The sequence below is a fragment of the Primulina eburnea genome, chromosome 10, assembly GCF_022965805.1.
Source record: "Primulina eburnea isolate SZY01 chromosome 10, ASM2296580v1, whole genome shotgun sequence".
NCBI lineage: Eukaryota > Viridiplantae > Streptophyta > Magnoliopsida > Lamiales > Gesneriaceae > Primulina > Primulina eburnea.
In genome coordinates, this window is record NC_133110.1 from 28,747,952 (window position 1) to 28,820,040 (window position 72,089).

The 72,089-nt window shown below is 38.1% G+C and overlaps 3 protein-coding genes across 5 annotated transcripts; 2 read left to right on the forward strand and 1 right to left on the reverse strand.

Moving 5' to 3' along the window:
- Positions 1 to 32,958: 32,958 nt before the first annotated feature.
- LOC140803253 (uncharacterized) lies at positions 32,959 to 36,187 on the reverse strand. Its single transcript, XM_073159037.1, has 2 exons — positions 35,519 to 36,187; positions 32,959 to 33,743 (listed from the first exon to the last, which is right to left on the reverse strand). Exons 1-2 carry the CDS (start codon positions 36,082 to 36,084, stop codon positions 33,299 to 33,301), a joined length of 1,011 nt encoding a protein of 336 aa, XP_073015138.1. The 5' UTR covers positions 36,085 to 36,187; the 3' UTR covers positions 32,959 to 33,298.
- A 5,410-nt stretch (positions 36,188 to 41,597) lies between these two features.
- Positions 41,598 to 42,748, forward strand: LOC140803255 (protein JOKA2-like). 2 transcript variants are annotated; one of them, XM_073159039.1, is made up of 3 exons: positions 41,829 to 41,966; positions 42,046 to 42,077; positions 42,167 to 42,659. In XM_073159039.1, exons 1-3 carry the CDS (start codon positions 41,838 to 41,840, stop codon positions 42,657 to 42,659), a joined length of 654 nt encoding a protein of 217 aa, XP_073015140.1. In that variant the 5' UTR covers positions 41,829 to 41,837. The 2 variants fall into 2 exon arrangements, with proteins under 2 accessions (XP_073015141.1, XP_073015140.1); XM_073159040.1 differs by lacking the exon at positions 42,046 to 42,077 and having other exon boundaries at positions 41,598 to 41,966; positions 42,167 to 42,748.
- Positions 42,749 to 44,126: 1,378 nt separating this feature from the next.
- Positions 44,127 to 48,127, forward strand: LOC140803254 (protein JOKA2-like). 2 transcript variants are annotated; one of them, XR_012111810.1, is made up of 3 exons: positions 44,127 to 44,505; positions 44,707 to 45,676; positions 47,660 to 48,127. XR_012111810.1 is itself a non-coding variant. In XM_073159038.1 (3 exons), the coding sequence occupies exons 1-3, from the start codon at positions 44,377 to 44,379 to the stop codon at positions 45,197 to 45,199; spliced, it is 654 nt and encodes a 217-aa protein (XP_073015139.1). In that variant the 5' UTR covers positions 44,368 to 44,376. The 2 variants fall into 2 exon arrangements, 1 of the variants encoding a protein (XP_073015139.1); XM_073159038.1 differs by lacking the exon at positions 47,660 to 48,127 and adding an exon at positions 44,585 to 44,616 and having other exon boundaries at positions 44,368 to 44,505; positions 44,707 to 45,199.
- The last annotated feature ends 23,962 nt before the right edge of the window (positions 48,128 to 72,089 follow it).

Here is a 72,089-nt window from a genome sequence, read left to right on the forward strand (position 1 = left end):
TTTCTTAATAACTTTAAATATTTGCCCAAATGAATTCATCCTTATGAGATTTAGCGACAAAGTTCAAAATAGAGGTTTTCGGACCTTAGAAATCACATCAATTGCAGTGTCAACCCAAAATGAATTTTTTTCCTTTAACTTACTTCCCGCATTTCGCAATTACTTCGTATAGTTACCAAATAATATTTTTCTTAAATCCTATAAAATGAAGCTTACAAAGATTATATGAACTCCCGTATTCTTAGTTTGTATTCATCGACTCCTTCGTAATATTACTTCAATAGTTTTATGCCTCATACCCTAATATAAAGTAATTACATTCGATGATTTTCTCCTTCAGTCATTTCACCCTTTAAATATCTTACTAGAATTCTGAAATCTAAAATAAAAACTCCCCAAACTTTCCAATACAAAAACCATTGTTGATTAGATCATATTTTTTTAATACCTATATCATTTGTGTTTCACGACATATACTCATAACACATGTAATGCCCGAGATTTTGATTCTGTTAATCTGAAATTATTGATTTTGAATTGATATGATTATAGTCGGGCCATTTCGAGATCAGATTGGACAAAGTATAGGAATTAAAAAGAAGAAGAGAAGAGTGGGCCGAAAGTTCTGCGCCCGGGTGGAAGTTTTTGTCCGCCCGAGCGCCACATGAAAAAAAGAAGAGGGCCGAAGGTTTTGGGCCAGGGCGGAAGTTTTTGTCCGCCCGAGCGCGATTGTATATTATGCGAGGGCCGAACGTTTCGCGCCCGGGCGGAAATTTATGTCCGCCCGAGCGCCATCCAAGATTGAAGAAAGGTTTGACACGTTGCCTTAACATGCATTAGGATATATATATATATATATATATATATATATATATATATATATATATATATATATATATATATATATATATATAAGTTCCTTCTTTAGATTTGGAAGGAAACGAAGAAAGAAGGAATCGAGTTCAGAAATCCTTACGCCTTTATATTTCAATCCGCCCGTTAGATTTTGAATCCGACTTCAGTACTGTGTTCCAATCGACACAGGCTTCAACTGGACGTAAGTTTTGTTACGTTTTGTTAAGATTTGAAAATATGATATTGCTAAAATTGGATATGATTCATATATAGTGTTCTTGACATATTCATCGTAGAATCGACGTCAGATTAAGGAACATATTGATTATGGAATTGTTATGATTTTTCAGATTATATTGGTTGATATTGGACATATTTGGATTGTTGACTGACTACCGATTGTATTGGATATGGGTTATAGATTGTAATTGATATATGTTAATGTGGTATTGCCGGGGATATTGAGATTGTTCCGTTATGCCGTTGATTTTGAGTTGAATCCAGATTGATCAAATTGGTATTGATTTGAGCAGTATATTGATATGATATTATTGATATTGTCATTACCAGATGTCTGGTTGACAGACTTTGAATTCCAGACAGGAACGTCATAAGAACTGCAATAAAAGAAAGGTATAAGTCAATGTGGTACCGGGAGAACGACTCGAGTATGATATACTTGAGTTTTCCTAAATCACATACTTATTGTTATTATTTGCATTGATTTGAATTGATATGCTTTTTCTATTGATTTATAGAAGCATGTATTAGATGAGTATTAGACGAGTGATCTTGTAACATAAGTGCCGATAGTGATGTAATCGTCACTAGCACATTGCACATTGTTGCAAGATAGTGAATTGGCGATAGTGCCACAGTCTGTGAGGGATAGGTAAAGACACCGGATGTTTGGTTATATCGATTGAATAGAACTGGAGTTTCTTCTATTACTGAATTCGATATAGGAATGCCAACGTCTGAAAACCGGGATCCCTAGACTAGGATTGAGGAGTCTAGTCTGAGCCGTGGAGTCACGAGTTTGATAGACAGTTTTATATTGATTTCGTTTTCAGATTTTGATATGTATTACTGATATTTGTTTCATGCTTTTATATTGATTATATGATTGCATGTTCGTTGATTTATGCTGGGATGTATATATCACCGGAGTTATCCGGCTGTTGTCGTGTTTGTATGTGTGCATGGCAACAGGTGGGACAGGTTCAGGGTCGAGGAAATGAAGAGAGATCGTGATTAGAGTGGAGACTACGAGCTTTGATTAAGGATAGGGTTTGAACACTTGATATGTAGTCGTTAAACCTTAGTTTTGAATGATTGTATATAGTAGAAGACTTGTACTTTAATACTAATATGTATATTAAAATGTATTCCATTACGTTCCGCATTTAATTTTGTATTTTAAAAAGAAAAAAAATTTAGACACTGTTTATTATAATTGATTAAATTTTCTCAATGATGATTAAGAACATGATTAGCGTCCGAGTCCCCGCAACACCTATAATATAATTGTAATTCTCTATAATCCACTATGATACTAAAAAATTATTAATTTGACGAATCTTACTTTCTCATCAAAATCGCTAATACAAATATTTCTCGTTCCTCCTAGGAAATCCTCATACTTACATATCTGTCTAATTTTCTCAATCTCAATTTCTTATGTAACCATTACTTGGTAATTTACTTGCCGACTACGTTCTATTAGAACCTTTTATTTTTCTAAAATTTACAATCTAAATCCTAAAGTTCTAAGATTATTCGATTAAGCCTAACTTATCGCATTCCTAGCTCTTCAAACTATCGAATTTAATGCAAAACGGCTCCCTTAGATTTCAAAAATTATTAAAATGACCCTATAATTTTCCTAAAATTTGCGATCAAGACTCAAAAATTCTCGAATGCTTCAACTTAGCCCAAAATTTTCGCATTTTAGCCCTCCAAAGTTTTCTAATTCATACACTAAGCCCCTAGATTTTTGAATTATAGAAAAATAACCCTCAATATTTCCGAAGACTTGCAATTAATCCCCTCAAATTATTACAATTCAGTCCCTAAGTTCATGATTCCTTAAATTCAACCACCATATCTTCGAAATTTTCTTCCTATGCAGTGTAGAATTTGAAACATGCAGTCCTAAATCACCACGTTCAATTCGCCTCAACTTAATCTTAGATAGTGCGGAATTCAAGATATGCAAAACCAAATTCTCCTCATGTCTCGGAAGCATAACTGTACACACCGTTCAAACCACGTAACCAACATGCATTTAAATTTAAAATTAGGTCTAGCCTCTTAATTCATGTATCTTATAAGAATTTAAAACTCAGCATATACAATTTAAAGCAGTAAAAACTCACATACTTGAGGCATGACTTCTCGAGCTTCTCGGAGTGGCAGTAACACAACCCTTTTGGAATCCTTCGCTTTGATACCAACTGAAACGTTCCTATTTTTAACTTTAAATCATACTAAGTTATATATATATATATATATAAAATTTGAAAGCCTTAATTAAAATAACTCAACATTTTAAAAATCTTAACTGCATAAAAATCCATAAATCTTCAACCACAAAAACCAAGCGTCAACTTTTAAAATAATCCAAAAACTAGACTTCAAAATAAAGCATAAATCGTTAAACAAATAATCCTCAAAAATGTTACGTAAAACTTTTAAGTTCTACGTAAGTTCGGAAATAAATTGTAAGGTCCAAAATTAAGATGACATAATTCAACTGCATGCAAATCTAGGAAAATGAAAAATAACTAACTAAATAGTTTTAATTGCATAAATTGAATATGATGTGCATGGTTGTATGTATAAAATGTACTTTCTACACGAATGCATGTAAACTGTATTTTTAAAGGTTATTGCGATCGAAGAACGGAGACCGAGGGATGAAAAATGGAATTTTTTTATTATTTAAAATAAGGTTGATGTTTTATGATATTTTTATGAATAATGAGTTTTGAGGTGATTTTATACGCCAAGTCGTATTTTTTAACGGTATTCGATTTTGACGAAAATATGAACCTTTTGATGACTCGGCTAATATTTTCACGAACTTTCGTAAACAAAATATTTTAAATATGCAAAAATGAGCTTAATGGGCCTATTGTACCATGCTAATGGTCCTAGGCTTGTACACCTAATAATTATCAAATATTAAAGCCTAAACCCTCCCCATTAAACCCTATACACACACACCCCATCCCCTAATCAACAAGGACTCTCCCCTCCCCTCAAAACACACGCACACACGAGTAATTCAACAAGGGAAACACGGGTTTTGGAGAAAGAATTCAGCCTAGGTTCTACGTCGCCGTTCTTCGCATCGTCGATTCATTTTCGTGCGTATATATAAATATTCTTTTTCTCATCTATCACACCATATTACGGGTTTGAATTACGTTTGCATGAAAAACATGTTTACCTTATGATTATTTTCGTTTTTATGCCTTGACATGTGAAAAATTTATGATTTCATGATCCAAAACTTAAAGTATTATTGCATGAAGGGGATGCCGTCATTGGAACGCCAAAAGGGAGGATTTTTAAGGGCGATTAAGTGTCCCTTGATCAAGGTGTCAAGGCTGCACATTCACGAACGAAAGCTGAACAAAAATTATTGCTTGTTGATTCAAGGGTTCGGTTAAGGGATTACACACCGAGGGCTTGGCCATGGCTGGGGCTCGGTGAAGGCCATGGTTAAGGGGCTGGAAGGGTCCTAGCCCATGGTTGGGCGCTAGGGAAGAGCCCATGATCGCATGGACTCTTCCCATGCGATTTAGGAACAGTTGCGAGGGGCAGCTCTATGGAGGGTTCATGCATTGTTAGGTTGGTTTAGACTAGGTCTCAGGGTGCTCTAGGGTTAGTCAAGAGGGTTCGAGCTTAGGAGACGGTCAGGGCGAGGAGCCCTAGTCAAGGTAAAAAAGTCATATGCTTGTAGGGAACTCGCATGGCTCGTGTGCATCGTGCAGGGGGTTGCAACGGGTTAGGTTGAGTCCAGAGCGTCCAGTAGGGTCCATGGGTCGTCTAGGCAGAGTTTGGATCGGGGTGTTTCAGGCTTGGCTTGATGGAAACCGCGAATGGCTCGAGGGCCTTGTAAGGGTTCGAATTCTTGGTATAAAAGCTTAAGGGTTGAACCGTGGGTCCTCGGGGGTGGCTCATGGCTCACAAGGGTAATTTAGGCAATAAAAAGTCTATGTTTAAAATTTGTGAATTTAATAATAAAGTTTGAATTTAATTCGTGAATTAAACGCTTTACAAATTTATAATTATGAAATAAATATAAAGCCTCAAATTTAAGCTAAATAAAAATATGAGAAATTTAATTTAAGCTTAAATAATTATTTGGGATGGTCTAGAGTCAACGAAAGTAAGAAAAAGTCAAAATCAAGAAATTTTACGTCTAGGGGTAAAACAGTCATTTCACGCCGAGAAAATAGTAAACGTCTCGGACGTGCCTTGAATGCTGTAAATAATGATAATTTGATTATTTATAATGTTTATGGAATTTTATGATGGAACGTTAATGCTAAAAGATATGTTGCATGTTTGGTTTAAAAGAAAAAAATGATTTTTTATGCTTGAATTTTTATAAGTGATGAAAATATGAAAAATTGAAGGAGGTGAAGTAATTGTGACTAATACGATGATTATGATGATATGTAAAGCCAAGACTCAGTTGACGGGTGAGAGTGTCGCTGATGTCCCCGCCGCCCAGTACTCTAGTTACACATAGATGAATCAATCGAACTTCAGCTGATACGAAAGTCATAATTATCGATCTGAAAGTGACTAGCTGTAATCGTATCATCATGTAGTATATCGATCAGTCTTAGCTCATCATTGTACATGGGGACGGGCCTTGGGCCTCGTCAAAAGTGGTGTTAGGATCGGTTGGGAGTGAAAAAGTGTTTGGGGGGGGGGGGGGGGGAGGGGGTTGAATAAACACTCGACAATTTTCACAACTTCTTCGATTTATAAATCAGCTTAGTGATAAACTGAATTCGCAAATCTTGTTGTCAATGTCAATCAGTTAACTAATAAAAGTGCGGAAATAAACTAAATGACAGATAGAATAAAACTGAAATTAAAGGACACAATATTTGTGGATGTTCGGAGATTTCAAACAATCCTACGTCACTATTTCTACCTCGAAGATATGACATTCACTAAAAGAGTTTGATCTATACAAAGATTTGTACAAACTCAGTTCAGTTTGGACTTAACACTGTCAAAACTGAAACTCTTAGTTCAACACTATATAACAGTTAGTATTTGTACTTTTAAGCTCAATTTATAGCCTCAAATCTATGAATGTGTATACTAAGCGTGAGCTTTTGAGAGATTTTGAATTGAAAGAATATGCATAGAGATCTGTTTTATAACTTGAACAATTTCGTGGCTTGATTACTTGATTGCACGATTACTCTTCTTCAGCTGATCTTCTCGGCTATTTATAGGCTTTGCTTCCAATGGTAACATTGAATGCATTTGAATCTTTATATACGTTGTATTGCCACATCAACATTCTTCTGACAATCGTACATTGTAGTTTTTCTGAAAATGCGGAGTTCCCACTACATGTTTCAATCTGCTCTTGTACAGTTGTAGGTTGATAGCTACGTTCCATAACTGATGACGTGTCAGCTTGATTTATCAGTTGACAAAGCCAATAGGATTAACTGATTGCTCTCAATTGATTGTAGTGTAGCTGATTAGTTCCGGCTGATCATCCAATTGACTACATAGTTCAGATAGCTCAGTTCAGTTGCCTTTGATTATATGTGCACTAATACTCAGTTCGGGCAATTATCAGTATAAAAATCTTTCAGTTCAGTTACTTTCAGTTTTCTTGATATGTTGTTCAAACTTTTCAAGCTCAATTTGTCAAACTAAGAAATTAAATTTCCAACAAGTGGAAATACGATCGTCAAGCTCTCTTTGGGACTTTTTCCCTCACAATATCCCCAATCATATCATATCATATTTGTCAGTCAATTCACATCCTTCAAAATATTTTACTTTTTTTTATTTATAAAATATTGTATCCTTCAATATCTTAAAATAGCAATTTTCAAGAAAAATAGTACAACATTTGTATATATCATAAAAATATCATATTTTAATCATAACCATTTTAAAACATCATTTAACATGTATTATGATTCATCGGGACACTGCCAGACCTTTCGTACTATCCAAGACATAAAATGATCATTTTATCCCTGGACTCCAAAATTCACGAATTTGATTTTTTCTTACTTTTATTGACTCGAGCCTATCACAAATCATCATATAAGCTTAAATTTCTCCTTTGATATTTTTCTTAGACGTAAACTCGAGCCTTTCAATTTATTAACTTAATAACTATACCTTGAAACATTTTAAATCCAAATAAATCAAAGCTTAATATTTTCTTCCCAAATTTTAAACATAATTTTTCATCCCTAAATTACCCTCATGAACCATGAAACAACCCCAGTGGCCCATAGTTCGAGACAAAACTCTTTCCCTAGCCTGAATCGAACCGTTCCTCTATTCCTAGGCCACACACCAATTCCTACCGAGCCACCCTCGAGCCATATTCGACCCAGGACTTGACCGAACCCTAGCCTACCCTCCTGGATCCATAGCCTACCTTCCTGGACCAGCCACACCAGCTTACGCACCCTACAACCTAGCTGCCCAAAACCAAGCCCTAAAGTCCCTCCACGTCCGTGGTTGCTTCATCCTTGTGCGTCGATGAGTCCAACCCTTCTAGGACTCTCTCTAGACCTAGGATGCAGCTCTCACGAGGTCATGACTCCGCTTGAACGTGCCCCTGTCCATCCATCACAGAAACCGATCACTACAACCCATACCATGCGAGGAAACCCTAGGTTTTAGCTTCTCCCAAGCGCGACTCCTTATTTCTACTGTCCAGCCATCGTTCTTTGCTTAAATGACTCTTTTTCCAATATAATTTTCATGCTTCAAAACATAAAACACACATGTTATTATTTGAATGGTGCAAAAAGAAGGTTTCAAAACGTGCCTTTGCGTTTAAAACACTCGAAATACGAATACCAAAGTAGTAGAAGTTGGTGACAAACGAATGACGATTTCTCCATTTTTTTCTACTTTTTCTTGTCAAAACCCTACAAAAAAAAACCCACCTTGGGATGCAAGGGAGTTAAGTGATCGTTGTTGGAAGGAAAAATGAGGAAGAAAGTCGAAGAACGAACGAGAATAAAATCAAAAATTCCTTGGCTAGCTTAGAAGAATGGCCGTTGTTCTCTTTTCCACTTGCAAACTTACGTGTTTTGTGTGTTTTTCGGTGTGTGTGTGTAGGTGTGTTTAGTTTTACATTTAAATAAATAAATTAAAAGACATTATAATTACTTAATTAATGGGCTTAATCAATCTTAGTTTTATATAATTAATTAGGCTCATTAAGATTAATAAAAATCATTAGGCCTTAAATTAAAATATTTAAAAATACTTATTTCCAAAAAAATCCCTTATAAAATATGTAAAATCCCTTACTCTCACTAATTAATTTAAACTTGACCTTGAAAATGCTATAATTCTTAAATAATTTAAAATAAATATTTTCTTAACTAATTTTTTTTTAGTTTTTTAAATCTTTAACACCTTAATCGTCTACGTTTCTCCGTCCTCGGTCAACCACCGATATTCGCCTAAAAATTCTTTAGATTATGCAATCGAGCAAAATTACACGATTAATCATTTATGTAGTGCCCAAATTCAGTACACGTATAACCCATGCATTCATTTAATTATTAAATCATTTAATTAGTTTAAATGAGTTTTATCCATGAATAATTTATGAAAGCTCATTATTTTAAATTATTCATGTCTATGTTGATGCACGTTAAAATGTTTTTCGAGTTTATGTTTCAGGCGATTATTCGAGGCGGGATTGAGGAAAAGACCCGGTGACGATTTTCGGCAATTTAAAAATGTGGTATTTTATTTTAAGTTATGGATGGGGGTATTTTTTTTACTAATTATTATGTTTTTAGAATTTTAAAGTCCAAATTTAATTATTAGGTGAATTTTGGGGAATGGAAAACTTTTAAAGTCTAGACCATGTGCCTTTTTAAATTTTATTAGAGGTGGTATTAGAGTAAGAGAGTGTTAGTATTTTTTTTAATTAGTGCTAATTATCAATTAAGCTAAATTATCTCCTAATTAAACACAAAACACACGCACACACACACTCTACACACACTAGAAACGTGAAAGCACATACACACACATTTTTATTTCAAATCTTTTTGAAGAAAAACCTAGGGTTCTCCATTAGAAAGCAGCCGCCCCCTTCCATCGATTTTTCCAGTCATTTTCGGTGGGGTTTATTGCAAGAAAGTCGAGCCGCAAGTCATCCCGGATCAACCTCGCTTCTTTCCCGCGTCGGTGTCGTCGTTACGGTACTTTTAAACGTCAAAAGGCACGTATAATCTGTTCTTGCTGTGTCGATCAAGTCATATATTGTATTGCATTGTTTTTATGCGTAAAAGTTATGTATGATGATAGTAGTTTAAGCGGATCATGAATCGGATCGATTTCGAAGGAAAATTTTTAGATCTGAAACTCGTTTTTACTGTTCATGTCAAAACTGCGATTTTTCTGTTCATATTTTGGGAAAACTTTCAACGGCAAAAACGTAGAAATTTTCGATACCTTCGATTTGATATATGATTCGAAATTTTTGGACGAAAAATGAGTGAGTTATGATATTTTCCGTGCGACTGCGCAAACTGAAATTTTCAGAAAATTATGTTATTGATACGTTTCTTGAAGTTTTAAGTTGCAGGCTTCGTTGGAAATCGACGGGCGATTGTTGCTGCGTACGGGTATGTTAGTAATGATGTTAAGAGTGTTTTTTTGAGGTTACGTTTCATGTCGATAGGCACTCGAGCTAACTAGAAGTCGTAGGAAACAGTTTGATGTCAATTGCCATATTTTGGGTCGTGTGTGTCGTAGAGCGAACACTGTTGTCTTGAAACGTTTGTACAATTTGGGTTTTATGTTGCGGTATGCTAGGATGAGTCTCGAGGTGTCGGTGCATGGTCCGTATAACCGAGTCTAGAAGGATGAATATTAGGTGTTCAGAATTTTCGTAAGTTCGCGATTACAGTGGGTGCACGGACCTGTACACGGACCCTGACACGGGGTCCGTGCCTTTGTTCCCTCAGCAATGTCTAGGACCCGAGTGTACACGGACCCTCACACGGACCCAAGCACGGGGTCCGTGCCTCTCCCCTTTCCGAGTACTCCTTTTACAGTATCTACACGGACCCTAACCCGGACCTTTAGACGGGGTCCGTGCCCTTGCTTTTCTACACACACCCCATACAGTGTCTACACGGACCCAAGCCAGGACCCAGACACGGGGTCCGTGTCCTCCTATTTTTGGGATACATTCTTTCATTCACTTAGGAATTGGGTTGAGGTTTTAAGTTAAGGTTTAATATGATGTTTTCATGATCGAGTCATGGGAAGTTTTAGAACGTCCTAAGAAATGATCGAACTCGAGAGTAAGTATGATTTCTACGTTAAGTTATGTGAGTTGAGCATACAAGTTTAGGTTAGTATGTTGCAGCAACGGCCCCGATCGAAGTCCAACGAATCCCTCAACGCCAAGTAAGTATGTATGACGTGCAATAAAATATTTTAAGTTTTCGAGGTATGCTAAATGTCTTGTGACCAAATTATGTTAGGATTGGAAAGCGTTAAATTATGAACGGGGACCAATCCGCCCGTTAAATTATGAACGGGTTAGATCGTGGTTGTGAAGCGTTAAATTATGAACGTGGATCAACTGGCCTGTTAAATTATGAACAGGGATCTTATGTATGCGGCAGTGGATACGTCCCTGTCAGCCCAGTACTGTGGTATAGTCTGATCAGGCTCATTTATGTTACGGGTCACTCGCTTTGAAACATCCTCTACGCAAATGATGAAGTTATGTATGTTAAAGTATGTTCAAGTATGCAGCATGTTTATGAAAGGTTAAGTTATGGCACGTCGTAGTATGTATGTACGTATGTTCAAGTTTTAATGCGCAAGTTCAAGTTTCAAATTATGTATGTCCTATTTTAAAGTTGCATGCGACCTTAATATGTAGTACTCGTTATTCCAGTTTATACGTGTTGAGTCTTTAGACTCACTAGACTTGATCGATGCAGGTGACTATGTTGAGGAGACAGGAGGTGATGACCAAGGGGCAGGCTTGGGCTGAGTGGCAGGCTAAACCCGAGGACCGCAAGTTTATGTTTATGCAAATTTTTAAAATACTCTGATGTTTTGATTTGAACGTGAGACGTTTTGAGACAGTTTATTTTAGCAAAATTTTATTGATGACGGATGATGGTGAGATTTATTTTTATGAATGTTGAGTGACGACCGTATGAATGTTTTATTTAAGAAAATTTTTAATTCTTCCGCAAATTTTAAGTAGTGTAGAATACGGTTCGTTACAGTTGGTATCAGAGCGGTGTTCTTGTAAAGGGTTACGCCTACTGCCACTCGCAAGAAGCTCTCGAAGTCACACCTCAAGTCTGTAAGTTTTAAAGTTTTGCATTATGTCATGTAGTAAGCACTAAGTCAGGATTTCAGCATGTATATGTTTTCAGTTCAAAGTACGTGCATCTTCTGTTATTGGTATTATAATCATGCATGTTGGGTTTACGTGTTGGGTAAATTATTGGAACAGTATGCCTCCGAGACGTATGGTTAACCAGGAAGCTAGGACTGAGGACATGGAGCACCGGGAGGAGGAAAGAGCCAATCCTCCGCCACCACCACCTCCCGACATGCAGGCACAGATGCTTGCAGGCATGACGCAGTTCTTCGCACAGTTTGCGGGGAACCAGGCTGCAGCAGCAGGCGCAGGGGCAAGGCCCCAACCAGAGGCCGTTTATGAGAGATTCCGGAGGATGAGTCCGAAGGAGTTTTCGGGTACCACTGACCCGATGATAGCTGAGGGGTGGATCAAATCCATCGAAGTGATTTTCGACTTTATGGAACTGACCGACGCAGATAGGGTCAGATGTGCCACGTTCCTTCTGACAGGGGATGCCAGATTGTGGTGGGAGAGTGCATCTGTGGCAGTCAACTTGCAGGTACTGCCATGGAATGGTTTCAAGGAGGTCTTTTACTCCAAGTACTTCACTGAGGAAGTACGAACCAGACTCACCAACGAGTTTATGACGCTGCGACAGGGAGACAGTAGCGTGGCGGAATTTGTGAGGAAGTTTGAAAGGGGGTGTCACTTCGTGCCCCTTATTGCGAATGATGCACCGGCAAAACTGAGACATTTCCTGAATGGTTTGCGGCCGATCTTACGCCGCGACGTCCGAGTAGCTGGTCCCACTTCTTATGCAGTCGCCGTGTCCCGAGCTTTGGCAGCAGAACAGGACCAGCGAGATATTGAGGCTGACAGGCAGGGCAAGAGGCCCTATCAGGCTCCACCGCAGCCTCACCATCCGCAGCAGAATCAGCGACCCCACTTTAAGAAACCGTATCAGGGGCCGCCAGCGAAGAAGCCTTATCATGGACCACCAAAGGGCAAGGGTCCAGTTCAGCAGCAAGGGGCGCCTCAGAAGCCCGTTGCCTTCCCCGTGTGTCCTAAATGCAATCGTCAGCACCCGGGACAGTGCTTGTATGGATCAGGCAGGTGCTTCAAGTGTGGAGCTACAGATCATATGCTGAAGGAGTGCCCGCAGTGGAAACAGCTCACCCAGGGCAGGGTATTCGCCATGCATGCACAGGAGGCGGACCCAGACACTACTTTACTTACCGGTAAACTTTTCTACCTAAGTTCAGTACTATTTAATTTGTATGTGGAATTTTACTTGGGATAAGTAGGATGCTAGTGTTGTTTGAGTATATTTGGGTTACTACCTTGTTAGTGTCTTTGAATATAAGTTGTGTTGTGCTAACGCATCTCAGGGAATATTTTCATAAAGAGATTAGCTACAACTGCGTTGATAGACTCAGGAGCCACCCACTCCTTCATATCAGAGACGTTTGCCAATCATTTAGACCTCAAGTCCATCGGCCTAGACGTGAATTTTTCGGTAGTAGTCCCATCAGGGGAAGAGCTGTTAGCTACCAGTGTGGTCAGAGATATCGACCTAGAACTGCATGGCCACCTAGTGTATGCAGATTTAATCATATTGCCGATGCCAGAATTCGACGTTATCTTGGGCATGGACTGGCTGACTAAGAATAGAGTTCTGATAGATTTTCAGAAGAGGTCAGTTTTAGTTAGACCGCCGGGCATGGAGCAATTTCTTTTTGAGCCAGCCAGATGGAGAAGCTTTCCTCGCATGATTTCATGCATGCAGGCGAGGAGTTTGATCTCCAAGGGATGTCAGGCCTTTTTGGCTAGCATTATTTCAGCGCCTGACGTGTCCACTCCATCCTTATCAGAGGTGCCAGTAGTCAAAGAATTTCCAGACGTCTTTCCTGATGACGTCACCGGTCTTCCACCAGAGAGAGAGGTAGAGTTTGCAATCGATCTCGTGCCAGGCACAGCGCCAATCTCCAAGGCGCCATACAGATTAGCTCCAGCTGAGATGTTAGAGCTCAAACAGCAGATTCAGGAGCTCCTCGACAAAGGGTTTATCCGCCCTAGTTTCTCACCGTGGGGCGCACCAGTGCTTTTTGTGAAAAAGAAGGATGGAAGCATGAGACTGTGCATCGATTACCGTGAGCTGAACAAGGTAACGATCAAGAACAAATACCCTTTGCCTAGAATCGAAGACTTGTTCGATCAATTGCAGGGAGCCACCGTGTTCTCTAAGATAGATCTTCGATCAGGGTACCATCAGCTGAAAGTGAAGGATGCAGATGTCCATAAGACAGCTTTCAGGACCAGATACGGGCATTACGAGTTCTTAGTAATGCCGTTTGGATTGACCAATGCTCCAGCAATTTTCATGGACCTCATGAACCGAGTATTTCAGCCGTTCCTCGATCAATTCGTCATAGTATTTATTGACGACATTCTTATTTACTCGAAGAGCCATGAGGAGCACAACCAGCATTTGAGGACAGTTTTGCAGACCTTGCAGAGTCGCAAGTTATTTGCGAAGTTCAGTAAGTGTGAATTTTGGCTGCAGAAAGTTGCATTTTTGGGGCATATAGTATCCAGCAATGGTATTGAGGTGGACCCATCGAAGGTGGCAGCTGTTAAAGAATGGGTTGAGCCAAAGAACGCATCTGAAATCCGCAGCTTTTTGGGTTTAGCAGGCTACTACCGTAAGTTTATTAAGGGATTTTCGTCCATAGCAGTGCCGCTCACCTCACTAACCAGGAAAAATGCAAAGTTTGTGTGGAGCGAGGAATGCCAGAAGAGCTTCGACACCTTGAAGCAAGCTCTTATTTCAGCGCCAGTGCTAGCCATGCCGACAGGGCAAGGCGAGTTTGTGCTTTATACCGATGCATCTAAGCTCGGATTAGGCGCAGTGTTGATGCAACAAGGTCGGGTCATAGCTTATGCTTCCAGACAGTTAAAGGTGCATGAGAAGAACTACCCGACTCACGATCTTGAATTAGCCGCCGTTGTCTTTGCATTGAAGATTTGGAGACATTACTTATACGGCGAGAAATGTCAGATCTTCACCGACCACAAGAGTCTCAAATACTTCTTCACGCAGAAAGAGCTGAATATGAGACAGAGAAGGTGGTTAGAACTTGTGAAAGATTACGACTGCGAGATTAGCTACCATCCGGGAAAAGCTAATGTTGTCGCAGACGCCTTGAGCAGAAAAGTGGCAGGGGTAGCTCAGTTGACAGCTCAGAGACCACTACAGTCGGAGATTCAGAAGTTTGGTCTAGAGATTTATCGTGATGGCAAGGCTCCTAGGCTGTCTAATCTGACAGTCAAATCTGATTTGCTAGACCGAATCCGAGCATGTCAGTCTACAGATGAGCAGTTACAGAAATGGAGACTGAAAGACGAAGCCAAGGGCAGTGTGCTGTACACAGTTTCAGACGGCATTGTGCGATACAGAGGTAGAATGTGGGTGCCTAGTGTTGGTTCGATCAGACAGGATATTTTGACAGAGGCACACGCATCTCCGTATTCCATTCACCCAGGAGGCACCAAGATGTACAAAGACCTTCAGTTATTGTATTGGTGGCCAGGGATGAAGCGAGACATCCGTAGGTTTGTGTCAGAATGTCTCACTTGTCAGCAAGTAAAAGCTGAACATCAGAGACCAGCAGGGTTGGTAAAGTCACTCCCCATCCCCGAGTGGAAGTGGGAGAACATTACTATGGATTTTGTGGTTGGATTACCGAGGTCAGTCAGAGGATCGAACTCCATTTGGGTTATAGTGGACCGACTCACTAAGTCAGCGCATTTTCTGCCAGTGAAGACGACTTTCTCCATGACGCAGTATGCGGATCTTTATATCCAGGAGATCGTCCGGTTGCATGGTTTCCCAGTCTCTATTGTGTCCGACAGGGACCCGAGGTTTACATCGTCCTTCTGGAAGAGCTTACATGCAGCCATGGGGACGAAGTTACTGTTCAGTACAGCTTTTCACCCGCAGACAGATGGCCAGTCTGAGCGAGTGATTCAGGTTTTAGAGGACTTGCTAAGAGCTTGCATGATTGACTTCCAAGGAAATTGGGAGTCTAGACTACCTCTAGTGGAATTCACATACAACAACAGCTTCCAAGCATCTATTGGTATGGCTCCCTATGAAGCGTTGTATGGTCGGAAGTGCAGATCACCAGTTCATTGGGATGAAGTTGGTGAGAGGACAGAACTTGGCCCAGAAATAGTTCAGCAGACTGCAGACGTGGTGGTCAAGATTCGTGACAGAATGAAGACCGCCCAGAGCCGGCAGAAGAGCTATGCCGATAAGAGAAGAAGAGACCTCGAGTTTGCCGTTGGGGATCACGTCTTCGTCAAGATAGCGCCCATGAAGGGTGTTATGAGATTTGGAAAGAGAGGCAAGTTGAGTCCGAGGTTTATTGGACCGTTCGAGATTCTTGATAGAGTTGGGACATTAGCCTATCGTGTAGCCCTTCCGCCGAATCTGGCCGGGGTACACAATGTGTTCCATGTCTCGATGCTGAGAAAATATTTGGCTAATCCTTCTCATGTTCTAAGTTATGAGCCGCTGCAGTTGACTCCAGACCTGTCTTACGAGGAGAAACCAGTCCAAATCCTAGACAGACAGGAGCGCAGACTTCGGAACAAGACGACTAAGTTGGTCAAAGTCCAATGGCTGAATCAATCGGTGGAAGAAGCCACTTGGGAGTCAGAGGCCGACATGAGACTTCGCTACCCGGAGTTGTTCGGTAAGACTTAATTTCGAGGACGAAATTTTTATAAGTGGGGGAGGAACTGTAGTGCCCAAATTCAGTACACGTATAACCCATGCATTCATTTAATTATTAAATCATTTAATTAGTTTAAATGAGTTTTATCCATGAATAATTTATGAAAGCTCATTATTTTAAATTATTCATGTCTATGTTGATGCACGTTAAAATGTTTTTCGAGTTTATGTTTCAGGCGATTATTCGAGGCGGGATTGAGGAAAAGACCCGGTGACGATTTTCGGCAATTTAAAAATGTGGTATTTTATTTTAAGTTATGGATGGGGGGTATTTTTTTTACTAATTATTATGTTTTTAGAATTTTAAAGTCCAAATTTAATTATTAGGTGAATTTTGGGGAATGGAAAACTTTTAAAGTCTAGACCATGTGCCTTTTTAAATTTTATTAGAGGTGGTATTAGAGTAAGAGAGTGTTAGTATTTTTTTTAATTAGTGCTAATTATCAATTAAGCTAAATTATCTCCTAATTAAACACAAAACACACGCACACACACACTCTACACACACTAGAAACGTGAAAGCACATACACACACATTTTTATTTCAAATCTTTTTGAAGAAAAACCTAGGGTTCTCCATTAGAAAGCAGCCGCCCCCTTCCATCGATTTTTCCAGTCATTTTCGGTGGGGTTTATTGCAAGAAAGTCGAGCCGCAAGTCATCCCGGATCAACCTCGCTTCTTTCCCGCGTCGGTGTCGTCGTTACGGTACTTTTAAACGTCAAAAGGCACGTATAATCTGTTCTTGCTGTGTCGATCAAGTCATATATTGTATTGCATTGTTTTTATGCGTAAAAGTTATGTATGATGATAGTAGTTTAAGCGGATCATGAATCGGATCGATTTCGAAGGAAAATTTTTAGATCTGAAACTCGTTTTTACTGTTCATGTCAAAACTGCGATTTTTCTGTTCATATTTTGGGAAAACTTTCAACGGCAAAAACGTAGAAATTTTCGATACCTTCGATTTGATATATGATTCGAAATTTTTGGACGAAAAATGAGTGAGTTATGATATTTTCCGTGCGACTGCGCAAACTGAAATTTTCAGAAAATTATGTTATTGATACGTTTCTTGAAGTTTTAAGTTGCAGGCTTCGTTGGAAATCGACGGGCGATTGTTGCTGCGTACGGGTATGTTAGTAATGATGTTAAGAGTGTTTTTTTGAGGTTACGTTTCATGTCGATAGGCACTCGAGCTAACTAGAAGTCGTAGGAAACAGTTTGATGTCAATTGCCATATTTTGGGTCGTGTGTGTCGTAGAGCGAACACTGTTGTCTTGAAACGTTTGTACAATTTGGGTTTTATGTTGCGGTATGCTAGGATGAGTCTCGAGGTGTCGGTGCATGGTCCGTATAACCGAGTCTAGAAGGATGAATATTAGGTGTTCAGAATTTTCGTAAGTTCGCGATTACAGTGGGTGCACGGACCTGTACACGGACCCTGACACGGGGTCCGTGCCTTTGTTCCCTCAGCAATGTCTAGGACCCGAGTGTACACGGACCCTCACACGGACCCAAGCACGGGGTCCGTGCCTCTCCCCTTTCCGAGTACTCCTTTTACAGTATCTACACGGACCCTAACCCGGACCTTTAGACGGGGTCCGTGCCCTTGCTTTTCTACACACACCCCATACAGTGTCTACACGGACCCAAGCCAGGACCCAGACACGGGGTCCGTGTCCTCCTATTTTTGGGATACATTCTTTCATTCACTTAGGAATTGGGTTGAGGTTTTAAGTTAAGGTTTAATATGATGTTTTCATGATCGAGTCATGGGAAATTTTAGAACGTCCTAAGAAATGATCGAACTCGAGAGTAAGTATGATTTCTACGTTAAGTTATGTGAGTTGAGCATACAAGTTTAGGTTAGTATGTTGCAGCAACGGCCCCGATCGAAGTCCAACGAATCCCTCAACGCCAAGTAAGTATGTATGACGTGCAATAAAATATTTTAAGTTTTCGAGGTATGCTAAATGTCTTGTGACCAAATTATGTTAGGATTGGAAAGCGTTAAATTATGAACGGGGACCAATCCGCCCGTTAAATTATGAACGGGTTAGATCGTGGTTGTGAAGCGTTAAATTATGAACGTGGATCAACTGGCCTGTTAAATTATGAACAGGGATCTTATGTATGCGGCAGTGGATACGTCCCTGTCAGCCCAGTACTGTGGTATAGTCTGATCAGGCTCATTTATGTTACGGGTCACTCGCTTTGAAACATCCTCTACGCAAATGATGAAGTTATGTATGTTAAAGTATGTTCAAGTATGCAGCATGTTTATGAAAGGTTAAGTTATGGCACGTCGTAGTATGTATGTACGTATGTTCAAGTTTTAATGCGCAAGTTCAAGTTTCAAATTATGTATGTCCTATTTTAAAGTTGCATGCGACCTTAATATGTAGTACTCGTTATTCCAGTTTATACGTGTTGAGTCTTTAGACTCACTAGACTTGATCGATGCAGGTGACTATGTTGAGGAGACAGGAGGTGATGACCAAGGGGCAGGCTTGGGCTGAGTGGCAGGCTAAACCCGAGGACCGCAAGTTTATGTTTATGCAAATTTTTAAAATACTATGATGTTTTGATTTGAACGTGAGACGTTTTGAGACAGTTTATTTTAGCAAAATTTTATTGATGACGGATGATGGTGAGATTTATTTTTATGAATGTTGAGTGACGACCGTATGAATGTTTTATTTAAGAAAATTTTTAATTCTTCCGCAAATTTTAAGTAGTGTAGAATACGGTTCGTTACAATTTAGTAACTCAAAATATATTTTTCATGCATCCAAAATCATTTAATTAAAATATTTTAGCAATTTAATAATTTTCATTCATGCGATCTACATAGACTAGTTTTCGGGCATTACAGTTTGAAAGTCAAATATTTAAAAGATTTGTTGGATAATTTGATATTTTTAGTCGAATTTTGTATTTAATGTGTATTGGTGAATTATTGAGAATTTTGAGACAAAAATTTGGACAATTAAATCGTTAAGTTGGATTTTTAGCAATAAATTCGACTTTAGTAATTTTTGAATATGATGAATTATTTTAAGGTGATTGGGGAATTGTAAAATTATTCGGATTATTATCTTATTTATTAAGTCGATGATATCAAAGTTGAGCTTATTTGTTGTTGAAAGTCAGAACGGGTATGTTAAAATTTGATAACATGCAACGGTAACACATAAATTACTTAAGCATATTTATATCATTCGCTGACTGATGTGAATTATAAAATGTCTTGTTGACTTATATGTTCATTTATGTGACATTTAGCATATGACATGATATTATGACATGCATGTTGGACCCTAGCGTTCTTGTTGCTCTTTGCTCTATTGTATTGTATTTCTGGCACACATAGTTGTTATTTCGGAATCAGATTGTGGCTTTCGAGCCTAGTTATCCTTGAGACGGAAAATATGAGGGTCTATTTCTTTATTCATTTTCTATGTGATATGCTTTTGAAATATCGACATCATACATTTTACATTATTGTGCTTTCATGTTTTATCGTTATCAGATGTATGGAGGTCGAGTCATGGGTGTTTGATTGGACACATCACAATATACCTCGCATACTTGTCAAGGTGGTTTAGTTGCATGACGATTTAGCTCCCATATACATTGTTGCTATTGTGGTTGTTGTTGGGCACCATGGTAGATCACCTGAGTAGTTTTGTATCACTGGGTGGAGGGTCTGCCATTGGAGCTTGTCAGTGAGATAAGATTGCTTGGTTGTTAGATGTTGGAGTATCTCAATTAGTTTATATATTATTTCGAGTCTTTGTCAGCTTTATGTCGTATTTTATTTACTGTAAGGTCCAAAAATTAAGACGACTTAATCCAACTGCATGCAAATCTAGGAATTATGAAAAATGACTAATTTATTGACTTTATTTGCTTAATTGATTATGTGACATACATGATTATATGTTAAATAAGATTTAATTTTCATGATGCATAAAATTGTATTTTAAGGGATATTCAAGTTTCGATCGAAGAACGGAGATCGAGGGCTGAAAAACGTAAAATGTGTTTATGAAATAATTATTTTTAATTGTTTAAAATATAGTTTGAAAATAAGGAGTTTCGAGGTGATTTTATACGCCGGGACATAAATTTTACCGGTGTTGGTTTTTCAACAAATATGCGAGCTTTTTGACAACCCGGCTAATAAATTCACAAACTTATTTTACCAAAACTATTTTAATAATTTATTTAAATTTTAATTAAGACTAATGAACCTAATAGGTAGGCTTATTAGGCCAAAGCCTTATTAGGGATTTATTTAGTATATAATATATGTCAACCACCCCAAACCCTACACTCTACAACACAAAACACTCGCCTCACTTTTCTGAAAATCCACCCCATATACACGACAACACACACTTATTATTTTGAAGAAAATTTCGAAGGAAGCTTCAAGGGTTGTCAAGACTAGGCCCTCCGCGTCATCGTTCTTCGACGTCAATGTATATTCGTGCGTTTAAAACGCAAAGGCACACCATACATCTCTTTTTCTCATCTGTCACATCGTATTAGCGTTTTAAATATCGTGTGCATGAAAAACATGAAGTTATTTTGTTTATTTTCGGAATATTGCACATACATGTATTAAACTCATGAATTTGGATCCAATAACTTGTTCTATACATGTAAGGGCCTGCCATGATATTAGATAATGATCAAGTGTTGCTTTACATGATTTTAAAGGTCCTAAACACGCCATACACGCTGCACCACAAGCAAGAAAAGCTGGAAACCGATCTTTTCTTTCATGGGTTTGGGTGTTCGGGCGAGAACGCACAAGGAGCTGCGCAGGTGTGCAGCAATTCGCAAGGCAAGGGGCTCGGCTTGGGGGGGCTTCGGGCTGGGCTAGGGCAACTCACTAGGGTCCTAGGTGGGTGCACGGCATGCTGGTTCATGGGTTAGGACGAAGGGTAGAGCCCTAGGCTTACAAACTTAGAGTCCTATTGTACTAGGAGTCACGGCCAAGACTTGCAGCTGGAGTGGGGGCTTCGGCTTCGAGCCAGGAAATGGTTCAAGGGGTCACGTGGGTCCTGGAGGGTCCATAGAAGGGTTAGGATGGGGTTGGCTCAAGGTGGCTCGGACGTGGCTCGACAAAATCGAGACATGGCTCGGGTGGGACTTTTATAGGTCATATTAGGGTTTTAAAAGCTAAAATAAATTGATACATGGCTCACGGGGGTCGAGTCATGGTTCACGAGGGCCAAATAATTATTAAAAGTCTAAGTTTTAAGTTTATGAATTTTATTCTAAAGTTTGGGATTTTTCGGGATTAAAACGCCTTCAAAACGACTAATTAAGAATTAATTAAAAAGTCTAGTATTTAAGCTAAATAAAATTGTGGAAATTTTAATTTAGACTTAAATAATTATTTGGGACATATTAGAGTCAATAAATTTAAGAAAAAAGTCAAAATCGAAGAATTTTACGTCTAGGGGTAAAACGGTCTTTTTACACCTAAAAATTATTAAACGTCTTGACAGTGCTCTGAATGTTTTTTTAATGATATTATGATTATTTTTAAATGTTTATGAAATTTTACATGAATAAATTATGATTTTTAAATGTCCATGGATTTTTTATGATTTAATGTTGACATTTAAAAGATATGTTGCTCGCATGCTTGGTTTCAAAAATGAAAAAAAAATGATATATTATGAATGGATTTTTTTTAAAAGTAATGAAAACGCGATTTATTGGAGGAAGTGAGGTAATTGTGACTATTGAGAATATGAGGATACGAATGAGAATATCGTGAGAGGAGAAGGTCCAGAGGGAGCCATTTATGGTAAAAGGCCTTAGAGAAAGCCCCGACGATCGTATTTCTATTCAAATGAGAATAGGCCAAGGCTTAGTTGATGGGTGAGGATTGAGAAAAGTCACAATTAACGATCTAAATTCAATAATAAGGAAAATTTTTATGTTAATGATATAAAGGTTTTATGTTTTATGATGAGGAAAAGGTAAAGGTAAAGGTAAAGGTTGAAGTTTATGTTTCATGTTATGAAAATGTTATTTTTACGTAAAAATATCTTTCACTGTTGCATGTGTTTTTTATACATATTACTTGTTATCAAGATTATGGTGTGTTGAGTCTTTAGACTCACTAGGTGTGATGGATGCAGGTGATTATGATGTTAATATTATTGGAGGTCTTGATGGTTAATTTTGCTGGACTGTCGGTGCACATAACCCGATGACCAACGCTTCTACTTTTTCCGCACTTATGATTTATGTTCACGATTTATGTTAAAAGATTTTTAAGACCATTTACTTGTGCTTTTGAGTGGTTTTTGAGAGGATGATACTTTTTAGGTTTATTGCTTTTTAGGTTGATTAACTTTTGAGGATTTTACGTTTGGAGATATTTCCTTAAATTTTCAAATACTAGTTGGTTGATTTATTATTTTAAAATGGTGCAAAATATTTTATAGCATGGGTGATCAGTCGAATTAAGTTAAGTTTTAAAAAAAAAATCTAGTAATTTTTAAGCAATAAAAAGGATAGACGTTTCATTTATGGGGGAGATGCCATGTATATTTTTATGATTATTTGGAGCTGCTGTTATGAGTTTTGATTTAGTTTATGTTATTGTAAGCCTTGCTGACTTTATTTGAACGCTGCTTGTGAATTGTTGATTTGTAGTGACCCGTTCCAGAATCACCTACTAATCAAGAACTAAGCATGCGATTAACTTAATTAAAAACAATCAGAAATAAAGGCGGAAAACTGTCACCAAAAGATAGTTATACAACCCAATCGAAAATCCAGGACAACTCAACTAAAATGAAATATACGGTACAACCATATCGAAACAAAAAGATACCGAAGAACTAAACCAACCAGCTACTCAACGTCCTCCTCCTCCTCCTCCTGAGCTGTCCAACCTGAGGCCTGCCCCGTGGGAATGGGGTGTCCAAGATAAACAAAACCGAGGACGTGAGCGATAAGAACGCCCAGTCCAAAAGCATGAGTATACAAGCCTATATGAAATGCACATGCTATGATATGATACCAGGGTAGTCAAGAAACAGGAGTAATAAAGGATCTCAATATGCTCAGTCTAGAGGCGCCAAGTGGATAGTGCCGCGCGGTACTCCTCTGGGTCACTGCATCCACTACAAGAACAGACGTGGACCTAAAATGTCCCGGATCACCGAAGCCCTCCGGACCCGTCGGCCACTGTGTACTCTCGGTGTCCATGCGTCCACAACACAAGACAGGGCTGAGCGGCCCCACAAGATATAGCTTATCTCGAAAGAGATACAGCTCAACAGTAAAGGCTATCTCGAAGGAGATACGGCTCAACATGAAATGCAACATGCATCATAAAGCGTGACATAATAGCATGCATCATATGACATATATCAATGCACCACATAATCATGCAACACATATAAGAATGTATACTCGACCAGGATATCTCGGATAGTACTTTCGTACCTCTATCACTGCAATCTTAATCCACTGGAAAAACCAGACAAACAGGTCTATTCCAAGCCTATTCATCAAGTGAAAACCATCACTAAAACTTATCTACCAGACTTAACTAGATAATCCTGAATAATAATGATACAATTCCAAACCTTCGTCCGTCGCTAGCCCGCTGATGCCGCTAGCTCCCAACTAGAGCACAGCTCCGCTACAAAGCCAGTAGCTCCCTGCTAGTGCCTGAACCTCGAGAAAGACTAGAAACCTCTCAGAAACGACTAAAACGCTCTGGAACGCTCTGAAATGGCGAGTAAGAAATGAAGCCTCGCGCCTCTATTTATATCCAATGTTCGGACGATCCGATCCACTTCGGAAGCTCCGATCCGGTACACTTCGGACGATCCGTACCCACTTCGGACGATCCGAACCTTGCATGCGTTCTACGTGTCCAGCCACCTGTCTCGGACGATCCAAACCCTTGCTCGGACGATCCGAATTCTGCATGTCTGCCACGGGTCCAGCCACCTGGCTCGGACGATCCGACACCTGGCTCGGACGATCCGAACCATGTTCGGTCCTTCCGATCCCACCGAAAATAATTAATCCAATAATTAACTCAAATTAGGAATCGGGATACTACATTCTCCCCCCCTTAAAAAGATTTCGTCCTCGAAATCAGGTTTATAGGATGAACAAAAAGGAGTAACAACATTGTTATTATATCTCAATTGTTGTTGAACACAACTGATCTTTGGATTACAACGGAAAACACACACGCACATCCATAGTACAACTACAGTACAACTCAAAAGAGCTCTGGATGCTCCGAACGCATACGACTCTCTAGCTCCCAAGTGGCTTCTTCAGTGCCTCTGCGCTGCCACTGAACTAAGACAAGAGGAATGATCTTACTCCGCAACACCTTGTCTTTGTGATCTAGAATCCGAACTGGTCTTTCCACATAAGACAAATCCGAATTTAGTTGAACTTCAGAGGGATGCAAGATGTGAGACTCATCTGCTACGTATCGTCTCAACAAAGATACGTGGAACACATCATGAATACCTGATAGGTATGGCGGCAATGCAAGTCTGTAAGCCAAATCTCCCACGCTTTCCAATATTTCAAATGGACCAATAAATCTCGGAGACAGCTTACCCTTGAGACCAAATCTCAAAATCCTGCGAAAAGGCGAAACTCGGAGAAACACTTTCTCACCTGGCTGAAAATAAAGAGGTCGCCGCTTGGTGTTCGCATAACTAGCCTGTCGATCCTGAGCGATCTTAATCCGTTTCTTGATTACTGCAACCTTATCAATAGCCTGCTGGACTAACTCCGGTCCCTCAACATGTCGTTCCCCAACTTCATCCCAAAATAATGGAGTACGACAACGTCGCCCATACAACGCCTCAAATGGTGCCATACCAATACTACGATGATAGCTGTTGTTGTACGCGAACTCAATCAAAGGCAAATGATCCTGCCAAGCGGTTCCGAAATCCATAACACAAGCTCGCATCATATCCTCAAGTGTACGGATAGTCCTCTCTGTCTGACCGTCGGTCTCTGGATGATAAGCCGTACTCAAACTTAGTGAAGTGCCCAATGCTGACTGGAAACAACCCCAAAATCGTGAGGTAAAACGAGGATCTCTGTCACTAACAATACTGACTGGCACTCCATGCAGACGTAAAATCTCTTGAATATACAAGCGAGCCATACGATCGAAAGTGAAATCACGGTTATATGGCAGAAAATGAGCAGACTTGGTGAGTCGATCCACCACTACCCAAATAGCATCACTATTCCTCGAAGACAATGGTAAGTGAGTAAATAAGTCCATCGCGATATGCTCCCACTTCCATTCAGGAATAGGTAAGTTCAGCAATAATCCTCCCGGTCGACGGTGCTCTGCCTTAACCTGCTGACAAACAAGACACTTGGAAACAAACTGATAAACGCTGCGCTTCATCCCTTTCCACCAAAATCGTGTCCTCAAATCTTTATACATCTTGTTGCTTCCTGGATGGACACTCAACTTGCTTCGATGAGCCTGAGACAAGATCTCTTCCCTCAAAGTATCATCCTCTGGTACCACAACCCGATTAGACAAACACAGAAGACCATTAGACTGATAATGGAAATTACTATCTCCACCAGCCAACCGAGCTAATCTCTGAGTCTTGAAATCAGACATCTGAGCATCTCGAATCCGAGCGAACAAAGCTGGCTCTGATAAAATGGTAGCAACACGAATGCTCTCCATACCTTTCCGATGTTTGAAATTAAATCCCAATGAACAACAATCCTGGATAGTACTAATCATAGCACTGGTCTGAAGTGCAGAGACTCTCACCTTGCGACTAAGAGCATCGGCTGTGAGATTCGCAGAACCTGGATGGTACTTGATCTCGCAGTCATAATCTTTAAGTAGATCCATCCAACGACGTTGTCTCATGTTCAACTCAGCCTGAGTGAACAGATACTTCAGACTCTTATGATCAGTAAAGATTTCAAACTTAACCCCGTACAAATAATGACGCCAGATCTTTAGCGCAAACACAATAGCAGCTAATTCTAGATCATGAATAGGGTACTTCTCCTCGTGAGGTTTTAACTGCCTGGATGCGTAAGCGATCACATGACCGTTCTGCGTCAACACACACCCTAAGCCTTGAAAAGAGGCATCGGTGTAAACACTGAAACCATCAGATCCTGACGGTAACGCCAAAACAGGTGCAGAAGTCAGAAGTCGACGAAGCTCTCTGAAACTATCTTCGCACTCAGATGACCACTCAAATGGAACATCTTTCCGAGTAAGTTGCGTCAATGGTCTAGCTACCTGAGAGAAATTCACGATGAAGCGACGATAATACCCTGCCAGACCTGGAAAACTACGGATCTCGGCCACCGTCGTCGGACGTGACCAATTCAGCACTGCCTCAATCTTGCTAGGATCCACAGAAATTCCTTCCTTGGAAATCACATGACCAAGGAATACTACACGATCAATCCAGAACTCGCACTTACTCAGCTTAGCATACAATTGCTTCTCGCGAAGAATCTGCAACACGATCCTCAAGTGCTGGATATGCTCTTCCACACTGTGAGAATAAATCAAGATATCGTCGATGAAAACCACAACAAACTGATCCAGAAAATCCCGAAAGACTCGGTTCATTAGATCCATGAACACTGCTGGCGCATTCGTCAATCCGAATGGCATAACTAGAAACTCGTAATGCCCATATCGAGTACGAAATGCAGTCTTGGAAATATCATCATCTCTGACTCTCATCTGATGATAACCCGATCGCAAGTCAATATTGGAGTAAACAGAGGTACCCTGAAGCTGATCGAACAAGTCATCGATACGAGGTAATGGATACTTGTTTTTGATCGTCACACGATTCAGCTGGCGATAATCAATACACAATCGCATCGATCCATCCTTTTTCTTGACAAACAAGACTGGAGCTCCCCAAGGTGAAACACTCGGGCGAATATAACCTTTATCAAGAAGATCCTGCAATTGCTGCTTCAATTCTCTCATCTCTGACGGAGCAAGACGATAGGGGGCACGAGAAATCGGTGCAGTCCCTGGCATTAACTCAATGCCAAATTCCACCTCTCTAACCGGAGGAAAACCAGGAATCTCATCTGGAAAAACATCAGGAAATTCACAAACCACTGGAATATCATCTATACCAACACTACCTGTGGACGAATCAATCGCATAGATGAGGTAGCCTTCCCCTCCCGCCTCTAAAGCACGACAGGCTTTCAGAGCAGATACCACTGGCATCGGAGGTCGCGCTCCCTCACCATAGAAAAACCAACTAGAGCTCTCAGTCGTACGAAACTGAACAAGCTTCTGGTAACAATCCACGGTAGCTCGGTAGGTAGTCAATAGGTCTATACCTAGAATACAATCAAAATCTTCCATCTCCAGGATCATAAGATTCGCAATCAATTCGTTACCCTCAAAATCTAAGGGACAACCCATCACTAGACGCTTTGCTAACACCGAATGACCCATCGGAGTAGAAACGGAAAGAATGACGTCTAGAGAAACATACGGTAACTTATGACGCTTAACAAATCGTGTAGAAATGAATGAATGCGATGCTCCGGTATCAATAAGAACAAAAGCAGGAATACCGCATAAACGAAAAGTACCTGCTATGACTCTCTCCGTCTCATCTGCAGCCTGATCCTGGTTCAGCGCAAATACCTGACCTTGGGCACGAGGTCGAAGATTTGAACTACCCACTGCCTGACCCTGCCTCCTCTGCTGAACAGTCGTCTGAGATCCGGAACCAGATCCTGTTCCACCTCGCAACTGAGGACAATTCTTCTTGAGATGACCCATCTCTCCGCACTGAAAACAAGCTCCCGCGGCTGATCGGCATTGCTCCGATGGATGGTTCTTCCCACAATGCACACAAGAAACCTTCTTCTTACCAAAGCGAAAAACACCGCTAGACCGCGATCCAGATCCAGAAGAAGAAGAACCAGATTTCTTGAAAGACTGAGATCGAGGGCTCAAAGTACTCGGAGGTCTAGAAGAAAGAATAGCCCTACCACGCTGGAGACTGATCTCTGCCTGGCGACACCGGTTCACTAACCCATCATAAGAAGTAGGATTATCACAGACAGTGACTCGATCAAAAATCTCCTGGTTAAGACCCTGAAGGAAATGGTCATACTTGGCCTCAGAACTGCCACTGATATGAGGAGCAAAGGGTAACAACTCGAAGAACTTCTGCTGATATTCATCAACAGACATACTCCCCTGCTTAAGATTCAGAAGCTCAATCGTCTTTGCCTGGCGAAGGGCTGGAGGGAAATACAGCTGCATGAAAGCTGCACGGAAATCGGCCCAAGTCACCCTACCCTGGGACTGGACTATCGGCGCAGAAGTCGATCGCCACCACTTACGAGCACGGCCCTCGAGAAGAAAACTAAGGGTCTCCATCCTCTGCTCTTCGGTGCACTGGAATGCACGGAAACAACTCTCCATGCGCTCTAACCAATCCTCAGCATCATCGGGAGTCTCACCGCCGACTAAAGGCTTAGGCCCCATCTGAATGAAACGATGCAAATCAAAACGCCTAGGACCATCCCGACGATGACGATGTTCACGATGACGTCTACGATCGTCCTGGTCACCCCAACGACCTACACTTCCCTGACTACTCTCATCACCAAAGTGGTCAGCCATCGCTACAAGATAGAATGGGGAAAATGGTAAAATGGTTAACGAAAATCCCCAAAACAGAAATCTATATCCCAAAATCGTAAGCATGCTCTGATACCATAAATGTAGTGACCCGTTCCAGAATCACCTACTAATCAAGAACTAAGCATGCGATTAACTTAATTAAAAACAATCAGAAATAAAGGCGGAAAACTGTCACCAAAAGATAGTTATACAACCCAATCGAAAATCCAGGACAACTCAACTAAAATGAAATATACGGTACAACCATATCGAAACAAAAAGATACCGAAGAACTAAACCAACCAGCTACTCAACGTCCTCCTCCTCCTCCTCCTGAGCTGTCCAACCTGAGGCCTGCCCCGTGGGAATGGGGTGTCCAAGATAAACAAAACCGAGGACGTGAGCGATAAGAACGCCCAGTCCAAAAGCATGAGTATACAAGCCTATATGAAATGCACATGCTATGATATGATACCAGGGTAGTCAAGAAACAGGAGTAATAAAGGATCTCAATATGCTCAGTGTAGAGGCGCCAAGTGGATAGTGCCGCGCGGTACTCCTCTGGGTCACTGCATCCACTACAAGAACAGACGTGGACCTAAAATGTCCCGGATCACCGAAGCCCTCCGGACCCGTCGGCCACTGTGTACTCTCGGTGTCCATGCGTCCACAACACAAGACAGGGCTGAGCGGCCCCACAAGATATAGCTTATCTCGAAAGAGATACAGCTCAACAGTAAAGGCTATCTCGAAGGAGATACGGCTCAACATGAAATGCAACATGCATCATAAAGCGTGACATAATAGCATGCATCATATGACATATATCAATGCACCACATAATCATGCAACACATATAAGAATGTATACTCGACCAGGATATCTCGGATAGTACTTTCGTACCTCTATCACTGCAATCCTAATCCACTGGAAAAACCAGACAAACAGGTCTATTCCAAACCTATTCATCAAGTGAAAACCATCACTAAAACTTATCTACCAGACTTAACTAGATAATCCTGAATAATAATGATACAATTCCAAACCTTCGTCCGTCGCTAGCCCGCTGATGCCGCTAGCTCCCAACTAGAGCACAGCTCCGCTACAAAGCCAGTAGCTCCCTGCTAGTGCCTGAACCTCGAGAAAGACTAGAAACCTCTCAGAAACGACTAAAATGCTCTGGAACGCTCTAAAATGGCGAGTAAGAAATGAAGCCTCGCGCCTCTATTTATAGCCAATGTTCGGACGATCCGATCCACTTCGGAAGCTCCGATCCGGTACACTTCGGACGATCCGTACCCACTTCGGACGATCCGAACCTTGCATGCGTTCTACGTGTCCAGCCACCTGTCTCGGACGATCCGAACCCTTGCTCGGACGATCCGAATTCTGCATGTCTGCCACGGGTCCAGCCACCTGGCTCGGACGATCCGACACCTGGCTCGGACGATCCGAACCATGATCGGACGATCCGAACCATGTTCGGTCCTTCCGATCCCACCGAAAATAATTAATCCAATAATTAACTCAAATTAGGAATCGGGATACTACATGATTTGTGTATGCTCGACACTTGTGTGTGACTGTTTATTAATATAGCAACGTCGTCATTGAGTCATTTTTTTAACATGTATTTTAAATTTTTGGTTTGTTCTATTTAAGGAGAGGTCATGCAAAAAATTTTACAGGCCCTGAGCTCCACATTTTAAATCATTTTCCTCTTTTTTTTAAAATAATCAATATTGTTTGATAATTAACTATAATTATAATAACTGGGCATCACATCATGGTATCATAGCATAAAATGAGATACGCTCGAACTAGAGTTTAGGACACTCGAGTCTTGTCACTAAAATGTTCATTGCGTCTGTGTATGTTATTTGCCAGCATGATTATATGTTTGTGATTTGTTTATTTCCATTCTAATTAGTATTTGTTATATTTTATAGAATGGAAGAATGTAATAAAAAAAAATTTGGTAGGAGTCGTGGTCGAGGTCAAGGGTGCAATAGATCTCATACTTGTGTTGATGATAATAACGTTACCCAAGCCGCTGGCTAGTTAAAGAAACTTAGGATGACTGAGTTAGTTGTTTGTTTTCATACCATGCATCTACCTCATTATAGTGGTACCGAAGTAGCCGAAATCGTTGAGTCGTGGATTTCTAAAATTGAGGATCTTTGATTTGATCGAGTATCTACCTAAGCATTGTCCGAAGTCAGCCTTTCATCAGTTGAGGGACCGTGCTAAGATGTGGTGGTCTACTACTTTGATGACTTGAGATGCTCAGAGGATTGTTCCATTTTAGGATATCTTTAAGTTTAACTTTCGGGAAAGTTATTATTTTCCGTCATTCTATAGTTTTATGACTTCCGAATTCCATAATCTGAAACCTGGTGATAAACCAGTTGATGAATATGCTGATACTTTCTATGTTACTTTGAGATATGCTCCTCATTTTGTTGTCATTTAGAATGTCGTTGTTGAGAGTTGTTAAAGGATTTAATGATCGTCTCTATCCTTTTGTTTCTACTGATAAACCAATGAATTATCCTGAAGCTTAAGGCTGGTCTGAGAAGACGTAGTAACCGAGTTCCTACGCAACACAATCATTCTAGGAGGCAACATGTAGAGCCCAAAATCAGTACACATAAATCTCATGCATTTATTTAATGGTTAAATCTTTTATTTAAGTTTAAAATGATTTTAGTGGTCATGACTTATTTAATTTGCATTATTTTAATGTTTATATGATGCACGTTAAAATATTTTCTTGAGTTTCATGATTCAGGCGATTATCCGATGTATGATCGAGGAGAAGAGATCGGGGACGATTTTTGATAATTTTAAAACGTGGTAATTTATTTTAAGTTAGGATTGAGATATTTTTAAATGATTTATAATTTTTTAGCATTTTTAAAGTCTAATTGAATTATTTAGTAATTTTAAGATTTTTAAAACTTTTAAAGATTTAGTACATGTGCATCGTTATTTTTAATTAATAGACTTTTAGTATAGTGGTTGATTAACATTTAACTAGTTGTTAAATTTTAATTATGCTATTTTTAATTCCCTAATTACTACCTAAACTCACACACGCACACTTTTACACACACCTATACACGAGCCAACACACACACATTTTCATATCAGAATTTATATTTTTGAGAGCAAAAGAAACCTAGGATTCTTGTCTAGAGAGCAACCGCCCCTCCCCTTCAAGATTTCAGCATATTTTCGTTAAATTTTCTTCAAACAAATCGCGTCACGTTCGTCCCAGATCAACCTCGCATCTTTCTCCGCGTCGATATTGTCGTTTCGGTATTTTCAATTATCAAAAAGAATGTATAATATGTTGTTTCTGCATCGATCTCGTTATATTATGTTTTGTGGTGTTGATTATGTATGAAAACATGTGTATGTTATGTGGAAGTTTGAGCAGAAACTTGTCGAATCGATTTTTGAACGTTTTTAGATCTGAAATTTCGTTTTTCACTGAGTTGCCTAAACTATTTGAACATCAAACAAGTATATTCATGGTGAGATGCAATGGAAAGGCCTTGAATAATATCATAAAATAGGAGATAATAGAGAGGAAGAGTAATAGAGACGAAGAGCATGGATAAAATTTCAAACATAGCCAAAGAAAGCTTCACCGAGAGGATTAAAAAATCTTATACCTTGAATAGGTCTAACACTAACAATGCTTTAATCACAAGACAACACTCCGGAATTCCATACAAAAACAGGTTATGCACTAGAGTCAATATTCAATATTTGACAGTCATCGAAAAGCAAATACCAACAGTCAAGGGGGAACCATAGACAAGCCAAGGAAAACAACACTTCATATGACCATATGAATCCTCAGTCACAAGCACATACAATTTTCTCCTCCTACGTCACAGCTTTACACCTATCTTAAGTTGGGATTCTCTCAATAACTTGTGTTGGAGAGAAAGGTGTGTTAGGTCGGGAGGTATAAACTAAAATTGTCAAGAAAATGTAAGACCAATCGTGGATTAATTATAAGACAAAGTTTTAACCAGAAGTATGACCTTCAACCAAGAAAACTTGCCCACTTTGTTCTCTAGCGGACCACCGTCACTAATCCCAGAAAATTCATAACTCTTTTTTTTTTGAAGTACATACTCTCTCATTTTAAGCATCCACTTCCATGGCAGTACACATTTTCCATCCATCTCCAATGAGAAGCCATCAAAGTTCAACGACCGAGTATCCCCTCAAACAAAATTCTTTCCAATATTCACACTTTAATAGCATTCAAGTTTCGTATTTACAACTTACTGTCGCATTTTTAGTAGCACCAACTTATTTGAATTTTTTTATGTATTTCCTCCCAAAACTCGCCTCAATTCATGTTTTTGTGCTTCAGAAAGCCTTTTAGGGTACTTCACATCAATTTGGATCCTCAAGGATCCCTTCTTCCTCAGATCCTTGGAAATAGGCATTCCTTCATTAGGGACAACAACCTCATGCCCTGGTTTAATAATCTCAGTTAAAGGGACCATTATATTCCTCCCATCTAGTGTGGTAAGCTCCAAAGTCTTTCCAGTGAGGGATTCGAGAAGATTTATTTCCTGCTTCACAATCAAATCATTACCATCCCTTGTATAAACTGGATGAGATCTTTCATCCAAAACAAAAATAACATCAGCAGGAATGACGCCAGGTTCTTCATTGCCTTTCTCTGGGAAAGTTATTTTTGTGCCTTTCTTCCAGCCTGGTTTTATATCGATGGTAACAATCTCTTCCACCAAATGAGGCTTGCTGCAAGAAAACAAAGAACACGTCAAGACAGAGTAGAAATAAAATGTAAACCAAAAAAAAGAAAACCAAGAACAACACATAAAGCAAATATTAAATTTCTAATTCACTTCATACTGTTAAACAATCAGTATTGAATAATATTTGGTTTCATGAAATATGAGGTTGAAGAACAAAAAAAATTAGAATTGGTGTCGGACAGAAATTCAAAAAATACTGCTTTGGCAGGTGTCATTTTTACAGGTCCGTACGTGATTTCATTAATTTTAGAGCAAAGTTAATTTCACATGATGTTTAACATGCAGAATAATCCTTACCATCTCTTGATATACTTGAAGCAGTTTCAGCTCTCAGAAATTTTACAAAATAGCTAAGCAGTTCATGGATATAATGGCCCTCAAACACATTGCCTCAAAATATTTTGATTGTGTCGAACACGAGATGATGCTTGTATCATAATATCATTCGCGGACACCATCTGAAAAATTGGAGGTTTAAGATTACAGAAATAACAAGTATCTCCAGTCTTCATACAATTTTCATGTTATCATGTATATTTTATCCAAAAGGTATAAACTTCGGCCTTCAAGCAAAAAAAACACGCGATTGTAATTTACAATCTTTCTACGAGAGAACAAATAGAAGAACACAAAGATGTCAGAAAAGATAACATATCAGAGACACATCTGATCAAATCACAAAATTTGTATAGAAAAACGTGTTTGTACAATAGCACCAATATTCTATGCATACCATAAGAGTATTGTGGTTGCAGATCAATCCAATCATAGTTGTAAAAAGTGTGCGCCTAGGAGCAAGGCCCACAGCACCCTATGCGCCTGGGTGACCTAGCAAGGCTTGCTTGAGGCGAGAAAAAGCGTGCTTCTGTGAAAATTGTTTGCGAGCAATAAGTGCTGGCCACAGATCACTATCTTTCTCCTAATTTTAATATGTACAGCCTTAATTTTTTCCTTCTCTTAGCGATTTCAATTACACTCCTTCTATATTACTTCTTTAATTAATGCAGTGCTCTCTTTCTTTTGTTTTTCATTTTCTTTATTTTATAGGCACTTAAATATATTCTGCGAAAAAATCTATTTCTATGTGTATAAATTTTAGTTAAATTCATCTTAAATATGTGAATTCTAACAATTTATGTTAGTGAGCTTTATTTCGATAAGGCGCGCGCTTCACCTTGCGTCTGAGGCTCCAAGGGACTTACGCGCCTTAGTGCCTTAAATAACCATGAATCCAATTGCATAATCGGAAAGCACCAGCACTCATTAATCTGGTTCAGAAGTTCTTTCTAGTCATAAACATAAAAAGGATCCTTGTATTACATAGCGTATGTTGTTAAGGTTGACAAAAACAATGACAAGTACAAGGGTAAATAACTTATCTCATAAAATAAAATACACACAGAATTGGGGGAGAATAAAAAGAGAGAAATATTGCATAATGAGAGCCCAATTATCCACAATAATGACGTGATTCATGCCACAAATAGCCAAATTTGAAACTCCTATTAAATAAAAATCACAAATGGCGATATTAAAATGCACTCAAAAGAAAAATAATCAATCTTGCACTTAAAGAACAACATGAAAAAATCAATAGTTGCACGTAGAACAGCACCACGCAAGAATTCTACTTCAAACTGAACAATCAAGATTGAAAACAAACAAAAATGCAACCACCATTATTATAATAAAAGAAGAAAAAGAAGAAGAAGCCAGGCGCAAATACTCGATGATCGAGCAAAAGGAGAAGGTGCATACCCATGCCCATCAAAAACATTCCTCGAAATTTTCATTTTCCGGGTGGCACCACTGTACAACTCTTCTAAACTACACGCGAGCACGTTCTCCAAAGGCGGCGCCTTCCTGGCCCCCTCGCTGCTATTAATCGTCGTACTCCTGAAATACCCATCCCTCCTCACCCCACCGCCATTACTGCTACTACTTGCATTCCCATTGCTATTCTCCCCAAAAATTTCCGCGTAAATATCATCCGGACTCCTCGGATCGAACCGGAAATTCGGGTTCGGGTGCTGCTGATGATTGTGGTGAAAACCCTGATGACGATTCCGCGCGGTGCGTGGAGCAGGGGGGAATTGACCCGATTTGAGGCCTTCCTCTCCATAAAGATCGTAGATCTGACGCTTCTGCGAGTCACTCAAGACGTCGTAGGCCTCGGAAATTTGCTTGAATTTGGCCTCAGCTTCTTGCTTGTTGACATTCTTATCGGGATGCCAAATCATGGCGAGGCGGCGGTAGGCCTTCTTCAGATCATCTCCGGTGGCGTTGCGGTTGACCTTCAGGATATTGTAATAGTCCACCCCCATGAGAGAATCTTTTTGGAGATTAGAAATTTCAAAGGAATTTCGTTAATTCCTTTTGTCGACGAGAAGTGGGATTTGGGGCTAATGAGCTGAGATGGATTGGATTCAGTGGGCTCCATTTTTATGACCTTGCAATTGATATTTTAATATATGGGTTAATTGGGTGGAATTCTATTTTTATTATTTCTTAATAATTATTTAGATATGATAAATTTTCCGTGTTTAAAAAATTATTTAAGCATTTTTTTTTTATCAAATTACGAATGTGTTATAATTGAGTTTTGAACTCGACAAATTTAATATTTTAGTATCTCATAGGTTAAAATTTTATTTTACTCTTATAACAATATCTCGATGATATATTTATTGTCTTGAACATACATCCTTATACGTGGGATCCGATAAAAAATAAAATAATCATATATCCTTTATTTTTTATTAAAATTGAGTATCTAATACTAACTTTTTGGTGTCTTTGTCTGTTTTATGAACTACCTATATTATCCTTTAGTAATACCACGTTCTGAGGGGTTCCCACCAAATCATACACTCTTTTTCACTCCCAACCCAAGAGCCGCATTCTCCTCTTCTTCAATTCTTTTTCTCGCTACAAAAAAAAAACTGTTTCTTCTCTTCTTCAATTCCTTTCTCGCTACAAAAAATCTAATCGAAATTTTCAGAACCGTCAAGTCAATTATAAGATCGTCAATGGCGGATCCACGAAGAGTGAATGATCGGTGATTGTAGACCGCCGCAACATACGGTTGGTTTGGATCTGAACTTGGCTCATGTTCAAAAGAATCGGCTGACGACCGTGGATTATGGGCACGAGGAGGGGGCAATGTCTCCTGAAGCTGAGGTATACATTTGTAAACGCACTGAAAGGTATTGAATTCTATTTTTTTTTTCCAATTTGGATTGAATGATCGGTGATTGTAGGATGGAGAAATAGTGGCAACTGGTCGAGTAATGTATGTGAAGATTTACACGGGTTTGATTCGCGATTATCGTCTATTTTTTTTTATTTTTTCTCCCTAAACATTTACACGTGACTATATCAGAATTGATCGCCCTATGGTTTATCCACACCATGTGTTGTATGATTCTCATGCCAAGGATAGGGATCCGGTTTCATCATAGGATTGCAGGGGTTTTAAGGTTAAATCATGTCTGCCCAAGATGGATAGTTGCTTCATTAGAGATGTGAATTTACCCGATAACACTGTTATGGCACCTTTAACTCCATTTATCAAGATTTGGCACCTGAAGAACAATGGTATAGTTGTGTGGCCCATGAAAACAATCTTTTCCTGGATGGGAGGAGATAAATTGAGCGACGAACTATCTGTTGAGTTAAAGATTCCTGCAACTAGTTTGGCCATTAAACAGGAGCTGATGTTGTTGTTGATTGCATTGCTCCTGAGCTTCCAGGAAAGTACGAATCTTGCTGGGGATTGGCTTCCTCCTCTGGACAAAGGTTTGGGCAACTCATTTGGATTCAGATCGAGGTTGTTACTTCTGTTGCAGCGAAGCCACTGGAAAATATCAGGAGCTTTAACCTGAACTTACCTCCTTTGAGCAGTTGTTTAAATGATCCTGAAACTATATTATCACCTTATAATTTTTTGATATATATATATAAATATTTATTGAATTATAATTAAAAATGAATGTCTTAGAAAAATATCTCCAGCAGCTTTCCTTAGATAACTCGGCTGATATATGGCTCTGCTCATTGAAGAGCAATGGGTTTCTATAGAATCATTTTACTTATTGTTGAGAATATGCTCGGGGGAGAGAGTAATTAACTAAATGCACAGAACAATGTACTTCGGTGGGTATCTTTTCACTTTATTTTTTGATTTCCTTCGATTCTAAATTGAATAATTTAGATTCGCTTTCAAAAGTTTTATTGTGATTAAATTTGTTTTACTTATGAGTTTTAATGCAGACAGTTCCTCAAACGGATAATTTGTGGTTTGCTTACCTTTTATAACTTAGGGTGAGACTATGTTCGATGATTGAGGTTGGTTTTACATTCATTTTATTGTTTTCTTATTTTGAAATCCAAATTTATGCTCGATGAATAACACATTGCTTATTTTCCCAAATCATTTCTTATTTTTATTGTATAAATATTTTGAAGTTTGATGTAATTTTAATTTTATCATCAAGTTTTATGCACCATTAGTCATTGCCTTTAAATGTTTGATAAAATGTTCAAAAATAATCTGTTTGAATAATTGGTAGTGTATTTGTCAATTTCAATATAATGGTATGAAATTCGACTTTTTGTTGCTGTTTGTATTGTGTTGAGTTAGATTTTAAAGTTTCCAAGTTTCATGGATTGATCAAACAAAAAATAGACCATAGCAAGGAAGAAAATAACAAGAATAAAAGAAAATTTATATTGTGATACATCTAAATTCTGCTCATTTAGGCTTCACAAACTTAAATGAAAAATTAGAAAATTTACCGTGTCAAGGATTATCATTGATAATGAGGGTCGGGATGTAAGGATAAAGAAATACCACTATATTTTCATTGCGCTACATTAGTATATATAGTCATGCTTCGTTGATTGGTATTCTCCATCATTTAGTCCAGAGGCTTCAGCTTCAATATTTGTTGTCTGGAAAAGCAAAATGAAATTCTCATGTTTTCCCATCCAAACACATGATGCTAAAGAGGCCGAATGTATTGGATTTGGAGAATTTTTATAGACATTCCCTCATAAAGAATAAACTGACAAAATAAATACACGCTTGAGAAATTCATGATAATGGCAAACCAAACTTTGTACCAACCAAATCCGATGACCGTGTCTTCATCATCTGGTAACCGTTTGAAAATAGATAATAAGAAACAACTTTAGTGGTATTAAAGAATCTTAGTTTCATGCGACATGTCTTATGAGATTCATGAATTGATTCACCCTAATGACGCAAAAACTTCAACATATTTTACTATTTATTATAGTTGAGCATCTAATACTAACTGTTTGGTGTCTTTGTCTGTTTTATGAACTACCTATATTACCCTTTAGTAATACCATGTTCTGAGGGGTTCCCACCAAATCATACACTCTTCTTCACTCTCAACCCAAGAGCCGCATTCTCCTCTTCTTCAATTCTTTTTCTCGCTACAAAAAATCTAATCGAAATTTTCAAAACCGTCAAGTCAATTATAAGATCGTCAATGGCGGATCCACGAAGAGTGAATGATCGGTGATTGTAGACCGCCGCAACATATGGTTTGTTTGGATCAGAACTTGGCTCATGTTCAAAAGAATCGGCTGACGACTGTGGATTATGGGCACGAGGAGGGGGCAATGTCTCCTGAAGCTGAGGTATACATTTGTAAACGCACTGAAAGTTATTTAATTCTATTTTTTTTTTTTCAATTTGGATTGAATGATCAGTGATTGTAGGATGGAGAAATAGTGGCAACTGGTCGAGTAATGTATGTGAAGATTTACATGGGTTTGATTCGCGATTATCGTCTATTTTTTTTATTTTTTCTCCCTAAACATTTACATGTGACTATATCAGAATTGATCGCCCTGTGGTTTATCCACACCATGTGTTGTATGATTCTCATGCCAAGGATAGGGATCCGGTTTCATCACAGGATTGCAGGGGTTTTAAGGTTAAATCACGTCTGCCCAAGATGGATAGTTGCTTCATTAGAGATGTGAATATACCCGATAACATTGTTATGGCACCTTTAACTCCATTTACCAAGATTTGGCACCTGAAGAACAATGGTATAGTTGTGTGGCCCAAGAAAACAATCATTTCCTGGATGGGAGGAGATAAATTGAGCGACGAACTATCTGTTGAGTTAAAGATTCCTGCAACTGGTTTGGCCATTAAACAGGAGCTTGATGTTGCTGTTGATTTCATTGCGTTGATTTCATTGCTCCTGAGCTTCCAGGAAAGTACGAATCTTGCTGGGGCAAAGGTTTGGGCAACTCATTTGGATTTGGATCAAGGTTGTTACTTCTGTTGCAGCGAAGCCACTGGAAAATATCAGGAGCTTTAACCTGAACTTACCTCCTCTGAGCATTTGTTTAAATGATCCTGAAAGTATATTATCACCTTATAATTTTTTGATATATATATATATATATATATATATATATATATATATATATATATATATATATAATATAATATTTATTGAATTATAATTAAAAATGAATGTCTTAGAAAAATATCTCCAGCAGCTGTCCTTGGATAACTCGGCTGATATATGGCTCTGCTCATTGAAGAGCAATGGGTTTCTATAGAATCATTTTACTTATGGTGGATCATATTATGCTCGGGGGAGAGAGTAATTAACTAAATGCACAGAACAATGTACTTCGGTGGGTATCTTTTCACTTTATTTTTTGATTTCCTTCGATTCTAAATTGAATAATTTAGATTCGCTTTCAAAAGTTTTATTGTGATTAAATTTGTTTTACTTATGAGTTTTAATGCAGACGGTTCCTCAAACGGATAATTTGTGGTTTGCTTACCTTTTATAACTTAGGGTGAGACTCTGTTCGATGATTGAGGTTGGTTTTACATTCATTTTATTGTTTTCTTATTTTGAAATCCAAATTTATGCTCGATGAATAACACATTGCTTATTTTCCCAAATCATTTCTTATTTTTATTGTATAAATATTTTGAAGTTTGATGTAATTGTAATTTAATCATCAAGTTTTATTTGCACCATTAGTCATTGCCTTTAAATGTTTGATAAAATGTTCAAAAATAATCTGTTTGAATAATTGGTACTGTATTTGTCAATTTCAATATAATGGTATGAAATTCGACTTTTTGTTGCTGTTTGTATTGTGTTGAGTTAGATTTTATAGTTTCCAAGTTTCATGGATTGATCAAACAAAAAATAGACCATAGCAAGGAAGAAAATAACAAGAATAAAAGAAAAATTGTATTGTGATACATGTAAATTCTGCTCATTTAGGCTTCACAAACTTAGATGAAAAATTAGAAAATTTACCGTGTCAAGGATTATCATTGATACGGAGGGTCGGGATGTAAGGATAAAGAAATACCACTATATTTTCATTGCGCTACATTAGTATATATAGTCATGCTTCGTTGATTGGTATTCTCCATCATTTAGTCCAGAGACTTCAGCTTCAATATTTGCTGTCTGGAAAAGGAAAATGAAATTCTCATGTTTTCCCATCCAAACACATGATGCTAAAGAGGCCGAATGTATTGGATTTGGAGAATTTTTATAGACATTCCCTCATAAAGAATAAACTGCCAAAAAAATACACGATTGGGAAATTCATGATAATGGCAAACCAAACTTCGTACCAACCAAATCCGATGACCGTGTCTTCATCATCTGGTAACCGTTTGAAAATAGATAATAAGAAACAACTTTAGTGGTATTAAAGAATCTTAGTTTCATGCGACATGTCTTATGAGATTCATGAATTGATTCACCCTAATGACGCAAAAACTTCAACATATTTTACTATGTATTATAGTTGAGCATCTAATACTAACTGTTTGGTGTCTTTGTCTGTTTTATGAACTACCTATATTACCCTTTAGTAATACCATGTTCTGAGGGGTTCCCACCAAATCATACACTCTTCTTCACTCTCAACCCAAGAGCCGCATTCTCCTCTTCTTCAATTCTTTTTCTCGCTACAAAAAATCTAATCGAAATTTTCAAAACCGTCAAGTCAATTATAAGATCGTCAATGGCGGATCCACGAAGAGTGAATGATCGGTGATTGTAGACCGCCGCAACATATGGTTTGTTTGGATCTGAACTTGGCTCATGTTCAAAAGAATCGGCTGACGACTGTGGATTATGGGCACGAGGAGGGGGCAATGTCTCCTGAAGCTGAGGTATACATTTGTAAACACACTGAAAGTTATTTAATTCTATTTTTTTTTTCAATTTGGATTGAATGATCAGTGATTGTAGGATGGAGAAATAGTGGCAACTGGTCGAGTAATGTATGTGAAGATTTACATGGGTTTGATTCGCGATTATCGTCTATTTTTTTTATTTTTTCTCCCTAAACATTTACAATTGACTATATCAGAATTGATCGCCCTGTGGTTTATCCACACCATGTGTTGTATGATTCTCATGCCAAGGATAGGGATCCGGTTTCATCACAGGATTGCAGGGGTTTTAAGGTTAAATCACGTCTGCCCAAGATGGATAGTTGCTTCATTAGAGATGTGAATATACCCGATAACATTGTTATGGCACCTTTAACTCCATTTACCAAGATTTGGCACCTGAAGAACAATGGTATAGTTGTGTGGCCCAAGAAAACAATCATTTCCTGGATGGGAGGAGATAAATTGAGCGACGAACTATCTGTTGAGTTAAAGATTCCTGCAACTGGTTTGGCCATTAAACAGGAGCTTGATGTTGCTGTTGATTTCATTGCGTTGATTTCATTGCTCCTGAGCTTCCAGGAAAGTACGAATCTTGCTGGGGCAAAGGTTTGGGCAACTCATTTGGATTTGGATCAAGGTTGTTACTTCTGTTGCAGCGAAGCCACTGGAAAATATCAGGAGCTTTAACCTGAACTTACCTCCTTTGAGCATTTGTTTAAATGATCCTGAAAGTATATTATCACCTTATAATTTTTTGATATATATATATATATATATATATATATATATATATATATATATATATATATATATATATATATATATTTATTGAATTATAATTAAAAATGAATGTCTTAGAAAAATATCTCCAGCAGCTTTCCTTGGATAACTCGGCTGATATATGGCTCTGCTCATTGAAGAGCAATGGGTTTCTATAGAATCATTTTACTTATGGTGGATCATATTATGCTCGGGGGAGAGAGTAATTAACTAAATGCACAGAACAATGTACTTCGGTGGGTATCTTTTCACTTTATTTTTTGATTTCCTTCGATTCTAAATTGAATAATTTAGATTCGCTTTCAAAAGTTTTATTGTGATTAAATTTGTTTTACTTATGAGTTTTAATGCAGACGGTTCCTCAAACGGATAATTTGTGGTTTGCTTACCTTTTATAACTTTGGGTGAGACTCTGTTCGATGATTGAGGTTGGTTTTACATTCATTTTATTGTTTTCTTATTTTGAAATCCAAATTTATGCTCGATGAATAACACATTGCTTATTTTCCCAAATCATTTCTTATTTGTATTGTATAAATATTTTGAAGTTTGATGTAATTGTAATTTAATCATCAAGTTTTATTTGCACCATTAGTCATTGCCTTTAAATGTTTGATAAAATGTTCAAAAATAATCTGTTTGAATAATTGGTACTGTATTTGTCAATTTCAATATAATGGTATGAAATTCGACTTTTTGTTGCTGTTTGTATTGTGTTGAGTTAGATTTTATAGTTTCCAAGTTTCATGGATTGATCAAACAAAAAATAGACCATAGCAAGGAAGAAAATAACAAGAATAAAAGAAAAATTGTATTGTGATACATGTAAATTCTGCTCATTTAGGCTTCACAAACTTAGATGAAAAATAAGAAAATTTACCGTGTCAAGGATTATCATTGATACGGAGGGTCGGGATGTAAGGATAAAGAAATACCACTATATTTTCATTGCGCTACATTAGTATATATAGTCATGCTTCGTTGATTGGTATTCTCCATCATTTAGTCCAGAGGCTTCAGCTTCAATATTTGTTGTCTGGAAAAGCAAAATGAAATTCTCATGTTTTCCCATCCAAACACATGATGCTAAAGAGGCCGAATGTATTGGATTTGGAGAATTTTTATAGACTTTCCCTCATAAAGAATAAACTGACAAAATAAATACACGCTTGAGAAATTCATGATAATGGCAAACCAAACTTTGTACCAACCAAATCCGATGACCGTGTCTTCATCATCTGGTAACCGTTTGAAAATAGATAATAAGAAACAACTTTAGTGGTATTAAAGAATCTTAGTTTCATGCGACATGTCTTATGAGATTCATGAATTGATTCACCCTAATGACGCAAAAACTTCAACATATTTTACTATTTATTATAGTTGAGCATCTAATACTAACTGTTTGGTGTCTTTGTCTGTTTTATGAACTACCTATATTACCCTTTAGTAATACCATGTTCTGAGGGGTTCCCACCAAATCATACACTCTTCTTCACTCTCAACCCAAGAGCCGCATTCTCCTCTTCTTCAATTCTTTTTCTCGCTACAAAAAATCTAATCGAAATTTTCAAAACCGTCAAGTCAATTATAAGATCGTCAATGGCGGATCCACGAAGAGTGAATGATCGGTGATTGTAGACCGCCGCAACATATGGTTTGTTTGGATCTGAACTTGGCTCATGTTCAAAAGAATCGGCTGACGACTGTGGATTATGGGCACGAGGAGGGGGCAATGTCTCCTGAAGCTGAGGTATACATTTGTAAACGCACTGAAAGTTATTTAATTCTATTTTTTTTTTCAATTTGGATTGAATGATCAGTGATTGTAGGATGGAGAAATAGTGGCAACTGGTCGAGTAATGTATGTGAAGATTTACATGGGTTTGATTCGTGATTATCGTCTATTTTTTTTTATTTTTTCTCCCTAAACATTTACATGTGACTATATCAGAATTGATCGCCCTGTGGTTTATCCACACCATGTGTTGTATGATTCTCATGCCAAGGATAGGGATCCGGTTTCATCACAGGATTGCAGGGGTTTTAAGGTTAAATCACGTCTGCCCAAGATGGATAGTTGCTTCATTAGAGATGTGAATATACCCGATAACATTGTTATGGCACCTTTAACTCCATTTACCAAGATTTGGCACCTGAAGAACAATGGTATAGTTGTGTGGCCCAAGAAAACAATCATTTCCTGGATGGGAGGAGATAAATTGAGCGACGAACTATCTGTTGAGTTAAAGATTCCTGCAACTGGTTTGGCCATTAAACAGGAGCTTGATGTTGCTGTTGATTTCATTGCGTTGATTTCATTGCTCCTGAGCTTCCAGGAAAGTACGAATCTTGCTGGGGCAAAGGTTTGGGCAACTCATTTGGATTTGGATCAAGGTTGTTACTTCTGTTGCAGCGAAGCCACTGGAAAATATCAGGAGCTTTAACCTGAACTTACCTCCTCTGAGCATTTGTTTAAATGATCCTGAAAGTATATTATCACCTTATAATTTTTTGATATATATATATATATATATATATATATATATATATATATATAAATATTTATTGAATTATAATTAAAAATGAATGTCTTAGAAAAATATCTCCAGCAGCTTTCCTTGGATAACTCGGCTGATATATGGCTCTGCTCATTGAAGAGCAATGGGTTTCTATAGAATCATTTTACTTATGGTGGATCATATTATGCTCGGGGGAGAGAGTAATTAACTAAATGCACAGAACAATGTACTTCGGTGGGTATCTTTTCACTTTATTTTTTGATTTCCTTCGATTCTAAATTGAATAATTTAGATTCGCTTTCAAAAGTTTTATTGTGATTAAATTTGTTTTACTTATGAGTTTTAATGCAGACGGTTCCTCAAACGGATAATTTGTGGTTTGCTTACCTTTTATAACTTAGGGTGAGACTCTGTTCGATGATTGAGGTTGGTTTTATATTCATTTTATTGTTTTCTTATTTTGAAATCCAAATTTATGCTCGATGAATAACACATTGCTTATTTTCCCAAATCATTTCTTATTTGTATTGTATAAATATTTTGAAGTTTGATGTAATTGTTATTTAATCATCAAGTTTTATTTGCACCATTAGTCATTGCCTTTAAATGTTTGATAAAATGTTCAAAAATAATCTGTTTGAATAATTGGTACTGTATTTGTCAATTTCAATATAATGGTATGAAATTCGACTTTTTGTTGCTGTTTGTATTGTGTTGAGTTAGATTTTATAGTTTCCAAGTTTCATGGATTGATCAAACAAAAAATAGACCATAGCAAGGAAGAAAATAACAAGAATAAAAGAAAAATTGTATTGTGAACATGTAAATTCTGCTCATTTAGGCTTCACAAACTTAGATGAAAAATTAGAAAATTTACCGTGTCAAGGATTATCATTGATACGGAGGGTCGGGCTGTAAGGATAAAGAAATACCACTATATTTTCATTGCGCTACATTAGTATATATAGTCATGCTTCGTTGATTGGTATTCTCCATCATTTAGTCCAGAGGCTTCAGCTTCAATATTTGTTGTCTGGAAAAGCAAAATGAAATTCTCATGTTTTCCCATCCAAACACATGATGCTAAAGAGGCCGAATGTATTGGATTTGGAGAATTTTTATAGACATTCCCTCATAAAGAATAAACTGACAAAATAAATACACGCTTGAGAAATTCATGATAATGGCAAACCAAACTTTGTACCAACCAAATCCGATGACCGAGTCTTCATCATCTGGTAACCGTTTGAAAATAGATAATAAGAAACAACTTTAGTGGTATTAAAGAATCTTAGTTTCATGCGACATGTCTTATGAGATTCATGAATTGATTCACCCTAATGACGCAAAAACTTCAACATTTAAATGAAACGAGAATTATCAATTGTTTCAATGATAAATGCTCAATATATGGTATATTTGGTGGACATATCATTCGTTTTAAACTACATCAACAGTGAATTGATTTTTATTATTAAAAAAATAGCAAATGTGATAATTGAAATACTTTAAATATGATTTGTAAATTTTTTTATTAGTCTAAACTTGAGAGGTTTTGTTATATTACAAACATAAACGTTATACTTTGAATGTTGTAGATCAACTGAATCTGAGATAATCCAGTAAGTTGGAAACATTATGAACTGTCAAATGCATTGACAAGTTAATTATTATTCTGTCACTTGAACTTGAAGAAACAAATGGACGTTGTCTTTACATTTTGTTAAGAGAAAATTTTGTTTTCAAAATACACCCAAAAATCTTTTATTCAAGTATATTTTCATCAAGAAACTTTGATCGTGCTTGCAAAATATTTTTCTACTTTCTTCACAGGCATATTCTCTTCTATTTTCCATAAGAATTGATTAGCAACTTCTCACTACAAAGATAGTTTAAATCTGGAACTTTATGGATATATCATGAAGCATAAAAAGATATATCATGGAGCATAACATAGATCCAAATGTTTGCTGCTTGATACCATAGTTTCTTCTTCCGTTGTTCACATATATCCTTACGTTGGGGTAATCTGGAACTATGTTATGCTCCACAAACATAGATATCGTGCATCGAACTTTACAAATCTTTTGAATTGTAATCTTTTACTGCTATGTTAGGGTTCCAGGAAATCAGACTCTCTTCTTCACTCCATGTATTTATTTCTGCCAATGATTCTCTATTTATCATCTTCTATCTTATCACGTCTTCCGAATAACCATTTTTGGCATGAGTAATAAACTTTCTATATTTATTGAATCAAATTTAAATAGTACTTGGGTAGTGCCTAATGGATTAACATATTATTTATGATTTTTTTTGTTGGTTTTAGTTGAATTTTTCGATTATTATGAATTGCCTTTGTGTTTTTTTTTTCAAAAAATGAAGGATACTGGATGCAAACAAAGTATTTGTAGAAATGACATATTCAATTCAATGGATCAGATCTACTCGCTCCCATCTTCATCTGGTTTGTTTTTAACAATGAATAAGTTTATGGTCTATTATTTATTATGTTGCTTTATATTAGTGATCATATCAAATTTGTTTGTTCGTTTTGATCTTGCATGTGAGATAATGTATTTATTATGAGCTTCAAGGTCTTATGATCTAATTTCTCATATATTCTCAACAGATTCACTAAATCATTATGAAAGGGCTTCTTAGACATTGTTTTATAATAATCTTTACAAACAAATTTATATTTTAGTTGATATATTTTAAACTCAAATGTTTCAAGATCTAGCAGAGTTCCGATGTCAAAATATGAACGTTTATATGCCACGTTTGTATCTTTATTGCTCTGACATATTTTAATCTTTTCTGCATATGTATTTAAATAGATTCATACATGGAGAACGCGTATGATGCAGGCAAGAAGCCAACAAATAGTGTCCATAAATAGCCAACGCCGCAGGTTTTTAAAATTATTTGCATTACAATAATGAATTTGACCTTAACATGGATTTACAAATTTATTATTTCCATTGTTCTATTTACTTTATGATGGCCCAAAAATTCGCGTTTGAAAATTTGCGGAAAAATTTAAAATTTAAAATAATTAAAATGTCTCATTCATAAAATAAACTGATAAATCAAGTTTAATGTTCAAAATAGCAGCGGAAGAAATTATTGTTCGCAAAATAACAAGTTAAAGTAATCCAACAACTGATAAAAATATTTGAGCATAAAAATGGTAAATGTTGTAAATGAGGTCCTCGGGTTCCACTAATGCCGACCCAAGCTAGCTCACTGGTCCTCGCCCTCGGTCCCGAACTCATCAGTACCTACAACAATCAAGTCTAGTGAGTCTAAAGACTCAACATGCATATATCGTAAATAACGAGTAAATAATATAATAAAATTGCATGGGATTAAAAATATCATGTCATGAGGCATAACGTAAAATATCTTGTCATGATTAATTATAATACGTGCATAACTGAACTGAAAGTCATAGTGAAAATGTTTGCTCCTTGGAGCCCTGTAATGAAATAACATGTAATAATTTTCTGGTGAGATTATGGTCTACGCAAGTGGCCCCTGGACTGAACTGAACTGAACTGACCGGTAACTGACGACCGGGTGAAATGATAATCATCTGATCAGACTAATGCCACAGTATACTGGGTGGTACATAACTGAACTGACCGGTAACTGACGACCGGGTGAAGCAATAATCCCATGATAGTAAAGTGACCACGAGCAATATCACATAAATCTCAAAATGAATATTTTGCACGTAATATAATTAAATAACATCATTAAATATCCTGTATAAATTTTTACCAATTGGGTTGGATCGTTCCCAGGCTCGCTGCGACCTAAATTTAACATGAAAAATATGCAAATGATTTTTTCTTGACCAAACTTTGTAATTGAATCCAAAAATGAGACAATTACGCTCAACGACTTCGTATTTAATCATGACTCCGTGCCAACCCGAACCAACACCGAACCATCATTTAGTCATGATTAAAATACACTTAAAATGATGAAATAATGCTCCTAAAATGGAAAGGGCCGAAATTTTGGTGAATGGAGGCCAAAACATGAAACGCTCTTTCGAGAGTCAATTTGGCATATCGCACCGTAATTTCTCGTACGACCTCTAAAACGATCCGAATCACGAACGGCCAAAAACATGACCTTCCTAACTCGATGAGGCACTGTCCAGTCCAAGGCCATAGGCTAAAATCCAACCAAGAACTAGAACGAGCCACTGAACCGCGCAGCAAGTTGCTGTCCAGAAATTCCAGCAACCGTGCCTTCGCTTCCTTGTGTCGTTTTCGAGACTACCGGCCAATGGGGCTTGAACCACTGACCAGAGCCTCTTACCAACATCATAGGGTATGGTTTGAACCATGGATAAGGGCTTTAGGACAGCCACAATTCGAAACACAACCGAAACAAGCCAAGTGATTCCACCCGAGAGCACACCGTCATGCGTGGGGTGCTGCGATTGTTCGGCTGTCATGGACCATTCCATTGACCATTTGATTGACCATGGCATGATCTAGACATCAAGGGGTATGGTGTGAACCGTGGCTATGGGCCAGAGGCCAACCAAGATTCTCACCACCACCAAACTCGAAAGTTACACAAGCAGAATTCGAAAGGGGAGAAGGGGCTGTGCATATGTTTTGATTTAAAAACTGATTCCGCCATGGACCAAGCCTCGAAAGGGAAACTTGGTCACGTCTTAGACATGATAGGGAAGTGTTATAACCATGGCTATAGGCCCCTAGGGCAGCCAAGATCGGAAACTCCCTCCCTTGACAACAACTATACAAATCGAGACTCAAAGGGACACATTTGGGGTGTTGCTGTCACATGTGAGTTTCCAGCGTGTATGGGACTGAAAAAATGGACCAACATGGTCTTGACACACCCTAGTACATGTCTAGATGCAGCCTTGGGAGCATGGACACGAGCCAGCCACCTAAAACCATCAAACAAAACCCAAAACCGTGAAGCAATGAAGTGACCGTAAAATTCTGCACATGATTTTCGAAAAATGCTTCTTATGTATTTCGGTTTTTGCTTCAAAAAAATCATGAGTATGATGTTTTAAAATATTAATATGGCTTGATTGAAAAGTAAATAAAAACATATACATGCCTTGGTTCGTTTTGAAAGAAAAACGAACGAAACGACGACGCGGCGCGGAGGAGACGGAGTGGTCTTCCTTCCTTCTTCTCGATTTTTTTCTCTATTAATTCCCTAGCTGACTCTCAATTTTTCTCTCAATATTGGCTCTGAAATTTCGAAATAATGGAGAAGGAGGGAATGGTTAGGAGTGATGAAGGAGAGTTGCAATATAGAAGGGATGGCAAGACCAAGTCTTGCTCTCTTTGAATTTGAAATGGTTTGATATCAAAAATATATGGAGGGATGATGGAGGTGTGCAAGGACCGATTCTTCCTATCAAACAAGGCTAGGATAATGATGGATTAATAATTAATGGTGATTAGAAAAATGAGGGGTTATCATACTAAGAAATAACAAGGGTCAAATGTGGTGAGTTGTCAAAGAAATACTTAATCACTAATGGGGTGGCCGAAAATTAATGATAATGGTAGGGAAACTATTTCTTAATTATTGAATTATAAATCTCTAGTGTTTTTATCTACTCATTAATATTTTAGTAAATTAATAAATTTATTAAGGAATAACATTATCTTGCATGCATGGCCAAATCCTTAAATTAAATTACCAACATGCTAAAATACAATTATTTAAATAAAATAAGCCTAGATTAACTTATCTCAATTGGTCACATATTTTAATTTAGGCTTCTAATTAAATTTTTGGACATAAAAGAATTATTTACTACTTATCTCAAATAAATTAAATGATTCCTTAAACTTTCTTTTTCATTAAATTAACTTATTACTCATCTTAAATAAATCATACACTACAAAAAAAAATAAAATAAAATAAAATTAGCGACGGTTTGAGGGTAAAGCGACGGTTTAAACGACGGTTTGGAAGTCCGACACAGAAGTGAGCGTCGCCTTCTCAAAACGACGGTTTTTGAACACACGTCGCTTAATAGCGACGGTTTATTTAAAGAAGACCGTCGCTATTTAGCGACGGTTCAAACAAAACCGTCGCTACAAAAAGCGATGGTTTTTTGAACACGGTCGCTATAAAAAGCGACAGTTTTTACATTACCGTCGCTTAATATAGCGACGGTTACCACAAAACCGTCGCTATAAAAAGCGACGGTTTTTACAAAACCCTCGCTATTTATAGCGACGGTAAAAAAAACCGCCGCTTAATACAGCGACGGTATGTAACAAGAGTCCACATGATGCACCGCGACGATAATAAATTTAAGCAAAAATTAATGTATTAAATTTACATAAATAAACTAATATGTAAAAATTAAATCATGTATTAAATTTTCTGTACAAAAAAAACTTTAAAACCTGATGTTGCACGAAGATATAGCTACTTCCACGTGACGCTGAAAACCGTCGCTATATATATTAAGACGGTTTGTAACTGTCGCCGTATATTGCGACGGGTTGACGGTAAACCGTTGCTAAATAAAGCGACGGGTTTTAGTAAGCTGTCGCTTGTTTTAAGTAGCAACGGTTTATTAAAACGCGTCGCAATATATTACGACGGTTTAATTAACCATGGCTAAAAAAGCGACGGTTTTTCAAAAAACCGTGGCTAAAAAAACGACGATTGTTTTTAAACCGTGGCTTAAGAAACGACGGTTTTGTTTATACCGTCGCCTGTTTTTAGTAGCGACGGTTTATTAAAACCGTCGCAATATATTACGACGGTTTATTAAATCGTGGCTACAAAAGCGACGGTTTATAGTAAACCGTGGCTAAAAAAGCGATGGTTTGTTTTAAACCGTGGCTAAAAAAGCGACGGTATTTATTAAACCGTCGCTTATTTTATTTTGCGACGGGTTTTTAAAAAGCCGTCGCTATATGGCGACGGTTATAATAAACCGTCGCGAAATATGCGACGGTTTCCGTAAAAACTGTCGCTAAGCCTTCCGTTTTTTTGTAGTGATAGGAATGTTTTTCTTAATATTAAATTTTATCTCAATACTCCAACTCCAGTCCGGCCTCACTTATTTAGCTGAAAAAGTAACAATTAAACTATTTCATAAAATAATTAAATTTAAAGAAAGGAATTTAAATACTCATGCAATAAAAATCATTTTAATTTAAATACTAGAAGTATGCATGGCTTATACTTAATCAAATTTACGAGTTCTACATACTTAATTTGCTAATTTCTATTTCAACTTAAACAAAATATATTACGTGTATTCAGACCATGATTTAATTGTAACGAAGTTAGTTTTATAATTGTTTGTCTTAACTTTACATTCTGTCACTATTGCTACAATTTGTATTCTTCTTCTTTGTCAAATGATCTACTTACAATATTTTGGTTTTTTGGCAAATAGAAGGAGTTTGCTAATTTCTACTTTATTTGCCATGTATTTAGCGAAATACTTGCAATAGTTTACATTTTGTTCTGTCATATCATTTTTTTATAGCACGATTTAATAGATTGTTCTATTTATTTTGTATGTTTATGTTGTACTATGGTATGATTCGATAAAATAAATATTTTATTATTACGCTAGACCATAGCGGGTTTAGCTTATACATAAAATGCTTAAAGATAACTATAGCTTTAATTGTTTTTTGTTCTATTTATTAACTAAATGTAGAAGACAAATTTTAGGTTTTTATATTCAATACATTTTTGTTTGATGCTATTTTCATATTTCTTGGACAATCTTTTGACTATTTGTTTACTTCTTTTACATTGAAGTTTATTATTATTTCACATGATATGATATTACTGCTTCAAAAGAATATTATTTTTATGATCAACACCTATCATGTCAGTTAACAAATTGAGTTTTACATATTTATTTAAGCTTTGAAATCTCTTGCCTTTCGTGGATCAAGTTACAAAATGTTTTGGTGTCATTGTAGGACCCGTAAATTAGACTACGTATAAGCCATGCATAATTCTAGTATTTTAATTAAAATAATTTTTATTGCATGAGTATTTAAATTTAATTATTTTACGTAGTAGTTTAATTTTCATCTTTTCAGTTATTTCAGTGTGGCCGGACTGGAGTTGAAGTTTTGAGATAAAACTTAAAATTTAGAAAACATTTCCTGAATTTATTTTAACTAGCAAGTAAGTTAATTTAAGTTAAAAGGAGGTTTAGGAAATCATTTAAACAACTTGAGGTGAGTAGAAAATAATTTCATTTAAGTTCCAATAATTAAGGGGTTAATTCACTAAATTATTTAAAAAATAGGTAAGGCTTTAAAGGGATAAAAATTTACTAATTAAGCAACTTTTCCCCTTCATTTTATTGCTAATATTCGGCCACCCCTTAGTGTGTCAACTATGATATGCCAACTCACCCTTTGACCCATTCTTTGCCATTTTTAGCATGATAACCTTTTTAATTATTAACCACCCTTGATTAATTAATTAATATTAGAGCATATCCTAACCTAGTCTAGATGAGAATATCGGTCACCTCATTCCCCCCAAGAAGACTTGATCAAACAATTTCAAAATTTAAATGAGATGTAGACTTAGTCTTGCCCTTTGAATTCCTTTATTAGTGGATCTTCCCCTCACTCTCCTAACCATCATTCTCCACCCCTCCATCACCGAAATTCAGAGAGTTTTAGAGGCAAAAATCGTGAGCCACTTAGCCATTAACAACAGAAAATAATCGAGTGAAGAAGCAAGAAAAGAAAGCGCTCCACCTCCTCCGCACCGAATCGTCTCATTCTTTCGTTTTTCTTTCAAATGAAACCAGACATGCATATATTCTTCCTTGACTCTTCAATCAAGTCCTACTATCATTATTTTTATATTTCATGATCATCATTTCATGAAAAAAACCGAAATATATCAAACATTTTTCAGAAAATAAAGGGTGCAGAATTTCGGCTTTCATGATGCTCTTCACGGTTTCTTTTGTTTTGATGGTTTCAGGTATTGGTTCGATTCCAGGCTCCCAAGGCAACATATAGACATGTAATAGGATGCATTAGGACCATGTTGGTCCATTCATTTAACCCCATGCACGCTGGAAGTCGAGAAGATGACAGCAACTTCCCATTTGTGTCCATATGAGTTTCGAAAAAAATTCAGGTTGCTGTCAAAGGGAAAAGTTTCTGATCATGGCTGCCCACAAGACCTATATCCATGGTTAGATCACTTCGATAGCTTATCTAAGACGTGACTAAGTCGCCCTTTTGGTGGCTTGGTCCATGGTGAATCGGTTTTCAAATAAAACAACAAGAGCAGCCCCTTCCACTTTTCGGCTTTCCCTTGGTACAACATGTGTATTTCGAAAATGGTGGAATCGTGTGGATCTTGTTTGGCCTATGGCCCTTATCCACGGTTCATACCATATCCCTAGATGTCTAGATCGTGTCATGGTCAATCAAATGGCCATTGGAACGATTCGTGACAGCAAAACAAAAGCAATGCATCCTACGTGCAGAATTTGTTCTCGGGTTGAACGTTCGGTTGTTTGCTGGTGTGATGCGAATTGTGGCTGGTCTTGGACCCTTAGCCATGGTTCAAATCATTCCTTAGGATGTTGGTAAGAGGTTTTGGTCAGTGGTTCAAGCCCCAATGGCCATTAGCCTCGCAAACGACGCAAGAAACCAAAGCACAGCTGCTGTATTTTTGGACAGCAACTTGCGGTGAAGGTTCAGTGGCTTGTTCGCGTTCTCGGTTGGCTTTTAGCCTATGGCCTTGGACTGGACAGTGCCTAAGTGAGTTAGGAAGGTCACGGTTTTGGCCGTTTGTGATTCGGATAATTTTTTAGGTCGTACGAGAATTTACGGTGTGATGTGCCAAATTGACTCTCGAAAGAGCGTTTCCATGTTTTGGCCTCCATTCACCTAGATTTCGGCCCTCACTATTTTAGGAGCACTATTTCATCATTTTAGGCGTATTTTAATCATGACTACTTGATGGTTCGGTGTTGGTTCGGGTTGGCACGGAGTCATGATTAAATACGAAGTCGTTAGGCGTAATTGTCTCAGTTTTCGGATTTAATTGCATAGTTTGGTCAAGTAAAAGTTATTGCATCTTTTTCATGGCATATTTAGGTTGCAGCGAGCCTGAGAGCGATCCAATCCAATCAGTAAAGTTAGTACATGATATTTAATTATGTGAATTAATTATATTACGTGCAAAAATATTCATTTCTGAGATTTATGCGATATTGCTTGTGGCCACTTTACTATCATTATTAAATCCGGTCGTCAGTTATCGGTCCAGTCGCCAGTTACCGGTCAGCTCAGTTCAGTTCAGTTCAGGGACCACTTGCGTAGACCATAATCTCACCAGAAAATTATTAAATGCTATTTCAGTACAGGGCTCCAAGGAGCAAACATTTTCACTATGATTTTCAGTTCAGTTATGCACGTATTATAATTGCTCATGACAATTTATTTTTACATTATGCCTCATGACATGATATTTTCACTTGCATGCAATTTTACTATTTATTTACTTGTTATTTACGATATATGCATGTTGAGTCTATAGACTCACTAGACTTGATTGGTGTAGGTACTAATGATGTCGGGGCCGAGGGCGGGGACCAGTGAACTAGCTTGGGTCGGCAGTAGTGGAACCCGAGGACCTCATTTACAGCACTTGCCATTATTATTTATGCTCAAACATTTTATCAGTTGTTGGATACTTTAACTTATTATTTTGGCGAGTAATAATTTCTTCCGCTGCTATTTTGAACATTTAAACTTGATTTATCAGTTGATTTTGTGAATGAGGCAATTTTGATTATTTTAAAAATAAAATTTTAAATTTTTTCGCAAATTTACAAACACGAATTTTTGGGCCGTTATAGTCATGGTGTTGTAATATCATGAATCTTTAATATATTAGACTTATATATTCATGACACACGCAACGCGTGTGCCTCGGTGGCTAGTATTGATGAATGTCTATCATCAAATAATATATTCTTAAGATGATGACTTAAAAATAACATCTCTAACTTGTAAAATTTGGGATTGATGTCATATGTTAATGATAACAGTAAAAACTAAATATTGCCGCTCTCATTACTTTAAGGAACACCATAATAATTAAAATATAATAATTATATTAGATAACTTAATATTTAAGATATGTTTAATATTTTGGCTATAATTTTTGGAATCTATACTATTTTATTAAGTTTGAAATACTTAGGGTAATTAACTTTGTTGTCATGGTCTGTTTTAATAATTTTATATATTAATAAAATGTTAAAATTTTAATACAAGTTATAGGTACTTCAGCGGATAGAGTAATTGTTTCTTAGGGTTTAGGTTATAGGTTCTATTATTATTGAGGTCATTTTTTTATTCTTTTATTTTTCCATTTATTTTTCAATTTATATATCAAAATTACAGTGTAATCTCTCATTATTTCTTATAATTATATTTTGATCATCATTTACATATAAATCAAATTAATTATAAAAATTATTATACAAGAACGCAACGCGTGCATCGGTGCACTAGTAATTATAAACAATGGACCTTGTTTTTACCACTAATCATTTATGTTAGAACAAGGAATTTTCAAACTACATAAGGATACTATATCAATAATACTTATAAAATGATTATTTATGTTGAAAATTATAATGTTGAATGTTGAAAATTAGTGTGTGATGATGTATGTAATGATGAATTTATTTTTGGATTATTTGTAAATAAATTCTATAAATAGGCTCACCATTTGTGATGAAATTCACAATTGACTTGAGAGAAAAAATATTATAAAGTGTGTAGTTTGATAATTTTGAAAGTTTGAGATTTTTTACTTTTTACCATAAAATTTTACTTTTTTATAACACGTTATCAGCACGAAGCTCTAAAGTCCTCCATATTTTTCCAAGCTCCAAAACAGAAGAAAAAAGTAACAAAAATAATAACATTTATTTTAATTTTATTTATTTATTGTGTATATATTTAATATATAATATAATGTTATTATATAATAAAGATTAGAAATAATAAAAATAAATTTTTCAAAATCTTGTTATAAATCATGGGAGGATGTTAAGACGACATCCCACATTCCCAGTAAGGGATACGACAAGTATAAAAGCCTATAAAGATTTTAAACAAAATAACTTATGACACCTCATTATAATAATGTGATATGATATACAAAATTATTTAAACATGACTAATATTATATACACCATATTATTACCATAAAATTATACAAATACATACATTTATTTTTTTGTATACCAACGGTCATAAACGGTAAAAAAAACGGCTAGTTTTTGCTCTATAAATAAGATCTCACAAACACATTCAATCACTCCAACTTTCTCTTCTTCTCTAAACAATTATTATTCATCAAATTTTTGAAGAAAAAAGAAGATGGCTTTCTCAAGGTTATTTTTAATTATTTTGGTTATCATACTCACGAGTCTTGTATTTATTGGAGAATATCCTCCTCGTGTGTTTTCTTTATTTTGCGAATGCTTGTACTTGTTGTTTATCAATTAATTTGTATTGCCATATTCATTAACTAATAAAATGCATCGTAATTTTTTTATTACCACAATGATAGACTTGACAAAGCTCGAATTCATTGCTCTTGATATTACGAGGAAAAATTATATGCCATAGACCATTGATGTAAAAATGAATCTTGAGTCATTGGGTCTAAGCGAGACCATTAAAGAAAATGGTATACTTCATCACAAGAAAAAGCAAAAGCTATAATATTTTTGCGTCGACATCTTGATGAAGGTTTAAAATGTGAATATCTCATCGAAAAAGATCTCATGGCTCTGTGGAAAGGATTAAAAGAGAGATTTGAACATACAAGGGAAGTTATACTTCCGACCGCCCGTGATGAATGAAATATGTTAAGATTCCGAGATTTTAAGAAAGTCAGTGATTACAATTTAGCGATGTATCGAATAATCTCGCAGCTAAAATTTTGTGGACTTGAGGTTACAGAATCGAAAATGCTTGAAAAAACATTTTCCACGTTTCACGCATCAAATATAACTCTACAACAACAATATAGAGTGAGTAGATTTGCGAGATATTCTGAACTCATCGTCTGTATTTTTGTGGCGGAAAAGAACAACGAGCTACTAATGAGAAATCATCAGTCCCGACCAACTGGATCAACAACATTTTTAGAAGCAAATGTTGTAAGTAAAAATGAATTTAAACCTGGAAACCAAATCAAATTCAAAGACAAGGTTTTGGTCGAGGTCGAGGTCGTGGACGTGGAATTGGTGGTGGTCGAGGTCGAGGTCGTGGTTTTGAAAATAATCGAGATAGTTATTTTTATAACTCATCTCAAAAGGGCGTCACGAACCACACACTGAAAAGCATAATGAGAACATGAGTTTTAATGAAAATCACTCGAAAAGATTTGAAAGTTCTTGTTTCAGATGCGGCACTCTAGGACATTGGTCTCGTATTTGTCGAGTCCTCGAGCACCTTTGCAAGCTCTATAAAGAATCGATAAAGGGGAAAGAAAAAGAGACCAACTTCACTGAACGCAGTGACTGTTCGAGTGATTCAACTCATTTTGATGCTGCTGATTTTCTGAATGATTTCTCTGGAAATGATCAATATGTTGGTGGGATAGAAATGAAAAATATCGATGCTGCAGATTTTCTCAATGATTTTTCTAAAAATAAACAATATATTGGTGGAATATAAATGTACAATAATTTATTTTTCATGTATTCATATGATAATGTTTTATTGTACAATTATGATATGTGTTATATTTACATATGTATTGTCAGTAATTTTTTTTTTCATTACATATTTTTGAAGTTCAAATATGGAAATTGCCATGAACAAAGTTAACAAGGAACTAATCCCATGGAAGTTTGCATCCCTGATAGTGGTACAACGCGCACTATTCTTTGAGATAAAAGATATTTTTTGGAACTAAAACCAACAAAAACAATGGTGAATACAATATCAGGTCCTGTAAACTTGATTAAAGGATGCGGTAAAACACAATTTTTTTAACCTAATGGTACAAATTTTTTTTTTTTTATCAATGATGCTTTGTATTCACCACAATCGAAAAGAAATTTGTTGAGTTTTAATGATATATACTCTAATGGTTATGATACTTAAATAATGAATGAAGGGAATGAGAAATATATGTGTCTTATCACATATAAATCATGAAATAAATATGTGATTGAAAAACTAACAATGCTCCCTACTGGATTGCATTATACACATATAAGTCTCATTGAATCAAACATCGTAGTTGATAATTCTTTAATATTAACCAATTGGCATGATCGATTAGGACATCCTGATTCAACAATTATTCGAAGAATTATAAAAAATACACATGGTCATCCGTTGAAAGACCAGAAGATCTTTCAGAATAATAAGTTTCAATGTAAAGCATGTTTTATTGGAAAACTTATTATAAGACATCACAAGCCAAAATCCAAATTGAATCACCAATGTTTCTTGAACGTATTCAAGGTGATATTTGTGGACCAATCCATCCAACATGTGGACCATTCAGATACTTTATGGTATTAATTGATGCCTCCAGCATATGGTTACATGTATATTTATTGTCGACTCGAAATGTTGCATTTACAAGATTACTTGCTCAAATAATAAAATTGAGGAATCAATTTCCCGATTATACAATCAAGAAAATTAGACTTGATAATACTGGTAAATTTACTTCCCAGACTTTCAATGATTATTGTATGTCTATGGGAATCATTGTTGAGCATCATGTTGCCCATGTACATACATAGAATGGATTTGCTGAATCATTGATTAAACGTCTGTAAATGATTGCTAGGCCAATGATTATGAAGACAAAGCTCCTTATTTCTATATGGAGACATGCAATTTTACATGCTGCTGTATTAATTCGCATCGACCAAGTGCATATCATAAATACTCCCCATTACAGCTTGCATTTGGTAAAGAACCAGATATTTCTCATCTGATAATTTTTGGATGTATGGTGTATTTGCCTATTGCACCACCGCAACAAAAGAAAATGAGACCTCAAAGAAAGATTAGAATTTATATCAGTTATGATAGTCCATTAATCATTCGATATCTTGAACCTCGGACAGACGGCGTGTTCACAGCACGTTTTACTGATTGTCATTTTAATGAGGAAATCATCCCAATGTTAGAGGGAGAACAAAAACATACCGAAAAGGAAATTACATGGTATATATCATCATTGTTACATTTGGATCCAAGAACAAAACAATGTGAAAAGGATGTACAGTAAATTGTGCACTTGATAAGAATAAAAAATCAATTACCAGATGCATTTGTAGACACAAAAGATGTAACTAAATCATATATACATGCTGCAAATACCCCTGCTCGAATTGAAATTCCGAATAAAAAAATTGAAGATACTCATGATGTCATTAAACGCCTGAAGCGTGGAAGGCCAGTCGGTTCCAAGATAAAAATCCTCGAAAAAGAAAATTCATAGAGAAACACGATGATCACAAAATAGAGAATGATGTTCCTGAAGAAACACATGATGATCTGTAACGAACCGTATTCTACACTATTTAAAATTTGCGGAAAAATTAAAAATTTTCTTAAATAAAAACATTCATACGGTCGTCACTCAACATTCATAAAAATAAATCTCACAATCAACCGTCACCAATAAAATTTTGCTAAAAGAAACTGTCTCAAAACGTCTCACGTTCAAATCAAAACATCAGAGTATTTTAAAAATTTGCTTAAACATAAACTTGCGGTCCTCGGGTTTAGCCTGCCACTCAGCCCAAGCCTGCCCCTTGGTCATCACCTCCTGCCTCCTCAACATAGTCACCTGCATCGATCAAGTCTAGTGAGTCTAAAGACTCAACACGTATAAACTGGAATAACGAGTACTACATAATAAGATCGCATGCAACTTTAAAATAAGACATACATAATTTGAAACTTGAACTTACGCATTAAAACTTGAACATACGTACATACATACTTCGACGTGCCATAACTTAAACTTTCATAAACATACTGCATACGTAAACATACATAAATTCATCATTTTGCGTAGAGGATGTTTCAAAGCAAGTGACCCGTAACATAAATGAGCCTGATCAGACTATACCACAGTACTGGGCTGACAGGGACGTATCCACTGCCGCATACATAAGATCCCTGTTCATAATTTAACAGGCCAGTTGATCCACGTTCATAATTTAACGCTTCACAACCACGATCTAACCCGTTCATAATTTAACGGGCGGATTGGTCCCCGTTCATAATTTAACGCTTTCCAATCCTAACATAATTTGGTCACAAGACATTTAGCATACCTCGAAAACTTAAAATATTTTATTGCACGTCATACATACTTACTTGGCGTTGAGGGATTCGTTGGACTTCGATCGGGGCCGTTGCTGCAACATACTAACATAAACTTGTATGCTCAACTCACATAACTTAACGTAGAAGTCATACTTACTCTCGAGTTCGATCATTTCTTAGGACGTTCTAAAATTTCCCATGACTCGATCATGAAAACATCATATTAAACCTTAACTTAAAACCTCAACCCAATTCCTAAGTGAATGAAAGAATGTATCCCAAAAATAGGAGGACACGGACCCCGTGTCTGGGTCCTGGCTTGGGTCCGTGTAGACACTGTATGGGGTGTGTGTAGAAAAGCAAGGGCACGGACCCCGTCTAAAGGTCCGGGTCAGGGTCCGTGTAGATACTGTAAAAGGAGTACTCGGAAAGGGGAGAGGCACGGACCCCGTGCTTGGGTCCGTGTGAGGGTCCGTGTACACTCGGGTCCTAGACATTGCTGAGGGAACAAAGGCACGGACCCCGTGCGGGGGTCCGGGTAAGGGTCCGTGTGCCTACGTATTTCTGAACCTGCGAGGAAAAACTTACACAATACTTAGTCTCCTAATTAACACATAATGGCACAAGATTCCACAACTCGAGACTATCCTAGGACACCATAGCAGTGAACTAAACTCGTGTAATTGCCCCAACGTGACGACGTTCACCCTACAACTCATACGAACCAAAATACGGTCTTTGACATCAACTTGATTCCTACGACATTTGATTCAACTAGATGCCCAATGACCCGAAGCGAACCATTAGTGATCGACCCAACAACATAAGCAAGTACCTACACGCAGCAACAATCACCGGTCGAGCCCCCAACGAAGCCTGCAACATGAAACTTCAAGAAACGTATCAATAACATAATTTTCTGAAAATTTCAGTTTGCGCAGTCGCACGGAAAATATCATAACTCACTCATTTTTCATCCAAAAATTTCGAATCATATATCAAATCGAAGGTATCGAAAAGTTACACGTTTTTACCGTTGAAAGTTTTCCCAAAATATGAACAGAAAAATCGCAGTTTTGACATGAACAGTAAAAGCGAGTTTTAGATCTAAAAATTTTCCTTCGCAATTGATCCGATTCATGATCCGCTCAAACTACTATCATGATACATAACTTTTACGCATAAAAAATCAACGCAACGCATAATATGACTTGATCGACACAGCAAGAACAGAATATACGTGCCTTTTGACGTTTAAAAGTACCGTAACGACGACACCGACGCGGGAAAGAAGCGAGGTTGATCCGGGATGACTTGCGGCTCGACTTTCTTGCAATAAAACCCACCGAAAATGACTGGAAAAATCGATGGAAGGGGGCGGCTGCTTTCTAATGGAGAACCCTAGGTTTTTCTTCAAAAAGATTTGAAATAAAAATGTGTGTGTATGTGCTTTCACGTTTCTAGTGTGTGTAGAGTGCGTGTGTGCGTGTGTTTTGTGTTTAATTAGGAGATAATTTAGCTTAATTGATAATTAGCACTAATTAAAAAAATACTAACACTCTCTTACTCTAATACCACCTCTAATAAAATTTAAAAAGGCACATGGTCTAGACTTTAAAAGTTTTCCATTCCCCAAAATTCACCTAATAATTAAATTTGGACTTTAAAATTCTAAAAACATAATAATTAGTAAAAAAATACCCCCATCCATAACTTAAAATAAAATACCACATTTTTAAATTGCCGAAAATCGTCACCGGGTCTTTTCCTCAATCCCGCCTCGAATAATCGCCTGAAACATAAACTCGAAAAACATTTTAACGTGCATCAACATAGACATGAATAATTTAAAATAATGAGCTTTCATAAATTATGCATGGATAAAACTCATTTAAACTAATTAAATGATTTAATGATTAAATGAATGCATGGGTTATACGTGTACTGAATTTGGGCACTACAGTTCCTCCCCCACTTAAAAAAAATTTCGTCCTCGAAATTAAGTCTTACCGAACAACTCCGGGTAGCGAAGTCTCATGTCGGCCTCTGATTCCCAAGTGGCTTCTTCCACCGATTGATTCAGCCATTGAACTTTGACCAACTTAGTCGTCTTGTTCCGAAGTTTGCGCTCCTGTCTGTCTAGGATTTGGACTGGTTTCTCCTCGTAAGACAGGTCTGGAGTCAACTGCAGCGGCTCAAAACTTAGAACATGAGAAGGATTAGCCAAATATTTTCTCAGCATCGAGACATGGAACACATTGTGCACCCCGGCCAGATTCGGCAGAAGGGCTACACGATACGCTAGCGTCCCAACTCTGTCCAAGATCTCAAACGGTCCAATAAACCTCGGACTCAACTTGCCTCTCTTTCCAAATCTCATAACACCCTTCATAGGTGCTATCTTGATAAAAACGTGATCTCCTACGGCAAACTCGAGATCTCTCCTCCTTTTATCTGCATAGCTCTTCTGACGGCTCTGGGCGGTCTTCATTCTGTCACGAATCTTGACCACCACGTCTGCAGTTTGCTGAACTATTTCTGGACCAAGTTCTGTTCTCTCACCAACTTCATCCCAATGAACTGGTGATCTGCACTTCCTCCCGTACAACGCCTCATAGGGAGCCATACCAATAGATGCTTGGAAGCTGTTGTTGTATGTGAACTCCACTAGAGGTAGTCTAGATTCCCACGTTCCTTGAAAATCAATCATGCACGCCCTTAGCAAGTCCTCTAAAACCTGAATCACTCGCTCAGACTGGCCATCTGTCTGCGGGTGAAAAGCTGTACTGAAAAGCAACTTCGTCCCCATGACTGCATGTAAGCTCTTCCAGAAGGACGATGTAAACCTCGGGTCCCTGTCGGACACAATAGAGACTGGAAATCCATGCAAACGAACTATCTCTCTGAGATAAAGCTCCGCATACTGCGTCATAGAGAAAGTCGTCTTCACTGGCAGAAAATGCGCTGACTTAGTGAGTCGGTCCACTATAACCCAAATGGAATTCGATCCTCTGACTGATCTCGGCAACCCAACAACAAAATCCATAGTAATGTTCTCCCACTTCCACTCGGGGATGGGGAGTGACTTTACCAACCCTGCTGGTCTCTGATGTTCAGCTTTTACTTGCTGACAAGTGAGACATTCTGATACGAACCTATGGATGTCTCGCTTCATTCCTGGCCACCAATACAAAATCTGAAGGTCCTTATACATCTTGGTGCCTCCTGGGTGAATGGAATACGGAGATGCGTGTGCCTCTGTCAAAATATCATGTCTGATCGAACCAACACTAGGCACCCACATTCTACCTCTGTATCTCACAATGCCGTCTGAGACTGTGTACAGCACACTGCCCTTGGCTTCGTCTTTCAGTCTCCATTTCTGTAACTGCTCATCCGAAGACTGACCTGCTCGGATTCGGTCTAGCAAATCACATACTGCGTCATAGAGAAAGTCGTCTTCACTGGCAGAAAATGCGCTGACTTAGTGAGTCGGTCCACTATAACCCAAATGGAATTCGATCCTCTGACTGATCTCGGCAACCCAACAACAAAATCCATAGTAATGTTCTCCCACTTCCACTCGGGGATGGGGAGTGACTTTACCAACCCTGCTGGTCTCTGATGTTCAGCTTTTACTTGCTGACAAGTGAGACATTCTGATACGAACCTATGGATGTCTCGCTTCATTCCTGGCCACCAATACAAAATCTGAAGGTCCTTATACATCTTGGTGCCTCCTGGGTGAATGGAATACGGAGATGCGTGTGCCTCTGTCAAAATATCATGTCTGATCGAACCAACACTAGGCACCCACATTCTACCTCTGTATCTCACAATGCCGTCTGAGACTGTGTACAGCACACTGCCCTTGGCTTCGTCTTTCAGTCTCCATTTCTGTAACTGCTCATCCGAAGACTGACCTGCTCGGATTCGGTCTAGCAAATCAGATTTGACTGTCAGATTAGACAGCCTAGGAGCCTTGCCATCACGATAAATCTCTAGACCAAACTTCTGAATCTCCGACTGTAGTGGTCTCTGAGATGACAACTGAGCTACCACTGCCACTTTTCTGCTCAAGGCGTCTGCGACAACATTAGCTTTTCCCGGATGGTAGCTAATCTCGCAGTCGTAATCTTTCACAAGTTCTAACCACCTTCTCTGTCTCATATTCAGCTCTTTCTGCGTGAAGAAGTATTTGAGGCTCTTGTGGTCGGTGAAGATCTGGCATTTCTCGCCGTATAAGTAATGTCTCCAAATCTTCAATGCAAAGACAACGGCGGCTAATTCAAGGTCGTGCGTCAGGTAGTTCTTCTCGTGCACCTTTAATTGTCTGGAAGCATAAGCTATGACCCGACCTTGCTGCATCAACACTGCGCCTAATCCGAGCTTAGATGCATCGGTATAAAGCACAAACTCGCCTTGCCCTGTCGGCATGGCTAGCACTGACGCTGAAATAAGAGCTTGCTTCAAGGTGTCGAAGCTCTTCTGGCATTCTTCACTCCACACAAACTTGGCATTCTTCTTGGTGAGTGAAGTGAGTGGTACTGCTATAGATGAAAATCCTCGAATGAACTTACGGTAGTAACCGGCTAAAACCAGAAAGCTGCGGATTTCTGATGCGTTCTTAGGTTCCACCCAATCTCTAACCGCTGCTACCTTAGACGGATCCACTTCAATACCACTGCTAGATACAATATGCCCCAAAAACGCTACCTTTTCTAGCCAAAATTCACACTTACTAAACTTCGCAAACAATTTACGGCTCTGCAAGGTCTGTAGAACTGTACTCAAATGCTGGCTGTGCTCCTCATGGCTCTTCGAGTATATAAGAATATCGTCAATGAATACTATGACGAATTGATCGAGGAACGGCTGGAATACTCGGTTCATGAGATCCATGAAAATAGCTGGAGCATTGGTCAATCCAAACGGCATTACTAAGAACTCGTAATGCCCGTATCTGGTCCTGAAAGCTGTCTTATGAACATCTGCATCCTTCACTTTCAGCTGATGATACCCTAATCGAAGATCTATCTTAGAGAACACGGTAGCTCCCTGCAACTGATCGAACAAGTCTTCGATTCTAGGCAACGGGTATTTGTTCTTGATCGTTACTTTGTTTAGTTCACGGTAATCGATGCACAACCTCATGCTCCCATCTTTCTTCTTCACAAAGAGCACTGGTGCGCCCCACGGTGAGAAACTAGGGCGGATAAAGCCTTTGTCGAGGAGCTCTTGAATCTGCTGCTTGAGCTCTAACATCTCAGCTGGAGCTAACCTGTATGGCGCCTTAGAGATCGGCGCTGTGCCTGGCACGAGCTCGATTGCAAACTCCACCTCTCTCTCTGGTGGAAGGCCGGTGACGTCATCAGGAAAGACGTCTGGAAATTCGCTGACTACTGGCACTTCTGAAATAGAAGGAGTGGGCACGTCCGGCGCTGCTATAACACTGGCCAAGAAAGCCTGACATCCCTTGGAAATAAGTCTCCTTGCCTGCATGCATGAAATCATGCGAGGAAAACTCCTCCATCTAGCTGGCTCGAATAGAAACTGCTCCATGCCCAGCGGCCTGACTAATACTGACCTTTTCTGAAAGTCAATCAGAACTCTGTTCTTAGTCAGCCAGTCAATTCCCAATATAATATCGAACTCTGGCATCGGCAATACGATCAAATCTGCATATACTAGGTGGCCATGCAGTTCTAGGTCGATATCTCTGACCACACTGGTAGCTAACAGCTCTTCCCCTGATGGGACTACTACCGAAAAATTCACGTCTAGGCCAATGGACTTGAGGTCTAAATGATTGGCAAACGTCTCTGATATGAAGGAGTGAGTGGCTCCTGAGTCTATCAACGCGGTTGTGGATAGTCTCTTAATGAAAATGTTTCCTGAGACGCGTTAGCACAACACAAACTAACTTATATCTCAAAATTTATACCATAAACCTTAAGCACAATAGAACTCAATAACCTTAGGTACCCAAAGTATTAATAGCACGCTAATAATCCCAAGAAGAAAAATTCCACATGCAAGACAATATAATACCGAGCTTAGGTAGAAAAGTTTACCAGTCAGTAGGGTGGTGTCTGGGTCCGCCTCCTGTGCATGCATGGCAAATACTCTGCCCTGGGTTGGTTGCTTCCACTGTGGGCACTCCTTCAGCATATGATCTGTAGCTCCACACTTGAAGCACCTGCCTGATCCATACAAGCACTGTCCCGGGTGCTGCCGATTGCATTTAGGACACACGGGGAAGGCAACGGGCTTCTGAGGCGCCTCTTGCTGCTGAACTGGACCCTTGCCCTTTGGTGGTCCATGATATGGCTTCTTCGCTGGCGGTCCCTGAAACGGCCTCTTAAACTGAGGCCTCTGATTCTGCTGCTGCGGTGGAGCCTGGTAGGGCCTCTTGCCCTGCCTATCTGCCTCAATATCTCGCTGGTCCTGCTCTGCCGCCAATGCTCTAGATACGGCGACTGCATAAGAAGTGGGACCAGCTACTCTCACGTCACGGCGTAGGATCGGCCGCAGACCATTCAGAAAATGCCTCAACTTTGCTTGGGCATCATTCGCAATGAGGGGCACGAAGTGACACCCCCTCTCAAACTTTCTCACAAACTCTGCCACGCTACTATCTCCTTGCCGCAGCGTCATGAACTCGTTGGTGAGTCGGGTTCGTACTTCCTCAGTGAAGTACTTGGAGTAGAAAACCTCTTTAAAACCATTCCAAGGCAGCACCTGTAAATTGACTGCCACTGACGCACTCTCCCACCATAGTCTGGCGTCTCCAGTTAATAAGAAAATGGCACAACGTACCCTATCAGCATCTGCCAGCTCCATAAAGTCGAAAATCACTTCGATGGACTTGATCCACCCTTCAGCTATCATCGGGTCAGTGGTACCCGCAAACTCCTTCGGACTCATCCTCCGGAACCTCTCATATACCGCCTCAGGTCTAGGCCTCTCCTCGGGGCCTACAGCAGTCTGGTTCCTCGCAAACTGCGCGAAGAACTGCGTCATGCCTGCAAGCATCTGCGCCTGCATATCTGGAGGTGGTGGTGGAGGTGGAGGATTGGCTCTTTCCTCCTCTCGGTGCTCCCTGTCCTCAGTCCTATCTTCCTGGTTAACCATACGTCTAGGAGGCATACTGTTCCAACAATTACCCAACACGTAAACCCAACATGCATGAATATAATACCAATATCATAAGATGCACAAAATTTGAACTTTAAAACATAAACATGCTGAAATCATGATCTAATGCATAGTGCATAGCGTAACTCAAAACTTTAAAACTTACAGACTTGAGGTGTGACTTCGAGAGCTTCTTGCGACTGGCAGTAGGCATAACCCTTTACAAGAACCTGGCTCTGATACCAACTGTAACGAACCGTATTCTACACTATTTAAAATTTGCGGAAAAATTAAAAATTTTCTTAAATAAAAACATTCATACGGTCGTCACTCAACATTCATAAAAATAAATCTCACAATCAACCGTCACCAATAAAATTTTGCTAAAAGAAACTGTCTCAAAACGTCTCACGTTCAAATCAAAACATCAGAGTATTTTAAAAATTTGCTTAAACATAAACTTGCGGTCCTCGGGTTTAGCCTGCCACTCAGCCCAAGCCTGCCCCTTGGTCATCACCTCCTGCCTCCTCAACATAGTCACCTGCATCGATCAAGTCTAGTGAGTCTAAAGACTCAACACGTATAAACTGGAATAACGAGTACTACATAATAAGATCGCATGCAACTTTAAAATAAGACATACATAATTTGAAACTTGAACTTACGCATTAAAACTTGAACATACGTACATACATACTTCGACGTGCCATAACTTAAACTTTCATAAACATACTGCATACGTAAACATACATAAATTCATCATTTTGCGTAGAGGATGTTTCAAAGCAAGTGACCCGTAACATAAATGAGCCTGATCAGACTATACCACAGTACTGGGCTGACAGGGACGTATCCACTGCCGCATACATAAGATCCCTGTTCATAATTTAACAGGCCAGTTGATCCACGTTCATAATTTAACGCTTCACAACCACGATCTAACCCGTTCATAATTTAACGGGCGGATTGGTCCCCGTTCATAATTTAACGCTTTCCAATCCTAACATAATTTGGTCACAAGACATTTAGCATACCTCGAAAACTTAAAATATTTTATTGCACGTCATACATACTTACTTGGCGTTGAGGGATTCGTTGGACTTCGATCGGGGCCGTTGCTGCAACATACTAACATAAACTTGTATGCTCAACTCACATAACTTAACGTAGAAGTCATACTTACTCTCGAGTTCGATCATTTCTTAGGACGTTCTAAAATTTCCCATGACTCGATCATGAAAACATCATATTAAACCTTAACTTAAAACCTCAACCCAATTCCTAAGTGAATGAAAGAATGTATCCCAAAAATAGGAGGACACGGACCCCGTGTCTGGGTCCTGGCTTGGGTCCGTGTAGACACTGTATGGGGTGTGTGTAGAAAAGCAAGGGCACGGACCCCGTCTAAAGGTCCGGGTCAGGGTCCGTGTAGATACTGTAAAAGGAGTACTCGGAAAGGGGAGAGGCACGGACCCCGTGCTTGGGTCCGTGTGAGGGTCCGTGTACACTCGGGTCCTAGACATTGCTGAGGGAACAAAGGCACGGACCCCGTGCGGGGGTCCGGGTAAGGGTCCGTGTGCCTACGTATTTCTGAACCTGCGAGGAAAAACTTACACAATACTTAGTCTCCTAATTAACACATAATGGCACAAGATTCCACAACTCGAGACTATCCTAGGACACCATAGCAGTGAACTAAACTCGTGTAATTGCCCCAACGTGACGACGTTTTTTTCACCCTACAACTCATACGAACCAAAATACGGTCTTTGACATCAACTTGATTCCTACGACATTTGATTCAACTAGATGCCCAATGACCCGAAGCGAACCATTAGTGATCGACCCAACAACATAAGCAAGTACCTACACGCAGCAACAATCACCGGTCGAGCCCCCAACGAAGCCTGCAACATGAAACTTCAAGAAACGTATCAATAACATAATTTTCTGAAAATTTCAGTTTGCGCAGTCGCACGGAAAATATCATAACTCACTCATTTTTCATCCAAAAATTTCGAATCATATATCAAATCGAAGGTATCGAAAAGTTACACGTTTTTGCCGTTGAAAGTTTTCCCAAAATATGAACAGAAAAATCGCAGTTTTGACATGAACAGTATAAGCGAGTTTTAGATCTAAAAATTTTCCTTCGCAATTGATCCGATTCATGATCCGCTCAAACTACTATCATGATACATAACTTTTACGCATAAAAAATCAACACAACGCATAATATGACTTGATCAACACAGCAAGAACAGAATATACGTGCCTTTTGACGTTTAAAAGTACCGTAACGACGACACCGACGCGGGAAAGAAGCGAGGTTGATCCGGGATGACTTGCGGCTCGACTTTCTTGCAATAAAACCCACCGAAAATGACTGGAAAAATCGATGGAAGGGGGCGGCTGCTTTCTAATGGAGAACCCTAGGTTTTTCTTCAAAAAGATTTGAAATAAAAATGTGTGTGTATGTGCTTTCACGTTTCTAGTGTGTGTAGAGTGTGTGTGTGTGCGTGTGTTTTGTGTTTAATTAGGAGATAATTTAGCTTAATTGATAATTAGCACTAATTAAAAAAATACTAACACTCTCTTACTCTAATACCACCTCTAATAAAATTTAAAAAGGCACATGGTCTAGACTTTAAAAGTTTTCCATTCCCCAAAATTCACCTAATAATTAAATTTGGACTTTAAAATTCTAAAAACATAATAATTAGTAAAAAAATACCCCCATCCATAACTTAAAATAAAATACCACATTTTTAAATTGCCGAAAATCGTCACCGGGTCTTTTCCTCAATCCCGCCTCGAATAATCGCCTGAAACATAAACTCGAAAAACATTTTAACGTGCATCAACATAGACATGAATAATTTAAAATAATGAGCTTTCATAAATTATGCATGGATAAAACTCATTTAAACTAATTAAATGATTTAATGATTAAATGAATGCATGGGTTATACGTGTACTGAATTTGGGCACTACAGAAAATGTTCTTTCAGAACCACAAAGTGACGAGAATCATGAAATCTCTATCAATTATATTAATACTGGAAAAATATGGAACCAAAAAGATATAGAAGAAATTGATGATATATTTTCTTATAATGTGGCAATCGACATCATAAATGATAATGAAGATCATGAACCAAAAACTTTTGGTGAATGTAAAAATCGGCAGGATTGGATAAAATGGAAAGATGTAATCCAGGTTGAATTAGATTCGCTAAAAAAACGTAATGTTTTTGGACCTATAGTCCTTACACCTGAAGGTGTAAAACCTGTTGGATACA

Coding starts and splice junctions, on each gene's coding strand:
- LOC140803253 (XM_073159037.1), bottom strand. CDS start 36,084: ATGGGGGTGGACTATTACAATATCCTGAAGGTCAACCGCAACGCCACC. Junction 33,744..35,518: donor AATGTTTTTGATGGGCATGG/GTATGCACCTTC, acceptor GTTTTCTTGCAG/CAAGCCTCATTTGGTGGAAG.
- LOC140803254 (XM_073159038.1), top strand. CDS start 44,377: ATGATCGGTGATTGTAGACCGCCGCAACATATGGTTTGTTTGGATCTG. Junction 44,506..44,584: donor CAATGTCTCCTGAAGCTGAG/GTATACATTTGT, acceptor CAGTGATTGTAG/GATGGAGAAATAGTGGCAAC. Junction 44,617..44,706: donor GTGGCAACTGGTCGAGTAAT/GTATGTGAAGAT, acceptor TGACTATATCAG/AATTGATCGCCCTGTGGTTT.
- LOC140803255 (XM_073159039.1), top strand. CDS start 41,838: ATGATCGGTGATTGTAGACCGCCGCAACATATGGTTTGTTTGGATCTG. Junction 41,967..42,045: donor CAATGTCTCCTGAAGCTGAG/GTATACATTTGT, acceptor CAGTGATTGTAG/GATGGAGAAATAGTGGCAAC. Junction 42,078..42,166: donor GTGGCAACTGGTCGAGTAAT/GTATGTGAAGAT, acceptor TGACTATATCAG/AATTGATCGCCCTGTGGTTT.